Genomic DNA, 72089 nt, shown 5'->3' with positions numbered 1-72089 from the left:
ATAAAATAAAAAATAAAAATAGGACAAGTTCCGCTACTAAACTGAAAAAAAAAAGCAAAGGCTAAAAAAATACACCATCAGTAGCCAATGCAATCACTCAATCTGAAATGGGTGTAAATAGGCCTATTTCTGACTACCAGAAAACAAAAACACACTTTTTTTTTAAAATGGATCTTACTCTGTCACCTGGAGTGGCTGGAGTGGAGTGGCGCAGTCTCAGCCTCCTGCAACCTCCAACTCCCTGGTTCAAGCCATTCTCCTGCCTCAGCCTCCTGAGTAGCTGGGATTACAGGCATGCATCACCACACCCAGCTAATTTTTGTATTTTTAATAGAGACAGGGTTTCACCATGTTGACCAGGATGGTCTCAATCTCCTGACCTCGTGATCTGCCTGACTGGGCCTCCCAAAGTGCTGGGATTACAGGCATGAGCCACCGCGCCCGGCCAAAACACACATTTAATTCACACATATATGTGTATAACAAGGAAGAAAACTAGGAAGAACATGTGTTCGTATGTTAACATTGATTATCATGAGTAGAAAGATCAGCAGTGACATCTACCTTACTCCTTTAGTTTTTTTACTTTCCAAATTTTCTGCAAGGAGTGTTACTACCCTATGTTCCGAGGGAAGAAGAGGCGATATAAATGACTGCCAGGAGGAATATGCTGTAATACTTAAAGCTTAATATAAATTGAGGGTGTAAGATTTTGTTCCCTAGAGGAACAAAAGACAGGCAGGTATGGAAGCAAGGATTCGGCAAGGCCGAAGGTTCACTGTCAAAGCAAGCCACCTGCCAACTACGGAAGACCAATAGCTAGTAACAATGCGAAAGACTGATCAATCAAATGCAGAGACCCAATTCTGAGGAAATAAGAGTTCCAGAGAAAAGGGGAGAAGCCAGCCATGTGGGAACTACAATCATGTCAAGAATTAAAGACTATCTTTTAAACACAAAGACGTTTCAGAACAGCTACCAAAGGGCCCGTAATGCCCCCACCGAAGGGTGAGCCTTCATCAGACACGGGCCCTCCACAATCTTGTTAAAATCTTAAGAAAGGAAGACAAAGTCACGTCTTAGAAACAACTAGAAAGAAATGGGAGAAGGCACCTACATTTGTGAAGATAAGGCTGGCATCAGTCCTTACCATTCAGACATCTCAGCCTGGAAGGAATTGGGGAGAAATTAACACCTACCTCAGAGAACCAGAGCCCTCATCCCATGTCCAGCACCAAGCCAAACAAGCTTTTCTCTTGGAACATAGAAGGAAGATATTGAAAAATACTCAGATGACATGAAACAATTGTCGGTGAACTTCCACAACTACATAGACCATCATGAGAATAAATTAAGGCTGATTAAAAAAAATGAAAGGTCCTTTTGGAAGCTATGTTAATTTCTTAGGTCTGCTGTAACAAATGATCACAAACTGGGCAGCTTGAAACAAGAGAAAGTTCTCTCAGTTTAGGAGGCCAGAGGTCTAAAACTAAGGTGTCAGGAGGATTGGTTCTTTCAGGAGGCTGTGGGGAGAATCTGTTCCACCCTTTCTCCAGCTTCTGAGGGCTGTGGACGATGCCTGGTGTGCACTAGCTCACGGCAGCATCACGCCATCTGTGCCTCCATCTTCACATAGCCTCCAGGGTCTTGGTTCCTCTCCTCTTCTTATAAGGACACCAGCCACATTGGACTTAGGGCCCACCCTCATCCAGAATGGCCTCATCTTAACTAATTACACTGGTGAAAATCCTGTTTCCAACGAAGGCCACACTCTGAGGTTCTAAGCAGACATGAATTTTGGGAGGACACCATTCAGCCCAGTCCCGAAGCCAAGTATATTTGAATACCGTGCGTGTTAGGATCTTGTACTGCGTGTGTCAGAAACCTCCAGCTACCTCTCCCGTGAAGGGGATTGATCGCCGGGAGTCGTCCCCTGCCTTCAGGTCCTGTTTGGATCTGGCATTCAGGGAGCTTGGGATTCCATCAGTCCCTCTCCTGCCACCTCTGCATGCTCTGCCCTGTGGCCCCGGAAGTGGATTTGAACCCAGGCAGTCTGACACGAGAGCCCTCCACCACGATACTGAACCGCCAGTCCTGTGCAAGAGCAGTAAACATCCCATGTTGGCTTCCTATTCTGCAAAGCAAATCACTACAAGCTTTTCAGCTTAAAAAGATACCCTGTTGCCGGGCACGGTGGCTTATGCCTGTAATCCTAGCACTTTGGGAGGCCGAGGCGGGCGGATCACCTGAGGTCGGGAGTTTGAGAACAGCCTGACTAACATGGAGAAACCCTATCTCTACTAAAAATACAAAATTAGCTGGGCGTGGTGGTGCATGCCTGTAATCCCAGCTACTCGGGAGGCTGAGGCAGGAGAATTGCTTGAACCCAGGAGGCGGAGGTTGCAGTGAACCGAGATCGTGCCATTGCGCTCCAGGCAGGGCAACAAGAGCAAAATTCGGTCTTCAAAAAAAAAAAAAAAAAGATACCCCGTTATTAGCTCATGGTTTTGCAGGTCAGAAGTCCAGCAGTGGTGAAGCTGGGCTCTCATAAGGCACATCCAGGATATTGATCAGGCCATGGTCTCTTCTGGAGGCTCTGGGGGAGATCACGTTGTTGATGGGATTCATCCGTTGCAATTGTAGGTCTGAGGTCCCCACTTTCCTGCTGGTTGACAGCTGGGGACCCCCTCAGCTCCTAGAAGCAGCCTCTCTAAGTTCAGCCCACACGAGTGTTTGCTTTCTTCCAGGCCAGCTGGAGAGGACTCTGCTTGTAAAGGGCTCGTGACTAGGTCAGGTCCTCCTAACCTCCCTGTCTTAGGTCATGGGTGTCGTGTGCCATATAATCTAATCTCAGGAGTAAAATCTCTGATGGTTAGGGGCCCAGGGGTTTGGCAGCGTGTATACCCTGGTGAGGAGCATCTTAGAATCCTGTCCCCCACATCTGCCCTTACAGCTGTAAGGAGGCTCGGCTTTCCTTTTTCACCACTGTAAGGCTGGGACCCCAGAGGCTGCACAGGGCAGGCATCTAAGTAGGGCAACTCAGGACAGAGCCCTCATTGACAGATGTACCCTCCTATCATCCATGTTCCCTGTGGCTGCCCAACGAGTTCCATGAGAAATGCCACCCATGGGGACCCCCTACTGCCCGTGGCGGGGCCATACGTGTTCCAGCTGGTGAGCGCATGGCCGCCATTGTTCCTGCCCAGGCGCTGGGCTCAGTCCACAAGGAAGAGCACTGAGTGCCGGAGGAGGGGCCCCCTGGCTGGCCTGAGCCACAGGCAGGGGGAAGGGGAGAGGAATGGCATTGGACAGGGCACGAGAGGGAAGGGGGAAGGAAGGAAGGTGGAGAGAGGAAGGGGAAGAGGAAGGAGGTAGAAAACGGGAAGACTGGGGAGAAGTGAAGCCAGCGAGAAAGAAACTGATGTGTCAGGTTGCGTGGGGCAGACGCCACCATCTGTGGCTTCCTACCTTACGCAGAGGGACCCAGCCCATCAGAGGCCCACCAAGGGGCTGAGGATCCTTTCCGCCCTGCAGGGAACCTCGAACAGGCCAATGAGGAGCTGCGGGCCATCATCAAGAAGATCTGGAAGCGGACCAGCATGAAGCTGCTGGACCAGGTGGTGCCTCCTGCAGGCGGTGAGTGCTCCCTGGGCCCCGCACCTCGGCCACAACCTGGCCGTGCCTTCCTCGGCCTGCCTCTCCTCCAACGGTGGCACCCTTAGAATGTGGAAGCATCCCCTGAGACTTGCTTCCTGAGTCCCCTAGGCTTGCTGGAGTTCTGCCTTCAGACCCTTCCTGCGGGACTCAGAGGCCCTGTTGGTTAGAAGGGACGCAGGTGCAATGCCCTGCACAAACTCAGAAACAGAATGTCAGGCTGGAAATCTGGTGCAACCCTGCTTTTTACATAGGGTAACAGGCGAGTCCCTGATGCTTAGGGGTTTGGCAGAACATCTAAGGAAACTCCACAAAGTGTAGGTTTCCCATAAACCTATTGCTGTAGGATTGCTCTAAGGCCCTGAAAGGAGAATCCCCTGAGATTCCTCCCGTCTTGGATGGAATTCTTTTTGTTCTTCCAAGAGCAGTGTTTCTTGACCCTGTCAAGCTCCAAATCCCTTTTTATAGCAAAGGGTTTATACTGCCTTTACTATGACCCCGAATGAAAATTATAGATAATATAACTTTCCTATACATATAATTTCCAAAATATTAATATAATGCCTTCACTCTAACATAAAATCTATTAAAAGCAGATATTTCCAATATGTAAATACTCAGGCATAACTATACCAGAAGGTACATTTAACTGATGAGATCTTCTCATGTACACACAACACAGGAAGTAAGACAATTGGGTTCACAGGAAGTAAGACAATACTGAATACTGTCAACGCTTTGTATCTGTCATTTTGAAATAAGGGGTAAATCAGTGTATTAAATAACTGTGTGTATAAATAGCCCCCCACACATAAACACACACATGTACTTACACGTATGCAGAATAACCATGACATGACACTTACAGTGAGTGACCCAGACACCGCAAAGAGCATCGCCATCAGGAATCCAGTTTTCCAAAACGCGAACCTCTCTCAGCCAAGTTTAAACACTCCAAGGTATAGTTTTCGTCAATTTACACAGCAGTTGTATTCCTGGAAATTTTTAGGTATGTTAAAACCATGCAAAACAATATCCTATGTTCATTTGCAAAATGGAATTATGTTCTGAGCTCAGAGAATCCTAAGCAGAATCATGGATGTGTGGCATAAACTTGAAAGCCCTGCAGGGTGCAAAGCTGCGATCGCAGAACATGCCTGCACTTCAAGGGACAGGTCTGGAGCTGCCGAATGCCAGTGGCACCCCCACAGTACCCTGACAACTAAAAACCATCCCACACATTTACTGTGCCCTCCTTAAGAGGCGACACCACTTGTGTTAAGAACCACTTGCCAGAGTGAAAGCCAGACTTGGGCTAAGTGAAAATCTCACCAGTGCCATGTGATATTTTACATACATCATTTTATTGAATCCTGACAACATTTCTGTGAAGTTTGCTCAGGGAACTAAAGTTCTTAGAAGCTAAGTTGCTGACCCAAGGTTACCTGGAGAGTCCAGAGCAGATTCAGGATTCAAACCCAGGCCCCAGGGGACCTTGTCCCACCATGCAGTTCTTCCTTCCCGACTATGCGGGAGAGGGGACCCTGGGTTTTTCCCTCCCATGTGGAAAGGGAGTGCTTGCCAGAGAAGGGAGGGGTCATCACTGCTATGGATTTGGCTGTTTTGGAGGGACAGGTAGGAGGAGAACCCTCACCAGCCCCTAGGTCTGTCTCTTGGGCCCGTTGCATCTCTTCACAGTGAACCAGGAGGTAGACCCAAGGGGCTCCTTACCAGGCATGAAATGTTTGCTGTAGGAACTTATGGCTTCTCCACCATCAGGTTCACTCCCAGGACAGGGACTGATGATGTCACATGTAATCTTGGGTATCCAGCCCAGCAGGGGTGCAGCCAAGCCACCTGGCACAAAAACCCAATCTGGTTTGAAAGAAAAATCCAAACTTCCATGGGAAGAAAGCCGTCCTTCCAGCAGCCCCTCCCTCCAAGCTGAGCTGAACTGATTTGCACTTGGAAGAGGGGCCAATTGATGAGGGACATTTGAAGCTCTGGAATCAAATAAGAGTCAGCAAATATCAGTAAAGTTTAAAAAAAAAGTGGGAAATAATTTTGATGATAGGCTACCTTTTCCTTAAAAAAAAAAAAAAACAGGGGCTAAGAATATGTTTGATGATTTACATAACCAATTTGCACTAAGAATCTCCGAGAAAATACTCGAGAAACTAGATTGTCTACAGGAGGTGATGACTAGGCAGATAAGGGCTGTGGCAGGAGAGACTTTTCACCATAAGCCTTTTTATATATTTTTTTTTCTCTTTTTAAGCCTTGTGAATGTACTACCTCTCAAAAAAAAAATTAAACCTAAAAAGTTTTAGAAAGTTTTGGATGCTGAAAAAAAAAAAAAAATGAATGAAGTTCAACTGAATTCCCTCTTACCCCCTCTCCCCTCTCCATACGTCTCAGATGATGAGGTCACCGTTGGCAAGTTCTACGCCACATTCCTGATCCAGGAGTACTTCCGGAAATTCAAGAAGCGCAAAGAGCAGGGTCTTGTGGGCAAACCCTCCCAGAGGAACGCGCTGTCTCTGCAGGTGAGGGCCTGGGGGTGGGCCCACACTCCAGGAAGGTCCTGGTCATTGCCTCTGACCTCCAGTCAGGGTCCCAGTCCCTCCTCAGCAGGCTGGAGGCCAGGTCCCTGCAGAGGGAACCTTTCAGAGAACTCCAGACCTTTCCAAAGATGGCTGTGAGAAGGGGGTGATGTGCCCTTCCCCACCTGCCACCCACCGACTGCCCTCCATGGTCCTGCCTGCTGTCATAGCCCCCAGATCTCTCAAACACTTCACTGAGGCTCCCATGACAGCCCCTGACCCCTGGTGCCCCCTCCTAATGAGCCTTCATCCCTCCTGGATGGGCGAGTGGATTCTTCCATCAGAGGGCAGCCCAGCCCCCAGTTCACACGCAGACAAACCTTCCGGAGGGTGGACTGGCTGGGTGGAGGATGCCAGGGCCCTGGAGGGACAGGCCTTGGCCCGAGGCTATGGCTGGCTGGCGAGCTTGGAGGAAAGGGAGCACGGTCCTCACCATCCTCCCCTTGGGTTCCAGGCTGGCTTGCGCACGCTGCACGACATCGGGCCTGAGATCCGACGGGCCATCTCCGGAGACCTCACCGCTGAGGAGGAGCTGGACAAGGCCATGAAGGAGGCTGTGTCCGCTGTTTCTGAAGATGACATCTTCAGGGTGGGTGGTGCCATGGCGCACTCTCGGCCTCTATATAAAGTTCAGTTTGGAGCAAGAGGGTGGGCTGGGGTTCTGCGGGGAACGTCCAGGGGAAAGAGCTGCACCAGAGGAGAGGGCCACTTCCAGGCTCTTCCTGATTCGCTGTCTCCTCACCCCTTTGCCTTTTCCAAGCCTGACTCCATCCCATGGCAGGGCTCCGTGGAAATAGTGGCTCCCAGTGTCACTGGCTCTCAGTGAAGTGGGAAGGAGCCCCCTCCCTAAGTGAAATGTTTCCTAGGAGAAACTTCTACATTAGAAGTTACAAAGTGGTCACCCCGGGGCACATCTAATCTGCAGGCTTGTTTTGTTTAATATTTGAAAGTCTGGCACATTCAGGTCAAAATCAAGATTTCTGGCATTCCTTGGGAAAGTCAGGAGACCTGGCACTTTTGAGCTTGCATTCCCACAGGGCAGCAGAGGGCTGGAGCCTAGTGGCGGTTGCCCTTTGAGATGGAGCATAGCGTCTGTTCTCCAGATCTCGAAGACCCTTCCAGTCCTTCCCTTTCCCTCTCCTTTCCTGGAGACTGAAGCTGCCCAGCAGTTGCGATAGTGAAAATTAAAAAGGCTGTTCTGGAATGAGGGGCATTTATCACTCACTTGTGTTGCCTGCCTCACCCCGCTGGTGTTTGGTTACAAATCCTTCTGTAGCAAGGGATAAGCTGCCAGCCATAATTGTGCAGGGCCCTGCTTACACCTCTCTCTCCCAGCCTCAGGCCCAGTTCCCAGGCTGTGGAACACACAGGGGGCAAGCTGAGCCCATCCTGCCCCTGCTCCGTCTCTTCCTCATCCTTATTCTTATCACTGGGAGCCATTCATCACTGAGCGGCCTCAGAGACATGGCATGGTGGTGACACAACCCGACAAGACCCCAGAAACCAAAGGCTCAGTCACCAAGGCCCAGGGATGTTCTGATGGTCAAGGGTTGGACCAACCTTGCAAATAGCTACTTGCCCACTTCCCCAGGACAAGGAAAAGAATACTGGGGAAAAACACTGGCTCCAGGTTTTAAATCTCTCCGAGTCCCCGAGGGGAAAAAAGACCGTCATGCAGGAAATTCTTCATATTCAAAACCGTTTGGCCAACACAGCTTTTAGCTCTGTGACCACATTGGATTTCCATTTTTTTAATCTGGTTAGAATCTTCTGGTTGCTCTCTCAGCCCCCGCCCCCACGATGTGCTGGCTGCTCTTAGGGACCACCATCCTGGACATGCCCTGGAAACTCACCCCAGCCCAGGGGCTTCACTGGAAACCTCCAGGGCAGCTTGTACCAGCGACAGCCCCTTGCTCAATCCCATCCCCACTGGTGGGTGGGTTCTCCCAGCTGCCACAGAGGGGAGCCTGGAGCCTTGAGACTCCGGGTCCCTCCCTCTCTGGAGCTGCCAGGTGTGAAGAAGGTCCTCAGGTGCTCCTGGCTCCCAGCAGGGCTGTGCCTCCCCGAAAGAAGGCAGCCTTCCCTCCCAGGCCCTGTACTTCCCTGACCTGGCTGTGGAGTCTGTTCTCTGGGAGGAGTGGGTGCTGAGGGGCTTCTCCTCCACCCGCCCCTCCTTCTTGCCTACAGAGGGCCGGTGGCCTGTTTGGCAACCACGTCAGCTACTACCAAAGCGACGGCCGGAGCGCCTTCCCCCAGACCTTCACCACTCAGCGCCCGCTGCACATCAACAAGGCGGGCAGCAGCCAGGGCGACACTGAGTCGCCGTCCCACGAGAAGCTGGTGGACTCCACCTTCACCCCCAGCAGCTACTCGTCCACCGGCTCCAATGCCAACATCAACAATGCCAACAACACCGCCCTGGGTCGCCTCCCTCGCCCTGCCGGCTACCCCAGCACGGTCAGCACTGTGGAGGGCCATGGGCCCCCCTTGTCCCCTGCCATCCGGGTGCAGGAGGTGGCGTGGAAGCTCAGCTCCAAAAGGTAAGTGGGACGCTGGCCACCCCACGTGTTGCAACCCTCAGGAGACAGTGGAGGAGACGGAGGCCTCGGTCGGCCACTTGCCCCTCAAGCTTCCAGGAGGTCACTGCCCCAGACCCCAGCAAGAGCAGGAGGCACTATGCTGTCTCCCAAGTCCTGCCCTTGATCAGACATGGCAGGCTCAGGGCAAGTCAGCAGTGTCCTGGCACCGGTTCTCCCTCTCCTCTCCCATGCTCCCTGAGTGGCCCAATGTGATCCTCAGATGTATGCGTTCTGGCTGCACAACAGAAACCATCCTGTCTGCCCTTTACCAAGTCTCTGCCCAAACCTGGCCTTTCTCCCAGCTGAGATGGGAATGGCGTTTCCATTGCTTCCCTGGAGCCCCTTAGCCAGCCTCCCGGGGAGGGCACCCCGCTGTGGGAGGCGCCGTCTGTAGCACTGGCCCATTCTGCCCAGCACAGGATCATTCCTGGAGGTCTTGACTGCACCTCTTATGCCGACTCACTCTTTTCTGCTCGTCCTCTGATCCCCTGGCCTCTAGGATGCACTGCTATGACATGCTGGATGGTGGGACTTCCCTCCCACCCTGGGCCCCCGTGGGCTTCCTCCCTGTCTGCATCAGCAGCTCCGGGGTTCCCCGGTGGGACTGAGAGAGGACACACCCTGCATGGTGCCTGGCCATGCTTAACGGTGCTGCTCTTCCAGAGTGGGACAGTGGCTCCCAGCAGGCGGCACAGCCCCCCAGCATGCCAGGTTCTTGACATGCCTGCCCTCCAGCTCAGAAAATAATAGAGAAGTGGGAGCTTCTCTCTAAACCCCTGGACAGGCCGGGCGCGGTGGCTCAAGCCTGTAATCCCAGCACTTTGGGAGGCCGAGGCGGGCGGATCACGAGGTCAGGAGATCGAGACCATCCTGGCTGACACGGTGAAACCCCGTCTCTACTAAAAAATACAAAAAAAACTAGCCGGGCGAGGTGGCGGGCACCTGTAGTCCCAGCTACTGGGGGGCTGAGGCAGGAGAATTTCGTGAACCCGGGAGGCGGAGCCTGCAGTGAGCTGAGATCCGGCCACTGCACTCCAGCCTGGGCGGCAGAGCGAGACTCCGTCTCAAAAAAAAAAATAAATAAAAAATAAAAAAAAATAAAAAAATAAACCCCTGGACAAGTGTCCATCCAAGGAGCAGGCACACCTGCCGCTGGCCTGCCCATCCCTCCAGAGGGCCCATTTTCAAGTGGCTGCATGCAAGCCCATGGGACCCAGGCATTTAATTGTGTCAGACGACAGGCCAGTTTAAAGGACCATCTCCCTGTCTGCTTTCCTTTCTGCAAGGTTGGCTGGTTTTGCCACCCAGAAGCAGCACTGGGGGTGTCCTTCAACTCATGAGGCCTGCACTGCCGCCTTCTGTGCACAAGGCAGTGTGCTCGGCACTGGATTTTAGGTGCTGGCCTGAAGGGCTGGCTTCGCATAGGAGAGGATCTAATCTAGGCATCTAGTCTTGGGGGCCTGTACCTGTTATGGGGGCCTCATCCTTCTCTGCAACCTCACCCCCCTGCCACAGCCTTTGAGGACTCAAGTCCTGGGTCCCCACACTCCCTTCTCCCCTCTGGCCTCCTGAAGCCTCTGCTTAAAAGAGGGCTCCATGTCCGTCTTTAGCATCTCAGGGTGACTTAAATTCCCCCCTCTAAGGGCATTTTCATATGAAGCTTTGTTCTCTGTGACATAAGGGGAGAGGGATGTTTAGAGGAGCTGGGGGAGGAGACCCCAGGGGATTTCCTTGTCCCACAGATACATCTCTCCACATAGCAAACTACATGCAGAGCACGCAGCACAGTGCCCAGCACACAGTCAGTGCTCGTGAAATGTCAGTTCCCTCTGCCCACTGCAGTGGGTACAAACACCACACAGGGCATCAAGCCTCAGCTTGGTTAAGAAGGGGAACATAGCCCACGTCCCAGCTCCCTCATCCCTGTGTCGCAGCTCAAGGCTAAGGGCAGCTCAGGCCCTCATTGCTTGTGCTGAGGATGGGCCAGCACATCCTGTGCCCGGTGGCCCCCAGAAGTGCTGTTGCCTGCTGCTGCTCTGCGTCTCCAGCTCCTCCCCCCGTGCCTCACCAAAGCCCACTCCACCTCCCTCCCCTCCCAATCCTCCTGGAGCTCCTGCCTCTCATCTTTCCTTCCACTGCGGGGCGGGTGGCAGTCTGCAGTCCTCCTCTTCCTCGAGAGAGAATTGCTTCCACCCTGCCTGAGATGTTCAGAGCCAGGGCACTGATCTAGCACTCGGCTCTGAGACGATGGACCAGGATCTTTCCCTGATGCCCTCAGGGGGGTCTGAGGATAAAGTGGGCCCAGCATGCAAGGTCTATAGAAAGCAAGACAGAGGGAGGCACTGAGCTGAGCTCAGACAGGAAAAGGAAGAGCTCGTGATCCAGAGCTAAAGAAGACATGACCCAGTGAGCAGAAGACCCTGTCCCAGCAGGGAAAGCCACGCCCTGGTGTGGGAGGGTCTGGAGCTCAGGAGGGATTCAGGCTTAGCAGGGACTCAGGCTCACTGCCCTCTGCTCAGGAGAGCAAACCCCTCTAGGCGAGGCTTCCTCTGTGTCTTTACCCCAGGGTGCCAGTGTCAGAATCAAGGGCACCATCAAAATAGGATGCCAGGGACTTCTCAGCTATGCCAGATGCCAAAGACGCAGGTGTCATAGCTGGGGGTGAGTGGGAGGCAGCCTCTAAGTCAGGCAGGGCATCTGTCATTCCAATTTCATAGAAAGGGAAACTGAGGCATGAGGTGGACCAAGTGACTTGGACCAGAGGGTAAGTGAATTGGGGTCAGGACTCAGATCTCCCTGGATCCACAGCAGACATCCTTCTCCCAAACGGGACCCTCACTCTAATCTTAACACTTCCACGGATCCATCGGCAATCACAGGAGAACAAAGCACCAGCAACCGTATGCCTGTTCACCTGTGTGTGCTTGTGTTTGTGCACGTGTGCATGCATGCATGTGCGTGCGTGTGTGCTGCTTTACTTGCTGAAGGAAGGGGAGGAGGTTAGCGGTTCCTCATGTTTTTCTTCATCTTGGATATTGTAGGTGCCACTCCGGGGAGAGCCAGACAGCCATGGTGGGTCCGGAGGAGACGTCTCAGGATGAGACCTATGAAGTGAAGATGAACCATGACGCGGAGGCCTGCAGTGAGCCCAGCCTGCTCTCCACAGACATGTGAGCTCTGCTGCCCTCTGCCGAGGCTGACCCAAGTGTGGGAACAAATCTGGGGAGGCAGGGGAAGGTGCCTGAGATCCCTTCTCTGGGGCTGATTGCAGGAGGAGAGGAGATCATAGAAAAAACATCTGCACCGTATTTCTCATCTCCTCAGTGAAATGGGAGCCCCCATCTCTCTCTCTCTTACACACACACACACACACACACACACAATGCCCTTTTTAGCTTGGTCTTTCCTCACCAGGAAAATTTCTGAACATTGTTTTATAAACATTTTAGGCAGTATGACACAGTCATAAATACATTTTCTGGTGAGACTCAGTGCACACATACATCTATTGACAATCACACAAGTGTTTCAAGACACGGCTTATAATAAAGCTGCCCAGAAGAGGGCACTGGTGGCAAAGCCAGGCCTGAGGTTTCTTCTCCTTGCTGGAATTCTTGGAGGATTTTAGCTGCAGATCTAGATTCTTTAGAAGGTTGTGACATTCATTTGGTCACTCATGACTAGCCCTTAAAAGCAGGCACAGCACAGCACAATAGAAACTATCAGAACGCGCCAAATGTCACAAAGGTAAGCACGTGCTGTGAAACACTGGCTTAATGGCCCACAGATGTGTATCTGGGGACCGCCTTGTGAAACGTCTTAGGACTGTGGGTGACATCCACAGAGGTTTGAGACACATTGTTTCAGAAGCTTTTCTGGCTCTTTTCACCCTCAAAGCCCCATCTCATCTGTTACTTTATTTGTGACTCACAACAGGCCTCTGAGGCAGGCAGGGCATATGTCATTTCAATTTTGTAGAAAGGGAAACTGAGGCATGGGGGTTTCCCCAGGGGAAATGCCTGGGTCCCATGGACTTGCACGCAGACACTTGAAAATGGGCCCCCTGGAGGGATGGGCAGGCCAGCGGCAGGTGTGCCTGCTCCTGGGATGGACACTTGTCCAGGGGTTTAGAGAGAAGCTCCCACTTCTCTATTATTTTCTGAGCTGGAGGGCAGGCATGTCAAGAACCTGGCATGCTGGGGGGCTGTGCCGCCTGCTGGGAGCCACTGTCCCACTCTGGAAGAGCAGCACCGTTAAGCGTGGCCAGGCACCATGCAGGGTGTGTCCTCAGCCCCACCGGGGAACCCGGAGCTGCTGATGCAGACAGGGAGGAAGCCCACGGGGGCCCAGGGCGGGAACGAAGCACTCACTGACCCGTCTCAGCATGTCAGTCCCTTCAGTTCCTGAGAGGACTTTAGAGTGAGGAAGGACTAGCCTTGCAGGCTTTTGAAGACAGGAAAGGTGTGGCTGGAGGTGGTGGGAGGGGGCACCAGGCTCCCCACTGTGGGGGTGTAGGGAGAGCGGCAGCCAGGCCAGCACAGCATGTGGCTTCCTGGGGTCCAGTGCTTTCTGCTCAGGAACTGGATGGGAAGAGTAGCAGAAGCGCCTCCTTTTCCCCAGCATAGAAAGAAGAATCCAGTGAGTAAGGAAAAGCACGGAAAGAGTCCCAACCAGCGACTCTTGACAAATCCCTCAACCACCCTGTGCCTTTGTGTCCCCATCAGCAAAACGGGGCGGTGGGGGTGACAGGCCTACTTTTCTGACTCAGCAAAACACAGACAATGTAAAACCAGGAGAAATACCTGAAGTTCCTTATGAGATAATATTCTCTAAGTTGATTTTTACAGAATACAAACGAATGCCTGACTGCCTACCCTAGAAATCAGAAGAGCATGTATTTTAACCTTTTTTGGTTATTCTAGAGTGCTTGGTGCACCAGGCACTCTGCTAGGTCCTTAAGAATCCAGTCTCCATCCTCAAGGAAATTCCACAAACTAGGAATCTAAGAGGGTCTCAGGAGAGGAAGATAACATGGAGAGTTGCTCACTACCCCCAGAGTGGTACAACTCCCAGGGGTACAGGCGTTCAGCGAAAGTTGAGGGCAGGGTGACCTTAACTGGTACCATGCACAAGGTGAAACGGAAGCTGGGTCTGCAAGAGTGGGGGTGATTTGTGTAAGAACAAAATATAATAGGGAGGCCTTACCTAGCTGAGAATAAGAGCAAGGCTAGAAGGCATAAATACTGCAGTCTACACTCAACCAGCATTCCTGCACGTCTATAAATTATCCAAGTCTCTGTGCTTTGCCACGAGCAGGCATGGAGTGACCCTCAGAGGTGTGGGGTGGCACCAGGGACCAGCGAGTCAGTGGTCTCATCTGGGAATGAGGTTGGAATGCAACGGTGCTTCTTGGACTCCAGGCTGACCCAGCAGGGATTGTGAATCAAGATTCCAATAAAAATAGAACAGACTAAAGTGGACTCACGAGGGTGCAATGCGTGCACCGAGGGTAACCAAAGGCTATGAGGTTTCATTCCATCAGCTGTGTCTGTGCATGAAGGGAAGGTGTCAAATCTACTTCTCATTGAGTCTCTATCAAAGGCCTGGAAGCCATAGACTAGATGCCCCCTGAGGTCCCTCACAGCCCTGCTGTTCACCTGCTGAGTGACTGTAGAGTGGTTGTAGGCAGCTGCTTATGTGCTCTTGCTGAAGAGGGGGTGGCAGGGCAGGGAGAAATCGGGGGGTAGGGATAAGTTTGGGCTAAAGTTAAGAGTCACTGGGGAAAACAGCATCAGCTCATGCAAACACGGGAGCCAAGGCCATTCCCCAAAAGAACTTCATGGGCCTAGGATTCTTTCCGCTTTCTCAACACCTTTGACCCCAGAGTGCCTTCAATGCCCCAAGTCAGAACTGCAGGCTCACGAGACAGGCTGCGGGTGGGGAGCTGGCAACTCCCACTGAGCAGGCCTGGAAGACGCCAGGGGCAGGCCAGAACTTCTTGGGGTGGCTATTCCCCAAACCTGTCTGTAAGCACAAAGCGGGCGTCCCTTCACTAAGGATCAAAGTGCTTTCCGGGGGTGCAGCTGTCCCTGTGGGTGGCCACTTCTCAGCCTCCAGGAACAAGCCCTAAGAGCTCTCTGTTCCAGGCTGTCCTACCAGGATGACGAAAATCGGCAACTGACGCTCCCAGAGGAGGACAAGAGGGACATGCGGCAATCCCCAAAGAGGGGTTTCCTCCGCTCCGCCTCACTAGGTAAATGCACCCCTCGCTCTCCAGATGTGGCCGGTGGTAACTCCCAAGAGAACGCCGGTCAGGTACTCAGGGATGACTGAGAAACCATTGTGGCCTGCCTCAAACCAGCCCCACAGAGTCGGGGGATTTCCAAAGCAAGGAAACAACAATCCAAAGGCAGGATGTGCAGGGATGAGCCCTGGACAGATGCTTCAGAACACGTCTCAGACCAGGGGAGGGGAGAGGAGGGGTGTCTCGGGCCATAGTTACTGCTCCTGGCACCCCACCAGAGTGTAAACCGTCACAGGCCAGCGTCCTGTTTTCCTGCCCTGATCCTGGCTCTCTGGCTGGCTTTGCAGGTCGAAGGGCCTCCTTCCACCTGGAATGTCTGAAGCGACAGAAGGACCGAGGGGGAGACATCTCTCAGAAGACAGTCCTGCCCTTGCATCTGGTTCATCATCAGGTAGCTCACACTTTTGGACAGGCCACTGTCTCCTGCTAGCAGGCCAGACAGTCCCCGGGGTGACGGACAAATCCTGAAGACCTCAGTGGGTCTTGCCTGTCTCAGATGGCTGGCACCTCCTGCCCCTGCCCTAAGAGCCATGCCTGCAAGGCTTCGCACTCCTGTGCAGGTGAGAGCCGCAGCAAGGTCTGCAGCATCGTGGGTGGGGGCCTAGGAAGTGCTGGTGCACAGGAGCTCTTTGTGTGATCCTGAGGACCCAGAGCTGTGGTTTCCACCTGAGCTTTCTTCTTAGGCTGCCACAGATGCCACTGACTCCCCTGACACTGGCCTATGCTGCAGGGCACTCAGGAAGATGCACTTGTACCTAGAGATTGAACATACCTGGAAATGGTGCTGCACAAAAGTCCATCCAGTGACATAGAGAAGTGATTAAAGAACCCACCAGCAGCATGGCCATGAGTAGGGAATGACATCCACAGAAAGCAGGTCCAGGGAGATTTCATAAGGAAATGTCTCTTGGCATGGCTGACTCCAGCTGAGATAGTGAAATCCAAGATGCCAGGACCAAACTTACCGTAGTATCTCTGAGCTTCAGTGTCATATGAGGCCAGTCTGTTAACCCCAGGCAAACTGAGGTCAGCTTCAGTGTCATATGAGGCCAGTCTATGAACCCCAGGCAAACTGAGGTCAGCTTCAGTGTCATATGAGGCCAGTCTATGAACCCCAGCCAAACTGAGGCCTAAACCTGGGTCTCCCAACATTCTGACCTTTTTAAAGATATGCTCTCTTATAGCATGGACCTGTGTTTTAAATGGACTTATGCTTTGTACCCAGAGGTATTCAACTGCCAATCAAAACTCATAATCAGCATGAGCTGGCCAGTGTGGCTTGGCTGAGTTGATAGTACTTCAGCTCCAAGAAATAAACAGGTTTTCTTAGCCTGTGTGGCGTTGACTTCCACTGGGCTTTCTGAAATAATGAATATGGCCTTACACTTTTCTCAGATTCCCAGGCAGCCAGGAGCCCCAGGCTGAGGACCACCATGGGCCGGGGCAGGAGGTGGAAGGATGTGGGGACACTGTGTGTGCTATTTTAAAAGATTTCTAGAAGTCGATTTCACTTATCTGTTCTTGTCGTACTGGTAGGCACGAAACTCTCTTCTTCGTCTCTTTCTCCTCCTGTACTCTGTGACCCTACAGGTGGGCTTTCCCCACCACGGTGTCGCTTTCTCCCGGGAGCACATCCCGTCAGAGCAGCTCACCCTGCAGAGCCTCTGCCTGGGCAGGTCGTCATGGCAACAGCCAGGCAGGCCTGGTCCCGACCCTCAGGATGCTCAAGAACATTCAGGGACAGAGGGCGCACCATGTGAATCAGTCTTTTTTGTTTGTTTGTTTGGTGTTTTTTTTTTTTTTTTTTTGAGACAGAGTTTCACTCTTGTTGCCTAGGCTGGAATGCAATGGCACGATCTCGGCTCACTGCAACCTCCACCTCCCGGGTCCAAGCCATTCTCCTGCCTCAGCCTCCTGAGTAGCTGGGATTACAGACATGCGCCACCATGCCTGGCTAATTTTGTATTTTTAGTAGAGACAGGGTTACTCCATGTTAGTCAGGCTGGTCTCGAACTCCCGACCTCAGGTGATCCGCCCACCTTGACCTCCCAAAGTCCTGGGATTACAGGCGTGAGCTACCACGCCCGGCCGTGAATCTTTTCATCACAATACAGCACCAGATTTAACAACAGTTCAAAGACAACCTGAGCTGGACACTGGCAGGGCGTTATGAATGGCCCCATTAACTGTAAGAACTAAAACCACAAATACTGGTTTTCCCAACTCTTTGTGAGGTGCACAGTGCTTCTTCGCAGACCTCATTGCACTTGAACCTCACACCTGCCCCACAGCGGGGATGGATAGAGAGCATTTGTTCTCTGGCTTTACAGACATGCGGGCCTCACCCTGCTCTCCATTCTATTGAGGACAAAACCAAGAGCAAGAGAATACACAGCTGGCAGGTGACCAGGCCAGGGCTAAAAGCAGGTTACCACAACTCCACCCAATCCCGGCTTTCAGAAGTTATAGGAGAAGGAGATCACTTCAGACCCAGATGATCCTAAGATGTGTTTTGAGATGGTTGAAAGTCATGCCAGGTTGAGAAGGAACCGAGAGGGGGAAACAATGGCATGTGAATGCCAGGCAGGTGGAGCTAGCTGGACGCAGCAGCTGCAAAGCAGTGGTTGCTCAGAAGCAGGGCCCTGCCTTGCTTGGGGTCGGCCACTCCTATTAACTCGCACTCCTTGTGTGTCCACAGGCATTGGCAGTGGCAGGCCTGAGCCCCCTCCTCCAGAGAAGCCATTCCCCTGCCTCATTCCCCAGGCCTTTTGCCACCCCCCCGGCCACACCTGGCAGCCGAGGCTGGCCGCCACAGCCCATCCCCACCCTGCGGCTGGAGGGCGCCGAGTCCAGTGAGAAACTCAACAGCAGCTTCCCGTCCATCCACTGCGGCTCCTGGGCTGAGACCACCCCCGGTGGCGGGGACAGCAACACCACCCGGAGAGCCCGGCCCGTCTCCCTCATGGTGCCCAGCCAGGCTGGGGCCCCGGGGAGGCAGTTCCACGGCAGTGCCAGCAGCCTGGTGGAAGCGGTAGGTGACTCACAGACGGGCAGGGGGAGAGGCCACGGGCAGCAAGGGGGCTTGGCGTGCGGAGCTGAGAAGGTGGCACCTGGCTCTTGCCAAATTCATTGCAGTCAGTATCTGAGCCGGACAGACCCTCCCTCTCAGGGCTGCACGAGGGCTGGGATGCGGAAAGCCATGACTGCACAAGAGGCTATGGGCTCTCTTGAGGCGAGGCCCACTGCAGAGGGCAACAGAAAGGACTGAGCAGCTTATCCCGGCCAGAGGCATCTGTGCTGCAGCTGCTCAACATGCAAATGTGAGCCTGGCTGCCTTTATACACAGACAGGCAAGATCCGAGGTGCTCAGGCCTGACTGCCCGTGAGAATCACCTGGGGAGCTTTGGAAACCCAGGACAAATTAACTGATGATTGTTAAAGCTCTTCAATAATTTGAATGTACAGCCAGGTTGAGAGCCACTAGTCTAGAACAAGAGAGCTTTCAGTCCCACGGTGCTCTGCCTGGTCAGAGCGTCTAGTGCCATCCTGGTACCACATTATGAGGGACCTTTGACACACTGGAACAAACCCAAAAGAGGATGACCAGGATGGCAAGGTTCCTAGAAACCATGTCCTAGAAGAACCGGTTCAGGGAGTTACGGAAGAAACCCTGGAGAGGAGTTGACTATGGAGGGTACAAAACACCTCTTACACCTCGAAACGGGTGGAATGGGGAAAGGGTGGCAGGCCAGAGCAGTTGGCTCAGCCCACCAGCAGGCAGATTTCAGCTCACATGAGGAAGACCTTCCCAACAGCTCTTCCAAATGAGAGGGGCTTGCCTGAAAAGTAGTGAGCCCCCCATCATCAGACATAGCCAAGCAGAGACTGTGCTCACCTGGACATCAGGCTGTCGTGCAGGAGGCGGGGAGTTAAACCAGGTGGCTTCCAAGGTTTACCTCTCAAAGTCTGATATTCCTGTGGCCTTGGTCATCCTGCATTCATTTCACAGACCTCCCATGAGGGCCTACCATGTGCAGGCGCTGTTCTAGGTACAAGGACACAGCTGAGAAACAGAGCTTCTGCTCTCATGAGCTCGCATCATGGTGAGGAAAGACAGATGATAAACACACACATACATAACACATCAGGAAGGTCAGGAGTGCCAAAGAAAAACTAAGCAGGGTAAGGAGAGAATAAGTGGCGTGGGCAAGGAGCAAGACAAACAGATGCCTGGGAGGAGTGAGTGCCAGGCTGCACTCAGCTTCCCCCCACCCCCTGGCTCAGGAGCCGATTTTCCCATAGCCAGGCACTAAGCAGCCGGTGGGGAGGACAGAGAAGTTTGAGGGTCACTGGCTGGCCCTTCCCAGCAGAAGCAAGGCAGGGTCATGCACCGTGTTTGCACACATACCTCACCCCTAGAAAGGCGGTGGCAGGCAATGGGCAGTGGGCCTGTCTCAGCAGTTTCACCAGGGAGAACAGTTTCTCTGAAAGAATAGTATAAAGGTCCGGTGGGTGTCAGAAGGGAGAGAGGCAGGCTGGGATCTGCTGAGGTAGCAGCAGGGCAGCCTCCCTGGTCCCTCTGAGAGCCAAGCCTACTGTGGGTTTTGTTTTGGTTGTTTTTGAGACAGGGTCTCGCTGTGTCACCCAGGCTGGAGTGTAGTGGTGCAGTCATAGCTCCCTGCAACTTGTCACTCTGTCACCCAGGCTGGAGTGAGGTGGTGCAGTCACAGCTCCCTGCAGCCTGGGGCTGCTGGGGTCAAATGATCCTCCCACCTCAGCCTCTGGCCTTGCTAAGATCACAGGTGTGCATCACCACGCTCAGCTAATTGTTATAAAATTTTTTGTAGAGACGAAGTTTCCTCGTGTTGCCTGGGCCTGGTCTCGAACTCCTGGGCTCAAGCAGTCCTTCTGCCTGGGCTTCCCAAAGTGCTGGGTGACAGGTGTGAGCCACGGTGCTGGGCCATTAGCAAGTCTTTATATATTTGATGACAGTGTTTGACCACCCCAGCCAAAACTTCTCTGGCCTGCACATCCCTAATTCTTTTGGCAGATGCTCCATCTCTACTTGTTCCCTGTGGGTGCCCCTCCCAACACACACAGGTCCACGTGCGCAGGCACACTTCCCCGAGTGACCCACCAGATACCCCTGGCTCTAGCCCTCAAGAGAAGAGCTGGGCTCCAGGAATAATGTTCCTTTGGTTCTTCATGGCTCCCACCCCGCTCCTTCAGGTCTTGATTTCTGAAGGACTGGGGCAGTTCGCTCAAGATCCCAAGTTCATCGAGGTCACCACCCAGGAGCTGGCGGACGCCTGCGACATGACCATAGAGGAGATGGAGAGCGCGGCCGACAACATCCTCAGCGGGGGCGCCCCGCAGAGCCCCAATGGCGCCCTCTTACCCTTTGTGAACTGCAGGGACGCGGGGCAGGACCGAGCCGGGGGCGAAGAGGACGCGGGCTGTGCGCGCGCGCGGGGGCGCCTGAGCGAGGAGGAGCTCCAGGACAGCAGGGTCTACGTCAGCAGCCTGTAGTGGGCGCTGCCAGATGCGGGCTTTTTTTATTTGTTTCAATGTTCCTAATGGGTTCGTTTCAGAAGTGCCTCACTGTTCTCGTGACCTGGAGTTAACCGGAACAGCGTCTTCATTCATTTCTGTTGGGACAAGACGCGGAGCCTGGGTGCGCGAGCCGCCCTCCGGGAGGAAGGCGCCCGGCTGCGTCTGCAGAGGCGGGGAGAGGAGACGGCGAGGGTCCCGGGGCGCGAGGAAGGCGCCTGCCCTCTCCCAGCCCGCAGGCCCCGGGCCCAGCCACGCCAATGCGGGGAGAGCACCCCGGCTTCCCGCGCGCCCTCACCCAAAGGACCCTACAGCAAACGGGTGTCTTTCGACTCTGCTTGTAGAAACCATTTGCACATATTCTGTACGAGCCTCGCTGTCTCCCTAGAGCCAGGGTCCCGCGGATTTGGAGAAGGGAGCGGGGCAGGACTTCCAGGAGGACCCCAGCCCGGCCCGGAGAGGGAGGCGGCGGCCGTCAGGGGCGCGGAGCTTTGGGGATGGGCGTCGGGCCGGCCATGGTGCCGCTCACCCCGACCCGCCCCTGCCCACCTGCGACGGGATCCCCCGACCGGCACGGGCCACGCCGAGCTCCCGGCTAGCCGCCGGCCCGCAGGCAGCGCAAGGGAGGAGCTGCGCCGCCGGGAAGGGGCCGCCGGCTCCGCGCAACCAGGTGGTGCTGAGCTTCCGCTGAGCGCTCTTTTGTTTTGTGGTTTGACACTTTTCTTGACAGCATGTTGCAGTTTCTTTTTGGTTTTGGGTTTTTTTTATTTTTTATTTTGTTTTCCCAGGGGGAGGGGAGGAAGAAGAGTGTTTACAAAGTCCTGTAGCCCCCTCACCTTTCTGTTTTCACTTTTGCCAATGTACATCCGGTTTGGTTTTCTTGTATTATTTAAACGGTTGTGGTTTCCTTTTTCCACGGAGGTTCAATAGAAGCCGCTGCAGGAGAGTTTTACCAACCATTGTGTATGCCCAATAATTTGTTATCATTTCCTTAGGTAGCAACCTATTTTTGTTCTGGTTTGGTTCGGTTTTCTCATGGAAAGGTAATTGCAATGCACTTGATGTGGTCTTGCACATGTGGGTGATAGAGTTGGGTTCCTTTTAATGCTGGGTGTACAGGTGGGTTTGGGAGAGAGGAGCATGCGCGAGAGTCTCCGAGTGTGTGCGACGCGTGTGTGTGTGGTGGGTTGTCTGTGTGCATATGTCCTGCCTATGTATATGCACCCACACCATGTGCCCGTGCACACCAGTGACTACGCAGTCCCCCCTTTCTGGTTTAGCTGTGAGAAGATCTGAATCTGGGGCCATTTGAAAGCAAAAACAAACCACTGTCTCTGCTTCTGAAATGGGAATCAGTAACTCTTTGCATTTTCTGTCCCACAAGATATGCAAAAACAATGCAATAATATTCATTTAAAAATACAATTGTGAGTTGTGTTGGCATTAAAACTGTATTTTAAAAAAAAGACACAGAAATTTAAGGGAAAAACACAAGAAGGCATTTTGCTTCACTATATTCCGTGTAATGTTTTATTGCATTGATAATGTTTCTGTTGAAGAAACCGTTATACTTGAATTCAGGTCAGTTTCAGTATTTTTCAAATATTTTTTTAAAACTGAATTGCAATTGTGCCAAGCGAATATAATGAATTGAATTAAGTTGGTTTTCGGATTCACTTCTTGTATATTTTGCTGCATGTAAAGTAAATCATTTTGTATTTGGAGTGTGACAAGCTTTACCTTTGAACTCTTAAGTGCTTTTCTATATGTGGTTGGGGGAAGGGAACAAGTTTTCTCTAATTTGCACAATGAGCAAAGGTATCACCAGTGTAGTCATTATTCTGCTCTCCACAAACAGGTTTGGACATTACTGTTTTGCATATCTTGTGTTCGCTTCCGTTTGCCTCAATTTTTCCAAAATCATTTGCTGGGTATGTTCGTACCGCCTCTTGCTGTGATAGACCAGGACCTATTTTATTCCAGGCTTCACTGTCCACTCTGCTCTGGTCATCTGATTTGGTACTTCTCCAAGAACAGCCCTTCACTGTTAGGCGTAGGGAGGCGTTCTGACCAGCCCTCAGTCACCGGGCTGGCATCCGCATCCCCCACGGAAGAGGTGGCTGACTTTGCCTTCACTCCCACCACACAGACTTCTCTCGTTGGCTTCCTTAGGAAAGTGTACACCAACCGGGAGGATAAAATTAAAGTCAGGCTGCTTGGAGGGAGGGGCATCCTCACTTCAGGATTCCGCTCTACCCAGCGAGGACAGCAGGGGCTCGAGAAAGGAACGGGTGAAACCCTGATCCATCTGAAAGTCAACTCTGCGTGCTCCTTTCTCCATCCCTTCCTCACTCTGGAGCAGCCTTTCCTTCAGGCTTGCCCTAATGTTTGTGCTGCTGAGGAGGAGGCCAGGACAGGGGAAGAGGCATCCGGAGATCACAGTGGGGGTGGGAACAGATTTTGTAGGGGCATCTCTGATGCTCACGTATCTCCCTAGAACATCACTCTTTTGGTGCTGTGTCCTTCAAATGTATATCAACAGTGATGGCTGAAAAGGGACTGCTTTGGGGAAAACTGGACCCAACCATTCCCCCAGAACTGACCCATTAAATCTCTTTCAGTCCTAGTGTTCCCTCAGCCCCTCTTGGCACATATATAAGTAAGCTAGAAATTAAAATAAGGGACAGCCCATTCCTCTATGACAGCTTGCTGGACTGATTCATGAAAAAGTGGAGAAATGTACTTGATACTCCCTGGTTAACACAGTCTAGAAACAGAGTTTCTTTATGGGTATCCACACCGAAGTCATCCAGACTTTCTTGATTCCTTTTCAGTGCCACCAAGGTCCTCTAGAAATTGAGTTTAGGTATCATCCTTTATAAAGTTCCGAAGATTTCTACCCGGAGGTACACACGGGCATTCCCTGTCTAGGACGGGAGGACTGTCCGAGACTGATCTTCCGATCTAGAATAAGACTGGTGTACGATGCCTGTCATCAGAACAGACTGGCACAAGTAGTGACACCAATGAACCGCATCCACAGTTTTCTGAGTGATGTCTACTCTCCACCTAAAATGGAATTTTCCCCATGACCTTATAAAACATAATTGTCACATCTTCCATACCCCTCCTGACAGCCCCCAAGTGGCAGGAGAAAACAGCCAGGGGCTAAGGGCCCAAGGGACTTGAAGAAACAGTTTAAGGTCTGCAGTTTGGTCAGCTTAATTCTTTGTCCTCTGACCAGCCCTGCCTCTTTCATTTCCAGACCTTAGAGAATTTTTCCCAGCTTTGATTCAGAAGGTATTATTATAACCCCTTTCCTCCTTCTTAATCCAGTAGGTCTCACTCTGGGAAATCCACTCAAAAGAGCAAGGCAATGACTCTCATTCTGTTTCCCAGTTCCAAATTCCAGGTGCTTGTCTGGAGTGAAGCTGCCTGTTTTTTTTTCTCCCAGCTTTTCTCCACCCAGCATGTCTCCTGACTGTGCAGCTGAAGACACGGGGGGCAACCTCAGGAAACGCAGCCCTTTCCATGCCCAAGTTCATGTCCTGAGAAATAGGGACACCTTGAAAATGAGGACTTTGGAAGTCACCCAAAGGATGGTGGCTACTTTATGGAGTCCTGAAGATACACAGCCACCACTCCTAAAGGCAAAGAAGTAGAACAAGGATGTAGGTCAGGGATAGAGTGGAACCCTGGTCATCAGGGTTTTTAGCCTCATCGTGGGAAAGGTGGCAAAGGAGGATGATGGCCTCTCCGTCCCTAGAGGCCTAGAATAATTGAAATATCATTGTTGAGGATTTAGAAACAATTCAGCAAAGAGGCCACAACAGGGGCTGCTGACTCCCAGAAGACCTCTTTAAACTCCAGGGGCAGCAAATACTTGCTGACGCAGTCCGGGCCAATTCCATGTTTTAATGAAGACCTGCCTCTGGGGCAAATGTCAGCACAGGGAGGACTGGGAGGAGAATGGAGGCAAGAAAAGGGCATATTTTGACTCCCTCTGGGTCTCTTCCCAGTTCATGGAAGGACGTATTCAGCTCACCCACCCACAGTGATCCGTGTGGTGGAGCCGCTGACATCTCAAGGATTTGGGAAGGTGAGAAGAGTACACGTTCCATCTGGGGGTGTTGTCCCAGCCATGTCAGCCTACCTGGCGGTGTGTGAGGGTGTCTGCCGCCCTGACCCCCCTCTGCTGATGTCCCTCCCCTCATGTGGTCCAGGTGCCACCTGACACAGGCTCCTGTGCAAAGACAGGTGGGGAAGCCTGAACCTCACTCACAGGGAGGCCCGTAGCTGCCAGAGTCCAGGTTCTCCAGTGGCTACGATTTGAGGAGGTTGAGGGGGAAGACAGGAGGCAGAGAAGAGTCCTACAACTGTCAGGAATGGGGCACCTTTCCCTGTCCCTAAGCAGAGCTTCCTCTTCCCACTGCCCTCCCCGGCCCCAGCTCTCTGTCTTTCCCAACACCTAGTGAGAAAGACGGTGCGTGGAAGGGAGTCCCATGGGCAGATGCTTACACAGCCTCTTTGTGAAGCCACTTCTGGGCTTAACTTCATTCATCAATTTATTTTTACGTCAAAGCAATGAAACGCTTCTTTGTGGAGCCAGATACCAGTATAACAGGTGAATGGGTTTCTGCCACATCTCCACATTACTGGGGGGGATGCTTGAACCACCTCCCTAGGACACACACCTTTAAGGCACAAGGGCTGGGGTTGAGCTCTAGATAAGGGACTTTCCTGCTCCTGCAAGGGTGAGCACTGTATACACAGACAAGGAGGGCGCAGCAGAGTGGCTCCCTCGGGTGGAAGTAGTACCATCAGAAGCTCCTGTTATTATGAGATACATTCTATTTATGTACATTGAGAGAATACTACAATCAACACTTTTACCTGGGATGACTTTAAGAGGTTTGAGCCAAAGTAGCTGAAGTGGCAAAGATCCGTGGTCTTTGTGGGGTATTAGAGAAGCGTTCCAGGCACTCTGGATCTTGCAGCTGAGTGGATGAAGGGTAAACACATCCGAGAGGAGTCAGAGTTAGCATTTTTCATGAAAATTCTCCCACATCTCTACTAAGAATGAGGAGGAAAAGATGAAGACTAAGTAATTACACTGAGGTTTGAAATGTTACGTCACCAGAGCCAAGTCCTCTCCCTTCAGATAGGTTACTGGCTGCGACACAGGGACACCCCCACCTTTTCAGGGCATCCCATGCACCCCAATTCTCAGAATCTAAGGAATTTGACTTTGTAGGGATCCCAGAAAGGGCACCGTGCCACTTCCCCTGGTGTGAATCAGACATACATTGTACATTCATTTCTAAAATTCACTCATGCACCTCAAACCAAGGTCGTTATCAAAAAGCTCTGGGTGGAAGAGCTTGTAGGTTTTTTAAGAGTGGGTCATTTCTATGTGAGGAAATGCAGAAATGGACAGAATGATTCTTATTCACTGTTTGGGTCTGGAGAATTCCCGTTATGGAATTCTTAGAGATCTCAAGTTTATTACCAAGGGAATTAGGAAAAAGAAGTGAGCAGGCACCAGGCCAAGCAGTGACTCCCTTGCCAAGGAACCTGAGGCTGCAGGATTCAGGGACCTCCTTGAGGAAACCTCTCCTGGCCACTGGCCAGGAGAAAAGAGAAGGTTCTCCTATAGAGTGAAAAGAAGCAAAAGAGAGTGGGTCACTGGGTCCTGTACATAGCACCCAACCCCAAGACTTCCCAACATGGAGAAACTATACCAATGTTTAAAAGGGGGAAAGGAAAGAACTTGCACATCAAGGGAAGACGATTTGTAAACACACAGTCCTGTGCAAAAAGATCTCCTTCAGGAGGTGTCTCCAGCATCCCAAAGCTGTGCGCACCTCCTCTTTTCCTGCTCAGGCCACCTATGCATCCAGCTGCAGCCCATCCCCACACCTGAAATCCATCTCTTGAATCCCAGCCAGATTATATACCACCCCATTTCCATGTCCTGTCCTGCCCAGAATGCATGCTGTTCTCCCAGAGCCTGATGGGAATGAGGCCTTGCAATGAGGCCATGGGAAACAGAGATGAGCATGTCTGGACAAGTCTGTGATGGTAGTGGATGAGAATAACCCATGGCAAAACACACACGCTCATTAAGAAATAGGGTGACAGATTCCCCATTGGTGAAGCACTGAAAGGTCTATTACTCTCATAACATTGCTGTTTCATTTTAATCCACCAGAGCTACCATGCAAAACTTTCCTCCAGTGAAAGGCTCCAGATAAAGCTCCCCTCTCCTCGTGTCCTCCTGCTCAGACCCACCTTCATCCGCCAAACCAATCTGTATCATGCCTGTTATCAGAGAGGCACAGAAAGATGGGCACTGCCTCCATTGTCACTGTTCCCCACACCCCTACACACCCCCACATCCTCCCCTCCAGGCTCCACGACTTCACAGTCTTACTGTTGTAAATATCATTGTACAGTTTGTAATCCTCAAATAATCCCATTGTCAGAGGCCTCGCCTGATGGCCTTCTCACCCTCGAGAAAGGCCAGGGAACCTAGAAGGGGCAACCCTTCAAGGAGAGCTTCAGGGTCATCTCTGTGTGAGACACTATTGTATATTCCTGTAAGATTGCATTTTTATCTAAGGAATGATGTTATTTAAAAAACAAACAAAAAACACAAAAAATAAGAATTGCAAATAAATTTCTTAACAATGTCTACATTGGCTTCATTGTATCTTCCCTCTTCCATATTTCTTCCTTTCTCCTGTTTCCTAGAGGTCGCAAAAACAAACTTCACTCAGTTATCTCAATTGTCTGGGATCTCCAAAAGGAAGAAGACTGGAGAGAACACAGGAAATATGAATCCAATGATAATACCTAAGTCCATTCAGCAGTTAATCCATCTCCTATTTCTTCCTTCTCAGGAAAGAGTTGACAGGAAAATGGCCAACAGTTAAAAAGGAGACAAAATCAGAGGAATTCAATGGCTAATTCACATGGGTTAGACAGGAAGAGCTGTCTCCTAAATTGGTTTTGAAAGAAGGACAGAAGGGAAGAGGGATGGAATGTAGGAGAGCAGAAAGGACGGGGAGACATGATAATATATAAAGTACTATGAGGACTATACAAATGTAAGATTGCTTTTCTTTTTTTGGTTACTATAACTTAAACTGACTTCGATAAAGCTTTCAGAATAACCCCTTAACTAAAAATAATTTGTCCCAGAGATTGTGGGAAGATGGCAGAGTAAGGAGCACCAAGAATCCTCCCTGATAGACAACAAATACACTGGCAGAATCTGGTTTGTGTAACTATTGATATTTTGAAACTCTGGAGTCTAATGAAGGTTTGCAACTTTCAGGGGGAGGCTCGGACAGTAAATCAAGGTTAATTTTGGTCAATTCCGGGTCTTAGTACAGTAGCAGCTAATCCACTCTCCTCCCCTAGCCCATTTTCTACTCCTGGAAGGGTGAGCACTGCATAGACAGGCATGAAGAGAGAACCTGGGTGACTTCCTTGGGTGGAAATAGTACCAGCAGAACCCATTATTATTATGAGAAAGTACTATTTATCTCATAATACAGGCAGCTGAGCACTTTTCCAATACCAGCTTGCACAGAGTGTAGAGGCCAGAGTGGGCTGAAAGTATCCTGTTCTTCAAATTTCGGGGATCTTTGTTCAGGATACTTATTGCTGCTGCTAATCACAGAGGTGCAAACACAGAGGTGGGCAGCTACTTTTGTTGCACCTCTCCCCACCGCTGCAAGCCCCTCCACCACCAGCTGAAGTGATTTCCAGATAATTTGAAGAGCCAGCACTCCTCCTCCCCCTTCGCTTTTCTCTCTTTCCTTCTTTGGGAGCCAGACATTAAAGACTAAGACACTCAAAAGCAACTGCATATACAAGGAAAATTAGAAAGTGACTGCACATACCCAGGGAAAGAAACAGGCTCAGAAAACACCTGAGAAGACCTGAAATTTACACCTCATGCTGATGCTTGGCACAGAGTTGCCTAAAAAATTAAAGACAAAAACATCACCACCAAACCCTAAGGAAGGAAGAAACTCTGATTTCCAGAGTTATCACATTCTTAGATTCAAATGTCCAGTTTTCAACAAAAAGTCACAAGGCAAAGAAAGAAACAGGAAAGTATGGCCTGTTGAAAGGAAAAATAAATAAATTAACAGGAACTGCTCCTAGAAAAGACCTGATGGCAGATCTACTAGACAAAGAATTTAAAACAACTCTCTTTAAAGATGTTCAAAAAACTAAAGAAAGATATTAAGTCAAGTAAAAGATGTATGAACAAATGGTAATATCAATAAATAGAACACCTAAAAAGAAACAAAAAAATTCTAAAGCTGAAAAACAATACCTGAAATGAAAATTTTACTAGGGTGATTTAAAGTCAGAATTGAGCAGGAAGAAGAATCAGTAAACTTAAAGATAGGACAATGAAAATTATTGAGTCTGAGGAACACAGAAATAAAATATTGAGAAAAGTAAACAGAGCCTAAAAAGACTTGTGGGACACCATCAAGATCAATGTACACATTGTTGGAGTCCAAGAAGAATAAGAGAGAAAGAAAGGAGAATAGAGAATATATGAAGAAATAGTAACTGGAATTTTTCCAAATTTGACCAAAGACATGAATATAAATATCCAAGCTTAACAAACTCTAAGTAAGATGAAAAAGACCCATACTAAGACATGTTATAGTTAAATTTTTGAAACATAAAGAGAGACTCTTAAGAGCAGCAACAGAGAAGTGACTTATGACACACAAGAGTATTCTGAGTAAGATTAACAGCAAATTTCTCACCTGAAACTTTTGAGACCAGAAGGCAGTGGGCCAGTATATTCAAAGTGCTAAAAGAGAAAAAAACAACTATCAGACAAGAATTCTATATCTGGCAAAATTGTCTTTCAAAAGTGAAGAAGAAATTAAAGCCTTCCCAGATAAGCAAAAGCTGAAGGAGTTCATTACCACTAGACCTACCCTACAAGAAATTCACTCCTGCAGGGTGAAATGAAAGGACACTGGGCAGTAATTTGAAGCTGTATGAAGAATAAAAGATCTCAATGAAGGTAAATACATGGGCAATTATAACTCTGCTTTTTCTTTTCTACTCCACTTTTATTTTCTACTTGATTTAAGAGACTAGTACTTAAAAAAAATTAATCTAAAAGGTAGTATTATTGTAACTTTAGTTTGTAACTCAACATTTTATTTTCTACATAATTTCAAAGACTAATGCATTTTCCAAAATTATTAGTTTGTGTTTTGGTGCACATAGTGTATAAAGATGTAATTTTGGGACAGCAACAACTCAAAGAACTGAGGACGGAGTAGTAAAGAAACAGAGTTTTTATATGTTATTGAAACTAAACTGGTATAAATTCTAATTAAAGTGTTATAATTTTGAGAGTTTAAATACAATCCCCATGGTAACCACAAAGAAAGTTGCTATAGAATATACATAAAAGAAAATTAGAAAGGAATTTAAGTGCTTTACTACCAAAAAAATCAACTCAACACAAAAGAAGACAGTAATATAGGAAATGAGGGACAAAAGAAGGTATTAGAAAACAATGGCAAAATAACAGAAGTAAGTCCCTTGTTATTAGTAATTACTTTAAATTTAAATGGATTAAACTGTCAAAAGACAGAGCTTGGCAGAATGTATTGAAAAATATGAGCCAACTATATGCATCTGCAAGAGACTCACTTAAGATCCAGACACAAAAACAGACTAAGAGTGACAGGGAAAGATATTCTATGCAAATAGTAACCAAAAGAGAGCAGGAAGCGCTATACTAATATCAGAAAAAATAGACTTTACATTTTAAAAAGCTTACAAGAGACATTATATGTTAATAAAAGGTTCAATACAGCAAGAAATTATAACAATTATAAACAGTTTCACACCTAATAACAGACCATTGGTATATATGGAACAAAAACTTCAGGCAGAATCAAAGGGAGAAATAGACAATTCTACAATAACAATTGGAGATTTCAATACTCCAGTGTCAATAATAGATAGAATAACCAGAGAGGATAAATAAGGAAATAGAGGACTTAACACAATAAACCAACTATATCTAACAGAGATACAGAAAATGTTATCCAATTACACCAGCATACACATTCTTCTTAAAAGCACATGGGGCATTTTCCAGGGTAGACCATATGTTAAGCCACAAATGAAATCTCAATATATTTTAAAAGCTGTCATACAAAGTATCTTCTCCAACCACAGCAGGATGAAATCAGAAATACAAAATAGAAGGAAAGTTGGAAAATTCACAAATTTGTGGAAATTTAACAGCAGACTCTTAACCATTGAATCAAAAAAGTAGATTTCACAAGGGAAATTGGAAAATACTTAGAGACAAATGAAAACAAAAACACAACATACCAAAACCTATGGAATGCAGAGAAAGCAGTGCTAACAAGAAATTTTATAGCTATAAGTTCTTACATTAAAAAAAAAAAAACTTAACAATCTCTCCTTACAACTTAAGAAATTATAGTAAGAACAAACTAAACCCAAAGCTAGAAGGAGGGAAAATTATAAAAATTAGAACAGTAATAAATGAAATATAGAATGGAAAACAGAGAAGTACCAATGAAACCAAAATTGGTTCTTTGAGAATATCAACAAAATTGACAAGTTTTAGCTAGACAGACAAGGAAAAAAGGAGAAAAGACTCAGATTACTAAAATCAGATATGAAAGTGGAGGCATTACTACTAATTATATACAAATTAAAAGGACTGTAAGAGAGTTCTATGAACAATTGTACACCAAAAAATTGGATTACCTAGATGAAATGAACAAATTCCTAGAAAAACAAGACTCACCCAGACTAAATTACAAAGAACTAGAAAATCCACATCGTGCTATAACTAGTAAGGAGATTAAATCAATAATCAAAAATCTCCCCATAAAGAAAGACCATGAACCTGATGGCATCACTGGCAAACTCTACCAAACATTTAAAGAACATCAGTACCTGTCAAACTCTTTCAAAAAAAATTGAAGAGGAGAGCACACTTCCTATCTCATTCTTTGAGGCCAGCATTACCCTAATACTGAAGCCAGACAAAGATACTACCAGAAAAGAAAAGTACAGACCATTGTCTTTTATAAACATTGATGCAAAAATCCTCAACAAAATACTAGCAAACCATTATATGCCATAACCAAGTGGGATTTATTCCTGGAATGCAAAGATGTTTCAACATATGAAAATTGATCAATGTAATAGACCACATTAATAAAATACAGGGGGAAACACATGATCATCTTAATTGGTGCAGAAAAAGTATTTGACAAAATTTAATATCCTTTCATGATAAAAACATTCAACAAACTAGCAATAGTAGGAAATTACCTCAACCTAATAAAAGCCATATATGAAAAGCCCACAGTGAGCACCAAACTCAATGATGAAAGACAAAGAGCTTTCCCTCAAAGATCAGGAGCAAAGCAAGGATGCCCACTTTCACCACTTTTATTCAACATAGTACTGAAAGTTCTAGCCCTAGCAGTTAGACAACAAAAAGGAAAAAGTCATCTGAATTAGAAAGTATGAAGTAAAATTAGCTCTGTTCACAGGTGATATTATCTTCTACGTAGAACATACTGAGGATCCCAGACACCAAAAAAGTTAAACTAATCAATGAATTCAGCAAAGTAACAGCGTACAAAGCCAACACACAAAAGTCAGTTACATTTCTGTACACTGATAATGAAAAATCTGAAAAGGAATTTTGAAAATAATTCCATTTACAGTAGCATCAAAAAGATTAAAGTGCTTGGGAATTAAGTTAACCAAGGAGATAAAAGACTTATACAATGAAAACTATAAAACATTGCTGAAAGAAATAAGAAAGATATAAATGGCAACATACCCCATGTACATGGATTAGAAGAATTCATATTATTAAGGAGTGAGTGCCACTGAAAGTGATCTGAAGATTCAATGTGATACCTACCAAAAATCCTAATGATATTTTTTGCTGAAGTAGAAAAACCCATCCTAAAATTCATATGGAATCTCACAGACATCAAATAGCCAAAACAATCTTGAAAAAGAACGAAGCTGGATGACTCACACTTTCTGATTTCAAGACTTACTACAAAGCTACAGTAGTCAAAATAGCATGATAATGGCATACAGACAGACATATAGACCAATAGAATAGACTTGAGTGCCCAGAAATAAACCCTGTATATAGTCAGTTGATCTTTGACAAGGGTGTCAGGACCATTCAATGGGAGAAAGAACAGTCTCTTCAACAAATTGTTCTTGGGAAAATGTATATCAACATGAAAAAGAGTGAAATCAGACCCCTTAGTACTACCATATACAAAAATTAATTCAAAATGGATCAAATACCTAAATGTAAGGCCCAAAATAATCATAAGAATTAAATTCTGCCATATACTACAACATGGCTGAAACTTGAGGACATTATGCTAAGTCAAAATAAGCCAGTCCCAAAAAGACAAGTACTGTATGATTCCATTCATACGAGGTACTCCACGTAGTCAAAATATGCATTTCAGTTTTACAAAATGAAGAGAGTTCTGGGAATGATAGTAGTGATGGTTGCACAACATTATGAATGTATTTGATGCCACTTAATGGCTATTTTGTTTTGTCTATTTCACAATTTAAAAATTAAAAAAATATAATCTGTCCCCAAAATACATGTATATTAGCTGAATACAGTTGTAAGAACCCTCCTAACCTCTCCCCATTGAAGAGCAAGTGAATTCTGAGAATTACAGAGTCAACTTCTGCTTGTAAAGTTAACAAGCCAACTTTTCTGCTTCCCCACTAGAACCTCCTTCCACTCTGCCCCATCACCCAGAGCCTGAACCCTGAAGTCTCGAGTTGTATGGGGGAAAAAAAAAAAAAAAAAAAAAAGAGGAGTTCAAGAACTAGAGAGAGGAGCAGAGAATTGACCTCATCTGAAATTGCTGCTTGCCTCAGCTCCAGGAACAGGTCAGAAGTGTATTCACCAGGACCTGGCACACTAGGTCATAATCTGTTGGTAGATCACAATCAGTTGTAAAATGTTGTTACCAGTAATCATTAAAGCTTCAAAGTTTGCAAATGACATTCTGAATCAACTAAAACAGATGCAAGACTTTTAAAGAAATTTCTCTTTTTCATTTTGGTATGCTTTCTTGAATGAGAGTAAAAAGAGTGGAGGTATAGCCGATGCCAGGAATTAAAAAACCATGGAAGCATTTCACCAGAGTAAAAGTCATCCATCGTGTGTGTAGGGCCACACTTCTGCTTTATAATTTGGTGTCAGCTGTTTAGGTCTATCCTGGCCTTCAGCCACCTTTTCCTGCACCAGATCTACTTCTGCCCATTTTATCCTCTATATAGTAATAGTAAGCAGAGCCAAGCATTCTCTCTCTCTATCTCTAGCTCTTATTTTATCTCTCTCCCACTATTATCATATGGCTTACCAAGTAAATGACTCAGCAGTCTGGCAATCTCTTGCTCTTCAGAAGCACATTTGGATATATCAGCTTGAGAATTCAGACTGTGGAAAGTGGTCAAATAGAAGACCCTGAACTGACCATGGACCAAACTGCTGGGCTGCAATCCAGCATTTACAGAGCTCTATGCTGCACAGTATTCAACATTATTCCAGCTAATAATGAAATCGTAGTTATAGTTTTGTTGACTGTAATTTCACGTTTATAATTTCCTAGGGAATCTCACAGGGAGGAGAGGCAGGGCAGGAGTCGGCACTCTTGAACAGCTTTAATAACAAAATTTCACATAACCCCGTAAGATATGGTGACCGCTTAGCCCAGGTGTTTCAATGATGTCCCCATTGACATACAATGTGTCACAATTTTAGAATCAGAAGACAGTTTACACATTTGTGTGCAACTATCTGTATGGCATGATTCTGGGACTCAATAAAGCCTTCACTTCTCACAGCTTATGCATGCAACTCTAGCATCAGTGACTCTGCCTTTAACTTGAGGCATTACTCTCAAAGTGTGGTTCCTGAAACAACTCTCAAAATCACATGAGGCCGGGCGCGGTGGCTCGTGCCTGTAATCCCAGCACTTTGGGAGGCCCAGGTGCCTGTAGTCCCAGCAACTCGAGAGGCTGAGACAGGAGAATCGCTTGAACCCAGGAGGCAGAGGTTGTAGTGAGCCAAGATTGCACCACTGCATACGAACCTGAGTGACAAAGCGAGACTCCATCTAAAAAAAAAAAAAAAAAAATCACATGAGATGCTTGATTAAAACACGGATTCCTAGGTCCCGCCCCAGAACTTTTAAACCAGACTCTTAGGTATTAGAGCTCATCGATATGCATGTCAGACAAGCTCCCCACATAGTTTTTCCTTACGTCAAGGGACCACTGGTATCAACTTTGATTCCTTCTAAAATGCAAAGTCACTGGGAGAGGAAATGTATAGTTTTTTATCATTCCATTCCCTTATAGTGGAAAACAAAGGTTGGAGGGTATAAATAAAAGACTGGAGAACAGGACTTGATGGAAAACGGGTCCAAAGGCTGTCAGCTTTACGGCAAATTAATGGAGAGGGAGGGAAAATATGACAAAAGGTGGGGAGAGTAATGGGTTAGGTAAAACAGCTAGAGGCATCTTAGGGCAAACCTCCTGTTTCACCTACCTGTAAATTTTGATTTAGCTGGAGAAACAATGAAGTTAGCTAAAGCAGGAGCTCTGACTTCTGTTCCAAGGTCCAGGAGAAGTAACAGATGGCTTGATCTTCTGCACATGGCTGCATTTTGGACATCTTATTAGGAAACTTGAAAGGCTTCTTCTGCAAAATCCTTTGTGGGTATCCTGGTCTTCAAAATAGGGCTGTTGTCAGTAGGACTGTCCCTTAGTCCTATTTATGTCATCTTAAGTTACAGGAATGCCAACACTTGACAGCAGGAATTACACCAATGGGCTAGGGCCTGCCAGTATGAAGAAATAGGAAAGAAGAAAGGATTCTTAGGTGTTGATACAAACTGTGTGTTTTCTCCCTCAGTGGCCTTTGCATTTTAACAGGAATCAGTCTGGTAGCAGTGGCTCCTATCAGTAGGTGGGGCGGTTGGCGGGGAGGTCCTGAGGAATTACCCATACTTCAGTCATTCTCCAAAGATAGCAATGATATAGCAGTCATTCCTAGAAATTCTACCTAATGATCTTGAAATTTCAGGCTTGTTTTCAAGAAAGGAGAGGATTTGAGATATGTTAGAACCAGGGTGACCATATAAAATAAGGTCTCAAACTATAACGTTTGAGAATAAAGAGCCCATGAACCCTAAGTTGTTGCAGGCCAACTAAGACATTTGATCATGCTGGTTAGAACTCAGGAGAGAAAGTGAAGCCTGCAGAAGATGCAGCATAAGTTAACTGGCACTTGGTAAACGGGAACCTCCCTTTTCTTCACTCTTGTGAAGTATACACCTAATAATCAGACTGATATTTTTAAACAAATTAGACCCCACCACACCCCTGCTCTAAACGGTTCAATGCTTTCCCATCACACCTGGATTAAAATCCAAAGGCTTTGCCATGATCCATAAAACCCTACATGATCTGACTCCAGCTACCTCTCTGCCTCTCAGACCTCATTTCCTACATTGTCCCTGCCCTATTCACTCACCTCCAGCTGCAGCAGCCTTCTTTCCAACCATTAAACCACCAAGTTTATTCACTCTTGTGCCAGGTATCAGTTTATTGCCTCACAGCTATTAATCCACCCTTCTTTACCCTGCTTTGAGATACTAGAGGTAGGTCTTGTAAATATTTCTCCTGTGCCAGATGACTCAATGTCAACAGAGGCTTTGTCAATAGAGAGCTCTGAGGGGACGCTGCAAGGCTATTGCAAGCTAAAGGGACTTTTCCCCAAATTTATGTGCTATTTTTAAGCATGGCAGCCCATGCAGTGGTATGGGAGAGATCTGGTCATGCTCATCTCAGTAGCCCTTGCGGACCAGCTCCAGCCTGCCAATGCCCTCTAACTAGTTTCTCCTCTACCCAGGAGGCCACTCGTAGGAGACAACACTCTGGCCAATGCTCTCTGGAAAATTTCTTTACCACTGGCAGACTGTGCAGGCCAATGGCAGCCATTCCTTCCCAAAAAGGTACAAATCAGTGTTGAAGTGGATGATGGGGAGAGCTTTTGTAAGTTCTCAGTTTCTTCTTAATTTGCCCTCCCTCAGCCCTAGAGCTAGATAGCTGCTTTTTGCATTTGCTACTTCTCTTTTGATAATTAATCACCTATTACAACTTGCAATTATTAATATTAAATTTTTCTCATTTAAATTACTAGTGTGTTTTCTGTTTTCTGATTGACCCTGCTATAGTATTGGTATTTGGAGTGGTCTGAGAAGACAGATTTTCAAAGATGGGATTTGAGAATTGGATTAGTCATGGATTTGGGTTAGATGAAAGTGCTGAGTTCATTGCCAATGGGAAATCAGATGCTAGTTACCCATGACATACAGTGACATTTCAATAAGTAAGTTAGATTATTACCTGTGGCTGATTATGATGATGTGCTAACTGAAGCAAACGCCTTGGGAGCCCTAGTGGCTACTGAATTTGATTATAACAGCAGTAGTGATGACAACAGTTATTGTAGTTTGGAACTGATTTTCCTGAATGCAATACCGCACTTACAGAAAAGGACAAGCTCAAGATCACAGTCTGAGAGTCCGAACATTTCCATGGCAGTTTTAATACATTCTCATGTCTCATAACCACAGGGCCACTATTGCTGAAAATTGAACACAAAATTTAACTGTGAAAGTGGCTAGATTACAGTAGCACTTGAATTCACAGCCTTAACAAGTTTTTCATGGGAACATTAGGGAACTGATTGAGAAATAATGAGACCCTGAAAGTTGGAATCGGGAAATCTGGCAGGATTCAAATGGAATTGAGAATCTTACATTTTCAAGTCACTCTCATCACCTTTTACAGTGGAAGTAGACCACTTCTACCATAACTAACCTTCCTTTGTGGGAAAACCCTATGATATCATCATCTGGGGAAGATGCTTTGAAGGGGATGTTATTTCTCCTCAATATACTCACTGTAATTAACCCTTGTTGCCTGCAGACCCACAACACAAGCCAAATCCCAGTATGTTTCAGATACATGGTATGACCCAGGAGAAAATAGCTCATACATTAAGATAATTAAATGTGTTATGCCCAGACCGTTTATTCCCCGAAGAAGACCACCAGAGTCCAGAGTCAAAGCTAAGCAGCAAGGATCTTTATTACAGGTTCGAACCTGGAGCTCTCACTTGCTCGTGAAACGAGACGGGCAGGAGAGCTCCCCCACTGAGCTCCGAACAATGTTATATAGTCTAAGGAAAGTAGGCATAGAATCATTATACAAATTAGAGGTATGATTGGCTGGAGTTTGAACAAAGCGATTTGGCAAACTATGATTGGTTCCTGCCATTTCTGATATTTTGGTTCAAACTTTGAGGCGGGAGAGCAGGTTTATGGCAGCAAGAGTTTATCTTACTTAAACACGTCTTGTGACCTTGCCTCAGAACTTACAAAATCTCTGGTATGTGCAAAACAAAATCTCTGGTACGTGCAGAAAACCAGGTACTCACAGAACTTACGAAATCTCTGGTATGTGCAAAGATTAAAGAGCAGAACAAGGGTGTAGCGGGTGGGGGGCGGGTACACATCTATCTTTGTGTCCTTTCAAATGTACACTTTTAGTGTGTGTGTGTGTGTGTGTGTGTGTGAGAGAGAGAGAGAGTTTGGTTCTGTGTTCCCACCCAAACCTCATCTCAAATTGTAATCCCCACTTCTTTTTTTTCTTTTTTTCTTTTTTTTTTTTTTTTTTGAGATGGAGTTTTGCTCTTGTCGCCCAAGCTGGAGTGCAGTGTGTGATCTTGGCTCACTGCAACCTCTGCCTCCCAGGTTCAAGGGATTCTCCTGCCTCAGTCTCCCGAGTAGCTGGGATTACAGGCATCCACTACCACGCCCGGCTAATTTTTTGTATTTTTAGTAGAGACAGGGTTTCGCCATGTTGGACAGACTGGTCTCAAACTCCTGATCTCAGGTGATCCACCCGTCTCGGCCTCCCAAAGTGCTGGGATTACAGGCATGAGCCACCGCGCCCAGCCAATCCCCATGTTTTAAGGGAGAGACCTGGTGGGAGGTGAATGAATCATGAGGGTGGTTTCCCCCATGCTGGTCTCTTGATAGTGAGTGAGTTCTCACAAGATCTGATGGTTTTATAAATGTTTGACATCACACATTCTCGCTCACCTGCCACCATGCAAGAGCTGCCTGCTTCCCCTTCTGCCATGATTGTAAGTTTCCTGAGGCCTCCCCAGCCATACAGAACTGTGAGTCAATTAAACCTTTGTTTTATGTATATTACCCAGTCTCAGGCAGTTCTTATAGCAGCGTGAGAGTGGACTAATACAATATGTATGTATAAATATATATATACACACACCAACACATGCATATTGCATATATAATATACATTATACATTATACATATTATTCTTCTAACTGCACATGGAACATACTCTCAGATCAGCTACATACTCAGTCATAAAGCAAGTCTCAATTTTAAAAAATCTCAATCACACCAATCATCTTCCCAGACCACGATGAAATAAAACAGAAACAAATACCAAGAGAAACTCTCAAAACAACACAAATGCATGGAAACTGAACAACTTGCTCCTGGATGATTTTGGATAAATAAAAAATTAAGGCAGAAATCAAAGAATTATTTGAAACCAATGAAAATAGAGACACAACATACCAAAACTTCTGGGATGTGTCAAAAGCAGAGTTAAGAAGAAAGTTTAGAACCATAAATACCTACAGCAAGAAGATAGATCTCAAATTAACCAAACCTTGCACCTAAAGGAACTAGAAAGACTAGAACGAACTAACTCCAAAGCTAGCAGAGGAAAAGAAATAACTAAAATTAGAACATAAATAGGCCGGGTGCGGTGGCTCAAGCCTGTAATCCCAGCACTTTGGGAGGCCGAGATGGGTGGATCACGAGGTCAGGAGATCGAGACCATCCTGGCTAACATGGTGAAACCCCGTCTCTACTAAAAAATACAAAAAACTAGCCGGGCGAGGTGGCAGCACCTGTAGTCCCAGCTACTTGGGAGGCTGAGGCAGGAGAATGGCATGAACCTGGGAGGTGGAGCTTGCAGTGAGCTGAGATCTGGCCACTGCACTCCAGCCTGGGTGACAGAGTGAGACTCCGTCTCAAAAAAAAAAAAAAAAAAAAAGAACATAAATAAAATTGAGACCCAAAAAACCATACAAAGGATCAATAAAATGGAAAGTTTGTTTTCTGAAAGGATAAACAAGAAAGACCTGTAGCTAGATTAACAGAGAAGAAAAGAAAGAAGATCCAAACAACCCAATCAGAAATGACAAAAGTGACATTAAAATTAAACCCACAGAAATACAAAAGATCCTTGGAGACTACTATGAACATTCCTATGTATGCCAACTAGCAAATCTAGAGGAAATAGATAAATTGCTGGAAACACATGACTTCCTAAGATTGAACCAGAAAGAAACAGAAATCCTAAGAGACAAATAGGAATTAATAAAATTGTCCAGGCACGGTGGCTCACACCTGTAATCCCAGCACTTTGGGAGGCCGAGGCAGGTAGATCATGAGGTCAGGAGTTCGAGACCAGCCTGGCTAACATGGTGAAGCCCTGTCTCCACTAAAAATACAAAAATTAGCCGGGCATGGTGGCAGGTGCCTGTAATCCCAGCTACTCGGGAGGCTGAGGTAGGAGAATTGCTTGAACCTGGGAGGCGGAGGTTGCAGTGAGCCGAGATTTTGCCACTGCACTCCAGCCTGGGCAACAGAGCAAGACTCCATTTCAAAAAAAAAAAGAGAGAGAGAGAGAAGAAGAAGAAGAAGTAATAAAGTTGAATTGATAATAAAAAACCTAACCAAAAAAAATCACTGGTCCAGATGGATTAACAGCCAAATTCTACAAGACATGCAGAAATGAACTGGTACCTATCTTACCGAAACTGTTTCAAAAAAATCAAGGAGGAATTCCTCCCTAACTCATTCTATGAAATCAACATCATTCTGATACCAAAATCTGTCAAAGACACAACAAAAAGAAAACTACAGGCTAACATCCCTGATGAACACAGACACAAAAATCATCAACAAAGTACTTAGCAAATTGAATCCAGCAGCACCTCAAAAAGTTAATTCATCGTGATCAAATGGGCTTTATTCCTGGGATCCAAGGATGGCTGAAAATATACAAATAAATAAATGTAGTTCACTACATAATCAGAATTAAAAACAAAAACCATATAATCATCTCAATAGACACAGAAAAGCATTCAATATAGTCCAATGTCCCTTCATGATAAAAATCCTCAACAATAGCCAGGCGTGGTGGCAGGCACCTGTAAACCCAGTTATTTGGGAGGCTGAGGCAGGAGAATCGCTTGAACCCAGGAGGCGGAGGTTGCAGTGAGCTGAGATTGTACCAGTGTACTCCAGCATAAGCAACAGAGCAAGACTCCATCTCAAAACCAAACAAAAAACAAAAAACCTCTCAACAAACTAGGCATTAAAAGAACATGCCTCAAAATAATACAAGATATCTATGGCAAACCCACAGCCAACATCCTACTGAATGTGCAAAAGCTCGAAACATTCCCCTTTAAGAACTGGAACATGACAAGGATGCCCATTCTCACCACTTCTATTCAACATAGTACTAGAAGTCCTAGCCAGAGCAGTCAGGCAAGAGATAGAAATAAAAAGCATCTGAATAGGAAATGAGAAAGTCAAATTATCTCTCTTCACTGACAATATGATTCTATACCTAGAAAATCCTAAAGATTCTACTGGGAGACTTCTACATCAAATAAACGACCTCAGCAAAGCCTCAGGATAGGAAAGCAATATACAAAAATCAGTAGCATTTCTGTACACCAATAACACTTAAACTGAAAGCCAAATCAAGAACATAATCCCATTTACACTCAGCAAAAAATTAAAATACCTAGGAATCTAAGATTTCTAAGATTACATCTAAGATTTCTACAATAACTACAGAGAGATGCAAATCAAAATCACAATGAGATACCGTCTCACACCAGTCAGAATGGCTATTACTAAAAAGTCAAAAAAATAACATGTTGGCAAGGTTGTGGAGAGAAGGCAATGCATTGTTGGTGGGAATGTAAATTAGTGCAGCCCCTGTGGAAAACAGTTTGGAGATTGCCCAAAGAACTAAAAATAGAATTATAATTCTATCCAGCACCCCATTACTGGGCATATACCCAAAGGAAATAAATCATTCTACAAAAAAGACACATTCACTTTTATGTTTATTGTACTATTCACAATAGGAAAGACATGGAATCGACCCAGATGCCCAGCAACAATGGATTGGATAAAGAAAATGTGGTACATATACACCATGGAATACTATGCAGTCATTTAAAAAATGAAATTATGTTCTTTCCAGAAACATGGATACAGCTGGAGGCCATTATCCTCAGTGAATTAATGCAAGAACAGAAAACAAAATACCACATGTTCTCACTTGTAAGTAGGAGCTAAACATTGGGTACGCATGGACACAAAGATGGAAACAAGCAACACTGGGGATTCTGAAAGAGAAGCAAGGGTTGAAAAATTACCATCAGGTACTATGTTCACTGCTTGAGCAATGGCATCATTAGAAGCCCAAACCTCAACATCACGATATATACTCACGTAAAAACTCTGGGCCGGGCGCGGTGGCTCAAGCCTGTAATCCCAGCACTTTGGGAGGCCGAGACGGGCGGATCACAAGGTCAGGAGATCGAGACCATCCTGGCTAACATGGTGAAACCCCGTCTCTACTAAAAATACAAAAAACTAGCTGGGCGAGGTGGCGGGCGCCTGTAGTCCCAGCTACTCGGGAGGCTGAGGCAGGAGAATGGCGTAAACCCGGGAAGCGGAGCTTGCAGTGAGCTGAGATCAGGCCACTGCACTCCAGCCTGGGCGACAGAGCGAGACTCCGTCTCAAAAAAAAAAAAAAAAAAACTCTGCACATGTACCCCCTAAATCTAAAATAAATAATAATAATAATAATAATAATAATAATAAAATTTTTTTCAGATTTGGATTGAGTCACTGCAATGAAGATTCATGGTCTCTCACCCAGTTTCCAGTCCTAAGCCAATTTACAGGCCCAGAGTCCCATGGTTGAAGGGGTGGGACTCCGAAGCTTTGCTATTGCATATGCAGTAACTATTCCTCCAAGACTTCCCTCAAGAGATTTGCAGTCGCTTAGTGGAGTGACCAAGCATGGCGAAAGGGAACTACTCAGATTCCTTAGGGATCGCTAGACATTGGCTCTGAGTTGCTGCTAATTCCTAAGGACTCATGACATCATTGTGTCCCACCAGTCAAAGTAGGAGCTTATGGTTCCCCTGTAATGGATGGAGTCTCAGCCCAGGTTCTACTCATGGTGATCTTGGTTGGTCCACGAACCCACCCTGTGGCTCTTCTCTCAGTTCCTGAATGCATAATTAGAATAAATGTACTCAGAAGCTGGAAGAATCCCCACATTAGCTCTCTGACCCATAAGGCAGGTGTGATTGTGATACAAAGAGCTAAGTGGAACTTAGCTAGAACTTCCCCTCTTTACCAAAATGGAAGGAACATCACATACCTAGAGGAAATGCAGAGATCAGTGCCACCATCAAAGACCTGAGAGATGCAAGAGTAGTGATATCTAACACATCTGTATTTAGCATGCCTGTTGGGGCCATGCAAAAATTGAACCAATCTTGAAGAACAACTGTGGATTATTGTAAACTTCATCAGATGGAAATTTTGATTGCAGCTGCTGTCCTAGTTGTAGTATATTTACTGGAGCACATGAACACGGCCTCTGGCACTTGGTATGCAGCTATGGACCTAGCTAGTGCTTTTTCTCTCCACATTAATTTGCAAAAGATAACTAGAAGTAGATTGCTTTCACTAGGCAGAGCCAAGAATACATTTTGACAGACTTGTCTCAGAACTACATCAACTCTCCACCTCTGCCATAATATAGCCCAGAGAAATCCCAATCATTTGACAATCCACTAAACATCACACACAATACCATTATGCTGATTGAGTCTGATAAGCAGGAAGTAGTAAATAATCTTAGCAAGACATAAATGACCCAGAAGGTGGAGGATCTATATCACACAAATTGGAAGCCCAGCAGCTCCTGAAGTTTCAGGGAATCCAAAGGTCTGGAGCGTGTTGAGATATCCCCATCCAAGGTGAAAGGCAAGTTGCTGCACCTAGCACCACTTACCACACACACAAGTGCACACACACACACGCACACAGAGACACACATACAGACACACACACACAGAGGCACACACACAAGACACACAGGCATACATACACACACACGCACACACCAGACACACACACACACACACATACACACACACAGACACATACACACACACACACAGACACACATACAGACACACAGACACAGAGGCACACACACAAGACACACAGGCGCACATACACAGACACATGCACACACCAGACACACACAGACACACACACATAGACACACACACACAGACACACACACACACACACACAGACACACATACACACACACACACACAGAGACACACATAGACACACACACACAGACAGAGGCACACACACAAGACACACAGGCGCACAGACACGCACACACCAGACACACACACACAGACACACACACCAGACACACACACACAGACACACACACACAGACACACACACACAGACGTGCAAGGCTTCGTTGTCTTTGTATTTTGGAAGCAACACCTTGTCCTGGCTTTTACCCAAGTCACCAAAAAGGCTGACAATTTTGAGTAAGGATCAGCGCAAGGGAAAGTTCAGTAGCAAGTCCAGGCTACAATGCAAATTGCTCTTTCACTTACCTTATCATCAAGCTGATCCAATATTTTCTAAGTGTCTGTGGAAAATAATAAGTTTTTGGAGTCTCCAGCAAACACTAATCACAGTGCAGACCTCTCAAATTTTGAAATACATCTATGCCCTCTTCTGCAGATGAATATTCTCCTTTTTGAAAAATACCTTCTGGGCCGGGCGCGGTGGCTCAAGCCTGTAATCCCAGCACTTTGGGAGGCCGAGACAGGTGGATCACGAGGTCAGGAGATCGAGACCATCCTGGCGAACACGGTGAAACGCCATCTCTACTAAAAAATACAAAAAACTAGCCAGGCGAGGTGGCGGGCGCCTGTAGTCCCAGCTACTCGGGAGGCTGAGGCAGGAGAATGGCGTGAACCCGGGAGGCGGAGCTTGCAGTGAGCCGAGATCCGGCCACTGCACTCCAGCCTGGGCGACAGAGCGAGACTCCGTCTCAAAAAAATAAATAAATAAAATAAAATGAAAAATACCTTGTGACTTGCTACTGGCTCTCGATAGAGATCTAGTCATAGAATGTTAGGACCACACAGGCTGAGCTTTTTATCGGAAATCCTGTGTTATCTTATGTTAGTCATAAGGTTGGGTGTGCACTGCAGCAATCTATCATCAAATAGAAATGCTATACAAAATCTGGGCTCAAGGAAAGTCAAGAAACAAGTTACACAGACCAGCGACTCAGATTCCTTTGATACTAACACCTCCTACATTAACTTCTCTCTCTCACTTCAGGCCTGGGGCATCATAGGGAGTTCTCATAGTAAGATCAATTGCCTGAGGAAGAAAGAGCTTGAGACTGGTTTATAGATGTTCTGCTTGATATATTGACCACACAAAAGTAGGGAGCTGCAGCGTAAGACTCCACTACGGAAAGCCACTTTACAGGAGAGGGAATGGTGAAGGAAAATTCTTCAAGTGGGCAGAATTTTGCCCAGTATGGTTGGTTGCCAAATTTGCTGGACTGAGAAATGGCCAGATATAAAAAATCTACATGACTCATGAGCAGTTGTTAACAGTTCGAATGGTCTTGAACTTGGAAGGAACAGGATTGAAATACTGGTGAGAAAGAAGTCTGAGCAAAATATATGTGGGAGGGCTTCTTCTCCAAATTGGCAGCCTGAAGATATTTTTGTCCCACATGAATGCTCACCAAAGGGCATTCACTGCAAAGGAAGCTCTCAATAATCAAGTGGACAAAATTATACGCTCTGTGAATGTCAGTCAGCTTCTTTCCCCAACCACCCCACTGACAGCTCAGTGGGCCCAAGAACAAAATGGCCATGGCAGGGGTGGAGGCTATTCCTGGCCCCAATAATATGGACGTCCCCACTGAACTGGGAACTTCACCTGATGGGTCATAATCTACTAACAGAACATACCAACACTGAGGCCCATATGGGTCCATCTGTCAGGGATACCAGCCAGACTCCTCATGGCAGGCTGATTACCTTGGCTCTCTTCCACTATCAAGAGAGCAGAGATTCGTCCTCACAACAGCAGACCATATTCTGGAAATGAATTTGCCTTTCCTGCCTTAAATGCTTCTGCCAGCACCACCAACTGTGGATTCAAACACACCGGACAACCAAAGATATGGGGCAAAATTCGGCCACTGTCCCACTCACCGATGTGGTACTGCTCACAGAATTTTGCCTGATCATGAGGACGCGAAGGCCTAAGAATGATACAATGGCTTTGGGGACTTGAGGGGAAGGGTGGGGGGGCAAGGGATAAAAGACTACAAATAGGGTGCAGTGTGTACTGTTTGGGTGATGGGTGCGCCAAAATCTCACAAATCACCACTAAAGAACCTACTCGTATAACCAAATACCACCTGTACCCCAATAACCTATGGGAAAGAAAGAATGACACAGGTGCATTGTTTGAGCCCATGAGTTTGAGGCCGTAGTGAGCTATAATCACACCACTGAACTCCTGCCTAAATGACTGCTGAGAGATCCCTCTCGGAAAAAAGAAAAAAGAATATTCTATTTTTGAGAAAATAAAGTTAAAGTCTATTTTATCATTATAATAGTGTCTAATTGGTAGATACTTAAAATAAGTAATTTGTCTACAGATCTTTAAAAACAACAACAACAACAACAACAACAACAACAACAACAAAGAATTTTGCCTGATCATGAAACAGATTTTGTGGCAAAGGGAGTGTGACAACAGGCCCATGTCCATGAAATCTAACCACAATACCCCATCAACCAAGTGAACTGGCTGGATTGAAAGCGGATCTGGCTCACTGAAAACTCAACTACAGTGTGAGACAATTCCTTGCAAGGATGGAGTCTGCCTTGTAGGCTGCAGTATATGCTTTGAATAGGAGATCCCTATATACGATGCTATCTCCCACATAGCCAAAATATACATGTATTGGAATCAAAGGATGAAAGAGACAGCAGCTCCTTTTGCTATTATACCTAAGAAAACACTGGCAGAATTTTTGGCTTCCCATTCAGCAATCTTGAGCCCTTCTGGTTCGGAGGTCTTAGTTTCCAAGTGGGAGTTACAGGTTACGATAATGGTTCCACTGGTTTGCAAGATGAGATGGCCACTTGGCCATGTTGGGCTCCTTATGCCACTGAACCAATAAGCAGAAGAAAGGGTTACTCAGCTGGCTGGAGTGATCGATCACAATTGCCAGTGGGAAATTGGGTTGCTGCTATACAATGGGGGACAAGGAGAATGATATTTGGAACCCAGCATGTTTTTCATGACCAACAGTAAATGTTAGTTGAAGACTAAAGCAAACAAACAAAGTCAAGACCCTTCAGAAATGATGGTTCGGGTCAACCTACCTGAATAAGAAGTCATCTAGTTAAGTTTCTGGATGAAGACAAAGAAAAAACTGAATGGGGCGTAGAGAAGGGAGACAGATATCAACTATAACCTTGTGACTCATCACAAGAATTATAGCAGGTTTGCATATTTTCTTTTTGTATATATTTATTTGTATATAGTACCTATTTTCTTCTCTATTTTTCTTTTCCTTATTATGTCATATACAAGTTGTTGAAGGTTAACTTTACAATTCAGTTATTAGCCAACAACACTTTCAGTAGGACTGTGACTAAACCTGGAAGTACCGAATGCAGCCAGCAATGGATATAATGTCTTTGGGGACGGTTTGTCTCCATCTTGGAAAGTATATGAGAACTTCACTTGCACAAAGGACAGCTTCAGTTTATTAGTGCATGTATGTATAGAAGGATATATAGAGAAGTTGGGTGGCCAAACAGATAGACTGTGCCGGTTATCAATGTATTGCCTCCCAACTCCAAATCCATCCTTTCTTTTTCTGCTGTTATACTGGAGTTGTACCCCTGTGAACTTTTCTCCTTTACCAGATGGTTTGATATTAGAACTTGTCAACAGTGAATACTAGGACACAGAGAGGCAATAGCAGAAAGAAGGGAATTCCTTCTGGTGTCCTAGGTTTTGGTGCAGCAGCTGGTTCTTTGGTTTTCAGGAGGCTTGGTAGCACTCACTCATGGACTGGCTCCTGCCTGCACCCTCTGGCAAGTTGCTTTGCTCCTACAGATTAGCTCTGACCCAGGCATTCTGGCAAGTTTTTTTAAATCATCCAAGGCTACAGGTTTCTGTGGCAGCCACATCATTCTTAGTTCCCTCTTTGTTCTCTCCCTCAGCCCTAGAGGTAAGAGCTGCTTTCTGAAATTGCTACTTCTGGACAACTCTAAGTCTTCTTTTTACCATGTTAAGTAGTCAGCCACTTGTAACTAGTTAATGAGTCTTTGTATTAAAGTCTCACCATTGAAATTACTGTGGTTTCTGTGCCTGATTGATCCCTGACCAATAGACGAGCTCAGTAAGGATCAGGACCCTTGCCATTGTCACTGCCTGGAACAATCTTCATCTAGACAATCAACTGTTCAAACACAGCTGCTGACTGACTGCTGTTTCTGTCCAAACTTTCCTTCCTTTATAGTTAAACTGAAGCCTCTGAGGCAGCCTCCATCTATCCTTTGAAACAAGATGGCACAGACCCAACCACTATTTGTAACCAGGATAAGACCCAGAGAGTGGACATAAAAGGGTTACTTGTGACATAAACCAGACGTTGAGTTTTGGGGTCTGACTCTCAATGAACATGCCTGAGAACAGTATTACCACTACTTACAAGCCCTAGAAACACCAAGATTATCTGAGAGTTGTGGTTATACTCTGTGTGCCCAAAAAGTGTTTGTCAAGTCCCTACTATGTATCAAAAACTTTATAGGCACTAGGTATACAGCAACGCTTGGTTCTGATTCACCCCTAAAATGTCCCACATCTCTGAGAGGCAGTCCCTCTTTTACATAACCCCATGTGTGCATTGGGTAGACCCTCATCCACATGGTGCCTGCTGGCCTATCCACAAACTCAACTGCATTTCGAAAGGGAGACTCCAAGGGCCATGCACACAGTGGTGTAGGTTACTCAGTGCCCAAAGATACCCAGCGGAGGATGAGTGTGGAAGGTGGCATCAAGCAGCTCTAACTGCTGAGTCTTGTGCCTGCTGGGGTTGTCTAAGTCCAGCAGGTTGCTCCCTTGTAACTGTGTGTACAACTGTTCTGGGACCTCAAGTTTCACCTTGCTGAGCCTAAATGTACAACAGGATGGATCTATTCAGGACCATGAGTATTTTTGCAGGACTGGCCTGGGCAAGAATTTTCTTATCTAGAGAGAAGGAGCAGGAGTTGCTGCAGCAGCAGAGCAGTCTCAGTCTTGGACAGTCTGCTAAGACTTGCTCAGGCCTCTTGCAGTACAGCTGGGTTTGCTGCTGCAAGAAGTGAAGGAGGATTGTTTTCTGGGAGGAAAGAAAAGGATGTCTCCACAGATGCCTAATGCTGAGATCACTCAGCTTCCCTTGGCTCCTGTACCATTGTGTGGGCCCCAGAGTCCCTGTGTTAGTTTTCTAATGCTGTGTAACAAATTTCCACAAACTTAGCAACTTAAATTAACATACATATATCATCTCACAGTTGATATGGGAGACCAATCATGGTTCCTTCACCTGTGGTCTCACAAAGCTATAACGAAGGTATATACTGGGTAATATTCTCATCTTGAGACTTGATTGGGGAAGAATCCACTTCAAAGTTTATTAAAGTTGTTGGCAGAGGCCGGGCATGGTGGCTCACACCTGTAATCCCAGCACTTCGGGAGGCCGAGGCAGGTGGATCACTTGAGGTCAGGGGTTCAAGACCAGCCTGGCCAACATGGTAAAACCCCATCTCTACCAAAAATACAAAAAATTAGCTGGGCGTGGTGGCAGGCACCTGTAATCCCAGCTACTCAGGGGGCTGAGGCAGGAGGATGGCTTAAACCTGGGAGGCAGAGGTTGCAGTGACCTGACCACACTATTGCACTCCAGCCTGGGTGCCAAGAGCAAGACTCTGTCTCAAAAAAAAAAAAAAATTGTTGGCAGAATCAATTCCTTTGCCGTCTATGACCAAGGTCTCCATTTACCTACAGGCTGTCAGCTGGGGGCCACTCTCAGCTCTAAAATGGTGCCTGCAATTCCTTGCCATGTATCTCCCTGAATTGGCCTTCTCATAACATGGCAACTTACTTCCTTTTTATTATTATACTTTAAGTTCCAAGGTACAAGTGTACAACATGCAGGTTTGTTGCATATGTATACATGTGCCATGTTGGTGTGCTGCACCAATTAACTCGTCATTTACATTAGGTATATCTACTAATGCTATCCCTCCCCCCTGCCCCCACCCCACAACAGGCCCTGGTGTGTGATGTTCCCCATCCTGTGTCCAAGTGTTCTCATTGTTCAATTCCCACCTATGAGTGAGAACATGTGGTGTTTGGTTTTCTGTCCTTGCAATAGTTTGCTCAGAATGATGGTTTCCAGCTTCATCCATGTTGCTATAAAGGACATGAACTCATCCTTTTTTATGGCTGCATAGTATTCCATGGTGTATATGTGCCACATTTTCTTAATCCAGTCTATCATTGACGGACATTTGGGTTGGTTCCAAGTCTTTGCTATTGTGAATAGTGCTGCAATAAACATATGTGTGCATGTGTCTTTATAGCAGCATGATTTATAATCCTTTGGGTATATACCCAGTAATGGGATGGATGGGTCAGATGGCATTTCTAGTTCTAGATCCTTGAGGAATCGCTGCACTGTCTTCCACAATGGTTGAACTAGTTTACAGTTCCACCAACAGTGGAAAAGTGTTCCAGCACCGGTTGTTTCCTGACTTTTTAATGATTGCCATTCTAACTGGTGTGAGATAGTATCTCATTGTGGTTTTGATTTGCATTTCTCTGATGGCCAGTGATGATGAGCATTTTTTCATGTGTCTGTTGGCTGCATAAATTTCTTCTTTTGAGAAGTGTCTGTTCATATCTTTCGCCCACTTTTTGATTGGGTTGTTTGATTTTTTCTTGTAAAATTTTTTAAGTTCTTGTAGATTCTGGATATCAGCCCTTTGTCAGATGTATAGATTGTAAAAATCTTCTCCCATTCTGTAGGTCACCTGTTCACTCTGATGGTAGTTTCTTTTGCTGTACAGAAGCTCTTTAGTTTAATTAGATCCCATTTGTCAATTTTGGCTTTTGTTGTCATTGCTTTTGGTGTTTTAGTCATGAAGTCCTTGCCCATGCCTATGTCCTCAATGGCATTGCCTAGGTTTTCTTCTAGGGTTTTTATGGTTTTAGGTCTAATATTTAAGTCTTTAATCCATCTTGAATTAATTTTTGTATAAGGTGTAAGGAAGGGATCCAGTTTCAGCTTTCTACATATGGCCAGCCAGTTTTCCCAGCACCATGTATTAAATAGAGAATACTTTCCCTATTTCTTGTTTTTGTCAGTTTTGTCAAAGATCAGATGGTTGTAGATGTGGGGTATTATTTCTGAGGCCTCTGTTCTGTTCTATTGGTCTATATCTCTGTTTTGGTACCAGTACCATGCTGTTTTGGTTACTGTAGCCTTGTAGTATAGTTTGAAGTCAGGTAGTGTGATGCCTCCAGCTTTGTTCTTTTTGCTTAGGATTGTCTTGGCAATGTGGGCTCTTTTTTGGTTCCATATGAAATTTAAAGTCGTTTTTTCCAATTTTGTGAAGAAAGTCATTGGTAGCTTGATGGGGATGGCATTGAATCTTTAAATTACCTTGGGCAGTATGGCCATTTTCATGATATTGATTCTTCCTATCCATGAGCATGGAATTTTCTTCCATTTGTTTTTGTCCTCTTTTATTTCACTGAGCAGTGGTTTGTAGTTCTCTTTGAAGAGGTCCTTCGCATCCCTTGTAAGTTGGATTCCTAGGTATTTTATTCTCTTTGAAGCTATTGTGAATGGGAGTTCATTCATGATTTGGCTCTCTGTCTGTTATTGGTGTATAGGAATGCTTGTGATTTTTGCGCATTGATTTTGTATCCTGAGACTTTGCTGAAGTTGCTTATCAGCTTAAGGAGATTTTGGGCTGAGACAATGGGGTTTTCTAAATATACAATCATGTCATCTGCAAACAGGGACAATCTGATTTCCTCTTTTCCTAACTGAATACCCTTTATTTCTTTCTCCTGCCTGATTGCCCTGGCCAGAACTTCCAACACTATGTTGAATAGCAGTGGTGAGAGAGGGCATCCCTGTCTTGCGCCAGTTTTCGAAGGGAATGCTTCCAGTTTTTGCCTATTCAGTATGATATTGGTTGGGGATTTGTCATAAATAGCTCTTATTATTTTGAGATACGTCCCATCAATACCTAGTTTATTGAGAGTTTTAGCATGAAGGGATGTTGAATTTTGTCGAAGGCCTTTTCTGTATCTATTGAGATAATCATGTGGTTTTTGTCTTTGGTTCTGTTTAAATGATGGATTACATTTATTGATTTGCGTATGTTGAACCAGACTTGCATCTCAGGGATGAAGCGAACTTGATTGTGGTGGATAAGCTTTTTGATGTGCTGCCAGTATTTTATTGAGGATTTTTGCATCAATGTTCATCAGGGATATTGGTCTAAAATTCTCTTTTTGTTGTGTCTCTGCCAGGTTTTGGTATCAGGATGATGCTGGCCTCATAAAATGAGTTAGGGAGGATTCCCTCTTTTTCTGTTAATTGGAATAGTTTCAGAAGGAATGATACCAGCTCCTCTTTGTACCTCTGGTAGAATTAGGCTGTGAATCCGTCTGGTCCTGGACTTTTTTTTGGTTGGTAGGATATTAATTATTGCCTCAATTTCAGAGCCTGATCAAGATGGCCAAGTAGGAACAGCTCCAATCTACAGCCCCCAGCATGAATGATGTGGAAGATGGGTGATTTCTGCATTTCCAACTGAGCCTTTAAGAGAGTAGTGGTTCTCCCAGCACAGAGTTTGAGATCTGAGAATGGACAGACTGCCTCCTCAAGTGTGTCCCTGACCCTGGAGTAGCCTAACTGGGAGACACCTCCCAGTAGGGGCCGACTGACAACTCATACAGCCGGGTGCCCCTCTGAGATGAAGCTTCCAGAGGAAGGATCAGGCAGCAATATTGCAACATTTGCTGTTCTGCAATATTTGCTGTTCTGCAGCCTCCACTGGTGATACCCAAGCAAACAGGGTCTGGAATGGACCTCCAGCAAACTCCAACAGACCTGCAACTGAGGGTCCTGACTATTGGAAGGAAAACAAACAGAAAGGACATCCACACCAAAACCCCATCTGTACATCACCATCATCAAAGACAAAAGGTAGATAAAACCACAAAGATAGGGAGAAACCAGAGCAGAAAAACTGAAAATTCTAAAAATCAGAGTGCCTCTTCTCCTCGAAAGGAACACAGCTCCTCCCCAGCAATGGAACAAAACTGGACAGAGAATGACTTTGACAAGTTCAGAGAAAAAGGCTTCAGACAATCTGTGATAACAAACTTCTCCAAGCTAAAGGAGGATGTTTGAACCCATTGCAAAGAAGCTAAAAACCTTGAAAAAAGATTAGACAAATGGCTAACTAGAATAAACAGCATAGAGAAGACTTTAATGAGCTGAAAACCATGGCATGAGAACTACGGGATGCATGCACAAGCTTCAGTAGCCGATTCGATCAAGTGGAAGAAAGGGTATCAGTGATTGAAGATCAAATGAATGAAATGAAGTGAGAAGAGAAGTTTAGAGAAAAAAGAGTAAAAAGAAACGAACAAAGTCTCCAAGAAACATGGGACTATGTGAAAAGACCAAATCTGACTGAAAAAGACAAGTCTGATTGGTGTACCTGAAAATGGCGGGAACAATGGAACCAAGTTGGAAAATACTCCTCAGGATATTACCCAGGAGAACTTGCCCAACCTAGCAAGACAGGCCAACATTCAAATTCAGGAAACACAGAGAATGCCACAAAGATACTCCTCGAGAAGAGCAACTCCAAGACACATAATTGTCAGTTTCACCAAAGTTAAAATGAAGGAAAAAATATTAAGGGCAGCCAGAGAGAAAGATTGGGTTACCCACAAAGGGAAGCCCATCAGACTAACAGCAGATCTCTCAGCAGAAACCCTACAAGCCAGAAGAGAGTGGGGGCTAATATTCAACATTCTTAAAGAAAAGAATTTTCAACCCAGAATTTCATATCCAGCCAAACTAAGCTTCATAAGTGAAGGAGAAATAAGATCCTTTACAGACAAGCAAATGCTGAGAGATTTTGTCACCACCAGGCCTGCCTTACAAGAGCTCTTGAAGGAAGTACTAAACACGGAAAGGAACAACTGGTACCAGCCACTGCAAAAACATGCCAAATTGTAAAGACCATCGATGCTAGGAAGAAACTGCATCAACTAACAAGCAAAATAACCAGCTAACATCAGAATGACAGGATCAAATTCACAAATAATAATATTAACCTTAAATGTAAATGGGTTAAATGCTCCAATTAAAAGATGCAGACTGGCAAATTGGATAGAGTCAAGACCCATCAGTGTGCTGTATTCAGGAGACCCATCTCACATGCAGAGACACACACAGGCTCAAAATAAAGGGATGGAGGAAGATCTGACAAGCAAATGAAAAGAAAAAAAAAAAAAAAACCAGGGGTTGCAATCCTAGTCTCTGATAAAACAGACTTTAAACCAACAAGGATCAAAAGAGATGAAGAAGGCCATTACATAATGGTAAAGGGATCAATTCAACAAAAAAAGCTAACTATCCTAAATATATATGCACCCAATACAGGAGCACCCAGATTCATAAAGCAAGTCCTTAGAGACCTACAAAGAGACTTAGATTCCCACACAATAATAATGGGAGACTTTAACACCCCACTGTCATCATTAGACAGATCAATGAGACAGAAAGTTAACAAGGATATCCAGGAATTGAACTCAGCTCTGCACCGAGTGGACCTAATAGACATCTACAGAACTCTCCACCCTAAATCAACAGAATATACATTCTTCTCAGTACCACATCGCACTTATTCCAAAATTGACCACATAGTTGGAAGTTAAGCACTCCACAGCAAATGTAAAAGCACAGAAATTATAACAAACTGTCTCTCAGACCACAGTGCAATCAAACTAGAATTCAGTATTAAGAAACTCACTCAAAATCGCTCAGCTACATGGAAACTGAATAACCTGCTCCTGAATGACTACTGGGTACATAGCGAAATGAAGGCAGAAATAAAGATGTTCTTTGAAACCAATGAGAACAAAGACACAACATACCAGAATCTCTGGGACACATTTAAAGCAGTGTGTAGAGGGAAATTTATAGCACTAAATGCCCACAAGAGAAAGCAGGAAAGATCTAAAACTGACACCCTAACATTACAACTAAAAGAACTAGAGAAGCAAGAGCAAACACATTCAAAAGCTAGCAGAAGGCAAGAAATAACTAAGATCAGAGCAGAACTGAAGGAGATAGAGACACAAAAAAACCCTTCCAAAAAATCAATGAATCCAGGAGCTGGTGTTTTGAAAAGATCAACAAAATTGATAGACTGCTGGCAAGACTAATAAAGAAGAAAAGAGAGAAGAATCAAATAGATGCAATAAAAAATGATATCACCACCGATCCTACAGAAATACAAACTACCATCAGAGAATACTGTAAACACCTCTACACAAATAAACTAGAAAATCTAGAAGAAATGGATAAATTCCTGGACACATACACCCTCCCAAGACTAAACCAGGAAGAAGTGGAATCCCTGAATAAGTAACTTACTTCCTAAAAGCCAGAGGCAACCTTTTGCTCTAGCCTACTCAAACGGACTTCCACATAACATACTATGATCACAGGAGTGACATCTTTTACCATACCCTATTAGTTAGAAGCAAGTCACAGTCTCTGTCTGCATGCAAAAGGAGAGGATTACAATGGGGACACCAGGACGCAAAAAATCACTGGGTCATCTTGAGGTGTATATGACTACACTAGAGGAAAATTCCTCTTCACTCAGGTGATCTGGGAACATCATGCTCACTTGAACAGCACAGGCTGGATGCCCCTGCTCTACATCTCAACTTTAGCCCCTGGATGGAGCTCAAGCCTTGGGCACAGCATGGTCACTCAAACTACTTTTGAGGGTGATATGCCTAACACAGGATGAGGTGACAGACCATACCTTCTCTGAAACATCCTCCTCATTCTAATCCCCATCTTTGCCCATCTCTAAATGCAAAGTGCTTTTGCCATGCCTAGTCAAACTCCCTTGTGCTTGCAAACACCAGGACTTTGCAGGGAGCCCCAAAGACTGGTTAATAACTTGTGTGTAGACCTGAGCTAGGCTGCAGCTTATCTCAAGATAGACGGGTCAGGTCTGGGAGCAAAGGCACAATTCTCAGTACGGTGAATCCCAGTGGGCTGCTTCCACTGACGCTCATTCTAACCCCCTGCCAGACCTCAGCCAATTTTCAGACTGGAGTCCCTTGGTTGAAGGGGTGGGACTTTCAGCATTGCCATAATATGTACAGTAAATATTCTTATAAAATGTGTCCTGTTCCCCAGTGGTACTCATCTAGGTATATGTAGTCCTCACCGGCAACTCAAGTGAGGCATCAAGGCTGAGGGCACTCCTAAGAGTTTGGGGAATTAATTCCAAGAGGAAGAAGCAGGGTGATCCTACCCTGAAAGTGCAGCTGAGAATTTTCCTCTGGGAGATAATGGTCTTCTCTGTATTTAAAACCAATGCTAGAGAGGCTAGAATACAAGCAAATCCATCTAAAGCTCTTTGTTCCAGGACTATAAAGACTGTTCTGAATTTGGAGATACTGGAAGAAAGCTCAGAGTCACAGGCTTCGGGTGAGAATCAAATTGGATAGCCTACATGAAAGAGCTCTGCAGGGTTCTCAACTGCGTACCACCACCAGTAGTCAGACAGCCTTAGTCTGGCTGTAGACATAGAAAACTCTTAATAGAACAGCAAATGTTTATTTTATTTTATTTATTTTTTTTTTTTTGGGACGGAGTCTCGCTCTGTTGCCCGGGCTGGAGTGCAGTGGCCGGATCTCAGCTCACTGCAAGCTCCGCCTCCCGGGTTTACACCATTCTCCTGCCTCAGCCTCCCAAGTAGCTGGGACTACAGGCGCCCGCCACCTCGCCCAGCTAGTTTTTTGTATTTTTTAGTAGAGATGGGGTTTCACCGTGTTAGCCAGGATGGTCTCGATCTCCTGACCTCGTGACCCACCCGCCTCGGCCTCCCAAAGTGCTGGGATTACAGGCTTGAGCCACCGTGCCCGGCCCAGCAAATGTTTATTTTTTAAAGGAGAAAAACCAAAGAAGGTTAGCAGGAGGAAGCCCTGCCCCAGACACAATACTTAGAGGAACACAAGCATTGTGTGAGGGAGAAAAGACTTTAAGTAAGAAAGGTGTTGTCCCTCCCAAATTTCAATCATCCAAAACTTAGAACTCAAAAGGCCCCTGAATGCGTCATAAAGAGGATGGCCATGCAGGACAAGGTGATGAGGGTGTGGATGGATATCTGCTTCTCCAGGGTTGCTCACCTCAGGCAGACAGAAGGGCCAGGGCAGCCATCGGTGCTATAGTGGTTATTGGTTTTGCCTACCACAGGCAGGCACTGAAACAGGAGAAGGGACAGAAACACATGCTGGGTGCCAACCTGCAGGAGAAAGTACAGAGGGTAGAAAAGCAAAAGCATCTTCTCTGGTGGAAGTTCAGGATGACTTTCTTTGGGGAGGTGGTGTGTTCCTGGATTCCCACCATGTAGCCCTTCTCCACTTCACCTGCTCCCAGGTCCACTCATTCCTGTTCACCTTGCTTATGCCAAAGCTAAGCCATGAATTCCATAAGGAAGAATAGGACTATGAAGAGAAAGAAGTATCAAATTCCCGTTACGGGATTGCCAAAATTTTTTTCAAAATACTCCATCAAGCAAGGATAGGTGATTTTGCCAGGGCACTGGGAATCTTCATGGGTGGGGGTCCAAGGCATATGGTACCCCACCACTTCATACATGGCAATTAAACCAAACCACAGCTGCTGCCCCAATGTAGTAGCCAGATTTGTCACTGGCCACAGAGTACAGTACAGAGATCAGTGCAGTCACTGCCGCTGCAGTCATCTCCTTTGACTCTCAGGGGACCAGTGGAATCTAAGACCAGGAGAACTCTGACAGCACCTTAGGAGGAAAAGAAAGGCAAAGAGAGTTCAGGGTCAGAAAGGAAGAGAAGTTGCCAAGAATTCTAAGCACATCCAAGAAGCCTGCTCAAGTTTTAGATCCATCACGGGCTCTCAGTTTCATATCTCTACAGCCAACCTAAGCAAGAAGTGTTTGTGTTCCCATGATGCAGTTCTTCCTCTCTCTCTGTTTCAGCCTGTAATAAATTAGGCTGTCCACCTCTGGACACCACACAGCCCAACTGTATTATAATTACATTTGTAGATCTTACCTCTCCTCTTCCTAAAGGTGAGGAATCAAGCCTTATTCACATTTGCAATGCACATATCATCCAGCAGAGCATTACATCTAATAAGGAACTAACTATGCTTGATAAATGAATGCATGAATGAGAGAAGGAACAAATATATGAATTTAACAATTTTTCCCTTTTTTTCAACTTTTAGATTAAGGGTATCCATGTGCAGGTTTGTTTCACGAGTAAATTATGGGTCACCAAAGTTTGGTGTATGAATGATCCCTTCACTCAGGCACTGAGTGCATGATAGGCAGCTTTTCCACACTTACTTCCTCTCCCACCCCCTCCCTCTAGTAGCCCCCAGTGTTTATTGCTCCCATCTTTATGGTCATGTGTACTCAATGTTAAACTCCCATTTATAAGTGAGGACATGTGATATTTGGTTTTCTGTTCCTGCATTAATTCACTCTGGATAATGGCCTCCAGCTGCATCCATGTTGCCGCAGAGGATATGATTTTGCTTTTTTTAACAGCTGCATGGTATTTCATGGTGTGTATATACCACATTTTCTTTCTCCAGTTCACTGTTGGTGGGCATCTACGTTGATTCCATGTCTTTGCTATTGTGACTAGTGTTGCAACAAACATATGAGTACGTGTGTCTTTTTTGAGGAATGATTTATTTTCCTTTGGGTATACACTCAGTAGTGGAATTGCTTGGTCCAATGGTAAGTCCAAGCTCTTTGGGAAATCTCTAAACTGCTTTCCACAGTGGGTGAACTAACTTACATTCCCACCAACAGTGTATAAAGATTCCCTTTTCTCCATAATGTCACTAACATCTATTATTTTCTGTCTTTTTAATAACAGCCATTCTGACTGGTGTGGGATAGTATCTCCTTGTGGTTTTAATTTGGATTTCTCTAACGATTAGTGATGTTGATTCTTTTTTTCATATATTTGTTGGCTGCATATATGTCTTCTTTTAAGAAGCATCTGTTCACGTCCTTTGCCCACTTTTTATTGGCGATATTTTTGCTCATTGATTTGTTAAGTTCCTTTTAGATTCTGGATATTAGACCTTTGTTGGTTGCATAGTTTGCAAATGTTTTCTTTCATTCTGTAGGTTGTCTGTGTGTTGACAGTTTATTTTGCTGAGCAGAAGCTCTTTAATTAGGCCCCACTTGTCCATTTTTGACTTTGTTACAATTGCTTTTGTGAGCTTAGTCATAAATTATTTGCTAAGGCTGGTGTCCAGAATGGTGTATCCCAGTTTTTCTTCTATGATTTTTATAGTTTTAGCTCTTACATTTAAGTCTTTAATCCATCTTGAGTTAATTTTTGTATGTGATGTAATTTTTTTTTTTTTTTTTGAGATGGAGTCTCACTCTGTCCCCCTGGTTGGAGTGCAGTGGCGCGATCTCAGCTCACTGCAAGCTCTGCCTCCCAGGTTCCTGCCATTCTCCTGCCTCAGCCTCCCAAGTAGCTGGGACTACAGGCGCCCACCACCGCACCCAGCTAATTTTTTGCATTTTTAGTAGAGACGGGGTTTCACCGTGGTCTCGAACTCCTGACCTGTGATCCGCCTGCCTCATGATGTAATTTTGTATGTTATGTGATTTTTGTATGTGATGTAGGAGTCCAGTTTCACTCCTCTGCATATAGCTAACCAGTTATCCCAGCATAACTTATTGAGTGAAGAGTCCTTTCCTCTTTGGTTGTTGTTGTCAACTTTGTTGAAGATCAGATGGTTGTAGGTGTGTGGCTTTGGGGCATAGGGGTTCTCTATCCTGTTCCAGTGGTCTGGGTATCTATTTTTCTATGAGTACCATACTGTTTTGGTGACAGACTGGTAGTATGATGCCTCTAGCTTTGTTCTTTTTGCTTAAAATTGCTTTGGCTATTTGGGCTCCTTTTTGGTTCCATAAGAATTGTAGCATAGCTTTTCATAATTCTGTGAAAAATGGTGGTGGTTTGACAGCTTTGGGCAGTATGGTCATTTTAACAATATTGATTTTTCCAATTCATGAGCATGGGATATTTTTCCATTTGTTTGTGTTACCTGTGATTTCTTCTAGCAGTGTTTTGTAGTTCTCTTTGTAAAGAGCTTTCACCTCCTTGGTTAGATGTATTCCAAGGTGGGTTTGTGTTTGTGTGTGTGTGTGTGTGTGTGTATTACAAATGGGACTGCATTCTTGATTTGGCCCTCAGCTTGAATGTTATTGGTGTATAGAAATGCTACTGATTAGGAGCCCGGCACGGTGGCTCACTCCTGTAATCCCAGCACTTTGGGAGGCCGAAGCGGGCAGATCACGAGGTCAGGAGATCGAGACTATCCTGGCCAATACGGTGAAACCCTGTCTCTACTAAAAATACAAAAAATTAGCTGGGCATGGTGGCAGGCGCCTCTAGTCCCAGCTACTTAGGAGGCTGAGGCAGGAGAATGGCGTGAACCCAGGAGGCGGAGCTTGCAGTGAGTTGAGATCGCGCCACTGCACTCCAGCCTGGGTGACAGAGCAAGACTCCATCTCAAAAAAAAAAAAAAAACAAAGATTAAAAGAAATGCTACCGATTAGGCCAGGCGCGGTGGCTCATGCCTGTAACCCCAGCACTTTGGGAGGCTGAGGTGGGCGGATCACAAGGTCAAGAGATCAAGACCATCCTGGCCAACATGGTGAAACCCGGTCTCTACTAAAAATAGAAAAATCAGCTTGGGCGCACATCGGTAATCCCAGCTACTCGGGAGGCTGAGGCAGGAGAATCACTTGAACCTGGGAGGCAGAGGTTGCAGTGAGCCGAGATGGTGCCACCGCACTCCAGCCTGGTGAGAGAACAACAGTCCATCTAAAAAAAGAAAGAAATGCTACTGATTTTTGTACATTGATTTTGTACCCTGAAATTTTACTGAAGTTATTTATCAGCTCTGGGAGCCTTTTGGCGGTGTCTTTAGGGTTTTCTAGGTATAGAATCATATCATCAGTGAAGAGAGATAATTTCACATCTTCTCTTCCTATTAGGATGCCATTTATCTCTTTCTCTTGCCTGATTGCTCTGTCTGGGACTTTCAGTACTATGTTGAATAGGAGTGGTGAGAGTGGACATCCTTGTCTTACATCAGTTTCTAAGGGGAATGCTTCCAGCTTTTTTTCATTTAGTATAATGTTGGTTGTGCGTTCGTCATAGATGGCTCTTATTATTTTGAGGTACGTTCCTTCAATGCCTAGTTTGGTGAGGGTTTTTATCATGAAAGTACGTTGAATTTTACCCACGGCATTTCCTGTGTCTATTGAGATGATCATATGGTTTTTGTTTTTAATTGTTTATGTAGTGAATTACATTTATTGATTTGCATATGTTGAAACAGCCTTACCTCCCAGGAACAAAGGCCACTGATCATGGTGAATTAACCTTTTGATGTGCTGCTGGATTTGATTTGCTAGTATTTTGTTGAGGATTTTTGTGCCTATGTTCATCAAAAATATTGGCCTGTAGTTTTCTTTCTTTGTTGTGATCTTTGCCAGATTTGGGTATCAGGATCATGCTGGCTTCACAGAATGAGTTAGGAAGGGGTCTCTTCTCAATTTTTTGGAATAGTTTCAACAGGATTGGTACCTACTTTTCTTGTATGTCTGCTAAAATTCAGCTATGAATCCATTAGGTCAGAGGCTTTTTTGTTTGGTAAGTTTTTTCTGACTCAATTTCAGAACTTGGCATTGGTCTGTGAAGCGTTTTGATTTCTTCCTAATGAAATTTTGGGAGGTTATGTATTTCCAGGAATTTTTCCACTTCCTCTAAATTTTCTACTTTGCGTATAGTAAATAGAGGTGTTCCCTCTATGCAAATAAACTAGAAAACCTAGAAGAAATGGATAATTTCCTGGACGCTTACACTCTCCCAAGACTAAACCAGGAAGAAGTTGAATCCCTGAACAGACCAATAGCAGACTCTGAAATTGAGGCAAAAATTAATAGCCTACCAACTAAAAAAAGTCCAGGACCAGCCAGATTCACAGCCGAATTCTACCAGAGGTACAAAGAGGAGTTGGTACCATTCCTTCTGAAACTATTCCAATCAATAGACCAAGAGGGAATCCTCCCTAACTCATTTCACGAGGCCAACATCATCGTGATACCAAAGCCTGACAGAGATACAACAAAAAAAGAGAATTTTAGACCAATATCCCTGATGAACATCGATGCAAAAATCCTCAATAAAATACTGGCAAACCGAATCCAGCAGCACATCAAAAACCTTATCCACCATGATCAGGGATCAGCCATGATCCCTGGGATGCAAGGCTGGTTCAACATATGCAAATCAATAAATGTAATCCAGCATATAAACAGAACCAAAGACAAAAACCACATGATTATCTCAATAGATGCAGAAAAGGCCTTCGACAAAATTCAACAGCCCTTCATGCTAAAAACTCTCAATAAATTCGGTATTGATGGAACATATCTCAAAATAATAAGAGCTATTTATGACAAACCCACAGCCAATATCATACTGAATGGGCAAAAACTGGAAGCATTCCCTTCGAAAACTGGCACAAGACAGGGATGCCCTCTCTCACCACTCCTATTCAACATAGTGTTGGAAGTTCTGGCTAGAGCAATCAGGTAAGAGAAAGAAATAAAGGGTATTCAGTTAGGAAAAGAAGAAGTCAAATTGTCCCTGTTTGCAGATGACATGATTGTATATTTAGAAAACCCCATTGTCTCAGCCCAAAATCTCCTTAAGCTGATAAGCAACTTCAGCAAAGTCTCAGGATACAAAATCAATGTGCAAAAATCACAAGCATTCTTATACACCAGTAACAGACAAACAGAGAGCCAAATCATGAATGAACTCCCATTCACAATAGCTTCAAAGAGAATAAAATACCTAGGAATCCAACTTACAAGGGATGTAAAGGACCTCTTCAAGGATAACTACAAACCACTCCTCAGTGAAATAAAAGAAGACACAAACAAATGGAAGAAAATTCCATGCTCATGGATAGGAAGAATCAATATCATGAAAATGGCCATACTGCCCATGGTAATTTATACATTCAATGCCATCCCCATCAAGCTACCAATGACTTTCTTCACAGAATTGGAAAAAACTGCTTTAAAGTTCATATGGAACCAAAAAAGACCCCACATTGCCAAGACAATCCTAAGCAAAAAGAACAAAGCGGGAGGCATCACGCTACCTGACTTCAAACTACACTACAAGGCTACAGTAACCAAAACAGCATGGTACTGGTATCAAAACAGAGATATAGACCAATGGAACAGAACAGAGTCCTCAGAAATAATAATACCACACATCTACAGCCATCTGATCTTTGACAAACCTGACAAAAACAAGAAATGGGGAAAGAATTCCCTATTTAATAAATGGTGCTGGGAAAATTGGCTAGCCATAAGTAGAAAGTTGAAACTGGATCCTTTCCTTACTCCTTATAGGAAAATTAATTCAAGATGGATTAGAGACTTAAATGTTAGACCCAAAACCATAAAAACCCTAGAGGAAAACCTAGGTAATACCATTCAGAGCACAGGCATGGGCAAGGACTTCATGTCTAAAACACCAAAAGCAAGAGCAACAAAAGCCAAAATTGACAAATGGGATCTAATTAAATTAAAGAACTTCTGTATAGCAAAAGAAACTATCATCAGAGTGAACAGGCAACCTATAGAATGGGAAAAGATTTTTGCAACCTACTCATCTGACAAAGGGCTAATATCCAGAACCTATAAAGAACTCAATCAAATTTACAAGAAAAAAACAAACAACCCCATCAAAAAGTGGGCAAAGGATATGAACAGACACTTCTCAAAAGAAGACATTCATACAGCCAACAGACACATGAAAAAATGCTCATCATCACTGGCCATCAGAGAAATGCAAATCAAAACCACAATGAGATACCATTTCACACCAGTTAGAATGGCAATCATTAAAAAATCAGGAAACAACAGGTGCTGGAGAGGATGTGGAGAAATAGGAACACTTTTATACTGTTGGTGGGACTGTAAACTAGTTCAACCATTGTGGAAAACAGTGTGGCGATTCCTCAAGGGTCTAGAACTAGAAATACCATTTGACCCAGCCATCCCATTACTGGGGGATATACCCAAAGGATTATAAGTCATGCTGCTATAAAGACACATGCACACATGTGTTTATTGTGGCACTATTCACAATAGCAAGGACTTGGACTCAACCCAAATGTCCATCAGTGATGGACTGGATTGAGAAAATGTGGCACATATACACCATGGAATACTATGCAGCCATAAAAAAGGATGAGTTCGTGTCCTTTGTGGGGACATGGATGCAGCTGGAGACCATCATTCTCAGCAAACTATGGCAAGAACAGAAAACCAAATACCACATGTTCTCACTCATAGGTGGGAACTGAACAATGAGATCACTTGGACACAGGAAGGGGAACATCACACACCAGGTCCTATTGTGGGGAGGGGGGAGGGGAGAGGGATAGCATTAGGAGATATACCTAATGTAAATGACGAGTTAATGGGTGCAGCACACCAACGTGGTACATGCATACATATGTAACAAACCTGCACATTGTGCACATGTACCCTAGAACTTAAAGTATAATTTTTTTAAAAAGCAGCTTTTTTTTTGTTAACTCCATTATATGCTTTAAATAATAAGGACTATAGAGGATTTTACTAAGTAGCTTCATAGTTGCTAATCTGAGCTACAAGAGACCAAAGAGATTTAATAGGTTCTTAATATGATACAAATACTATGGCAATTTCTCAAGATGAATAATAGCAAAAAGAAAAGGAGATGACATTTGTGATTGAAATTAAAGAATGCAAGGATCTGCAAAAGGAAAGAAATTGTGTGAATCAGTGAATGGTGGCAGAGTCTCAATAGTTCACGAGCAGCAGGAAACACAGAAGCATCAGTGCCGCACAGGACTACCCTGAGAGAAATCATCATGGTCCATTTGGCTGACTTCACTTGTTGGAGTGACAGGAGTCTAAATAAGAGATAAATTTAATTTATTTTAAATGTGGCCAACCTTAGTATTTTAAATATGATTTTATTTTTCCATTAGTTGTTATTTATTGCATATATGTCATGTGATACAAATTTTTTTTCCTGTTTAAATATTTGGAAGTGTATTTATGTTATTTTTTCCACTATACTTGTTTTTTAAATTTAAACTTTTATTTTAGATAAAGAGGGTACATGTGCAGATTTGTCACATGGGAATATTGCAATCCCATCACCCTGATAGTGAGTATAGCCATCGACAGGTAGTTTTTGAACCCACCCCCCTGCTACCCTCTCAGAGTCCACAGTCTCTACTGTTCCCATATTTATGTCTATGTGTGTTCAGTGTTTACCTCCCACTTATAAGTGAAAACATGGTGTATGTAACTGCTTTCTGTTCCTGCATGAATTTGCTTAGGGTTATCGCCTCCAGCTCCATTCATGTTGCTGCAAAGGACATGATTCTATTCTTTTTTGTGGCTGTATAGTATTCCGGGGTGTATATGTACCACATTTTCTTCATCCAGTCTACCATTGCTGGGTACCTGGGTTGATTCCACGTCTTTGCTAGTGTGAATAGCACAGCAATAAACACACAACTGCAAAAAAAAAAAAAAAAAAAGAAAGAAAGAAAGAAAGAAAATAGAGGCGTTCATAATAGTCTGAGGATTTTTTATATTTCTGTGGGATTAGTTGTAACATCACCTTTGTCATTTCTGATTGTGCTTATTTGGGGTTTCTCTCTTTACCTTTGTTAATCCACCTAATGGTCTATCAATCTTGTTGATTTCTTCAAAGAACAAGCTTTTGTTTGTAGTGAGTCTTTGTACGGATTTTGGGGTCTCAATTTCGTCCAGATATGCTCTGATTTTGGTTATTTCTTTTCTTCTGCTAGCTTTGGGTTCAGTCTGTTCTTGTTTCTCTAGGTGCAATATTAAGTTGTTAATCTGACATTTTTCTAACCTTCTTGATACAGGTGTTTCCTGCTATAAACTTTCCTCTTATCACTGTGTTAGTTGCATCCCAGAGATTTTGGTATGTTGTGTCTCTATTCTCAGGCCCTGTTAACCACTGTTCTACCTTCTATAGTCAAATTCAGAAGAATTTCACTTGAATTTGACTGCTCTAGGTACATCATATAAGTGAAATCATAGAATATTTATCTTATTATGACTAATTTATTTCTCTTAGCGTGTCCTCAAGCTTCATTCAGGTTGTAGCATGCATCAGAAGTTTCTTCCCCTTAAAAGCTGAATAATGTTCCACACTAAGTATATATCACGTTCTATTTGTCCATTCATCAATCACTGCACGTTTGGGTTGTTTCTGCCTTTTGGCTATTGTAAATAAAATCTTCTATGGACCTAAGTGTACAAATATCTGTTGAAGTCCTTGCTTTTTGCTTATTTTGGGTAAATAACCAGAGAGGGAATTGCTGGATAACATGGTAAATCTATGTTTCATCTTTTGAGGAATCACTACACCATTTTTTCTTTTTAAGGCAGAGTCTCACTCTGTTGCCAGGCTGGAGTGCAGTAGTGAGAACTCGCTTGCTGCAACCTCCGCCTCCCAGGTTCAAGCAATTCTCCTGCCTCAGCCTCCCAAGTATCTGGGATTGCAGTCACGCGCCACCACCCCCAGCTACTTTTTGTATTTTCAGTAGAGACGGGGTTTCACCATGTTGGCCAGGCTGGTCTTGAACTCCTGACCTCAGGTGATCCGCCCGCCTCAACCTCCCAAAGTGCTGGGATTACAGGCGTGAGCCACTGCGCCTGGCCACACTGCACCATTTCTACAGCAGCCGCACCGTTTTACATTCATCCCAGCAATGCACAAGGGTTCAAATTTCTCCCCATCCTTGCCAACATGTTATTTGCTGGTTGTGTTTTCCTCAATAGCGCTTTTGGTTTTCATTGAAAAATGATCTCAGCTGGTGCTAAAGAGTCTCTTTAAAAGGTCCCTAAGACTCGGCATATTTTAAATTTACTCCCAAGGATCAGATCACCTTCAATCAGATCACAGGCGGAATCAGGAGGGCAGCCTCCAGAATGGGCTGGCTCTTGTTCCCTCTCCTCCTTAGGTCTCCTACTCAGACAACAACCTCTCCCCTCCCAACAACTGCTCCACCCTGCAGAATCTCCCAAGTAGCCCCATGAGCTGAGCTTCCCGCCTGTCTCTAAGTCTCCACTAATCACCACTCACAGAAAAGCAGGTGCAGGGGAGCCTGAAGGCCAAATCTCCACGAGTGTAGTAGGCAGGTGTTTATGGGATCAGGGGCCTGCTCTGAAGCCTGGGCAAAGGCCCTGGGGAGGCTCTTGTTGGGACCCATCTTTTTCCTTCCGTCTGCCCGTAGAGTCAGATGTGCAGCAGTCTGACCTGGAAAAGACAATCAGCAGGTCCCACAAGGATATCAGCACTGTTTCCATTTCTTTCAAACCTCCAACCCCCTCTCCCACACTCCCATCTCCTCTCATACTTTAAACTGAAAAAACAGAAACTGCCAGCCAGGAAGCGCTGGTTTTCTACCCTTCCAAACCCACAAACCTCCTTTTTCTTCCCCTTGTCACAAGGCGGAAATACTGTGACTCATCTCTTTGAAGGCCAGTCCCGGGGGCATTCCAGGCCTCAGCCCCAGGCCTCCTCAGTAGGCCCTGCACCATTCTTCAGCCCCCTCCCTCTAAATTCTCAATTTCTACCTCTCTACAGAGTCTTCCCATCTGCAGCCAAAGAGTGTCCCCCACCTGACCACCCATCGTCACCACAACACACCCTCTCTGTCCTCTTCACAGCCGAGCCCCTTGGCAGAGTGGACGCCGGCCTCCACGCTGCCTTCACCTCCTCGCCTCGGATTCACCCTCAACTGCTCCCACCTGGTGAGGTCCAACCTCCACCTTCTTCAGGCAGAAGCTGTGCTGCTGTAATTAAAGCAATAGGAATGACTAATTCACTGTTGTGCTTTGTTTTTATCTTGCCTGAAACAGCAGAGCTACATGTATAGTTAGACTAATTCTATTACGCTGGGTTCATGGTATATTTCTTTTCCTTTCCCCATAGTTTTAATGGTTTATGGTTTGATACCACAGATCGTAGTATCAGCTACCATAAAGTCTTTGGAGCTAGAAGTTCTAGAAAGACAAGGAGAGACACACCTGGTTCCGTTTGTATTTAACTCAAAAAGCAATTTCAAAGCCATGATGATATAAATTACAGCCCGATGTGTGAAAAAACAGTAGGTAGTCATTTAATCCTAAATCCCCAGTGATAGGCGTAGAGAAGCTCTCAATAAACGTTTGTCAAGTGTGTGGGTGAATGATACAAAGTCAAAAGCGGAAAGCCACAGATGTTACGTGCTTGACAAACAGCATGGGCAACTGTGCGTGCCTACCGACACACACCAGACACACGCACGGAGACGAAACAGGTGCAGCCTGGGAAACAGGTGCAGGCTGATTTCCTTTTTGATTTTGTTTTCTGTTTCTTGTTTAATAGCATCACAGGGATACAAGCTGGAGGGAGCGTGCCAGAGTGCTCTACACTACAATTCTACGCTCTCTGTGTTCCATTTGGTAGAAAACATGGTTTTGGTTCTCTGTTCCCACACCCCTTGATGGGAGGAGAGATAAGGTCTCCTTGCAAACACCCTGCCAGGCGGGAGCTGCGGGTATGGTCTCATCTTTGGAAAGTCTGCTGCTGGGGACTTCAAGGACGTTTCCTTCCTGAAGTTGCAGCAAATCCTACCAAGGCATTTCTGCACTGATGGATTATTCCCAGTGATTCATGGGCCAGCAGGTGGGGCTGCACCTGACCGGCCTTCTCTGTCCCACATAGCGTCAGCCTGGGAGTTCTTGCGTGAAGCCACAGTGGCCAGCAGCTGGGCTGAGCTGAGGGTCACTCCCACGATGCCCGCCTGGCCCATACACGCTTCCCCTTCCCTGACTGCTCTGGCTGGGACTTTCAGTACTGTGTTGAATAGGAGTGGTGAGCGTGGACACTTCCTAACTCAATGTCTTATCTTGAGTTTCTTCGTTGTATGGCAACTGGTGTCCCCAGAGACAGGATCTCTGTCACGGCACTGCTGCAGAAGCCACACGACCTCAATTCTGCGGTCTCAGACTCGGGGAAGGGAAAGGGACGCCGCCGCCCCTTGATAGGATACAAGACCTTCTTGCAAAAATCCTGCCAGATGGGAGCTGCAGGTGTGGTCATCTTTGGACACAATCTGCTGCTGGGCCTTTAAGGACGTTTCCTTCCGGGAGCTGCAGCAAAGCCTATTTCTAGGCACTCCTGCTTAGCAGGCAACCTGGTGAGCGGACTCTAAGAAGAGTTTCATGAAGCCCCCTGGATGTTCTTTTTAAATATCTCAGTTGACATGAACACAGAAATGAGCAGCTGGGTCTGGAGCAGGTGGAAGAGTAACCTGAGGTCATCCAGTGGCATGAAGCCCAGCCATGGTGGAGACCTTTATGGGACCCGCCCACCATGGGCTCTGGAATCTTGACCACAGCCCCCCACAGGGGATCCGAATCCACTTCTGTCTCTCTACAGCATTCCCTGGGGGTTTTATTTTTTCACTTGGAATTGCATAAACACTGTTTCAGTATAGTTATTTTTATTGTGGTAAAATATACATCACACAAAATTTACCATCTTACCCATTTTCGGCACACAACTCAGTGGCATTAAGCACATTCACATTGTTGGGTGACTGTCACCACCACCCATCCACAGAACATTCTCGTTTTCCCATTTAACACGAACCCTCTCCATTCCCTCCTTCCCCAGGCCCTGGCAAACATTGTTCCACTCTCTATCCCTGTGAATTGGATGACTCTAGGTACCTCTTAGAAGTGGATTCAGCCAGGCATGGTGGCCCATACCTGTAATCCCAGCACTTTGGGAAACTGAGGCGGGCAGATCCCCTGAGGTCAGGAGTTCGAGACCAGTCTCGCCCACATGGTGAAACCCCATCTACTAAAAATACAAAATTTAGCTGGGCATGGTGCTGCATGCCTGTAATTCCAGCTACTCGGGAGGATGAGGCAGGAGAATTGCTTGAACCTGGAAGGCGGAGGTTGCAGTGAGCTGAGATCAAGCCAGTGCACTCCAGCCTGGGCAACAGAGCAAGACTCTGTCTCAGAAAAGAAGAAGAAGGAGAAGGAGGAGGAGGAGAAGGAGAAGGAGGAGGAGATAATTCATACAATATTTGTTCTTTTGCGTCTGGCTTATTTCACTTCACATGATGTCCTCAAGGTTCATCCATGTTGTAGCACGTGTCAGAATTTCATCCCCTTTCAAGGGTAGGCAATATTCCATTGTATGAGTAGACCACATTGTTTATATATTCATTCATCAGTGAATGCTTGAGTGGTCTCTACCTTTGGGCTATTGCAAATAAGCCTCCTGTGAACATAGGAGCAGAAATATTAAAAATGATTCGTAGAGGAAAATTTATTCAGCCAGTACTTGAGCATCTGTTCTGGACCAGATGCTGTGCCAGCAACCACGATAAACAAGACTGTAGGCACAGCCAACCGTCTCTGGAGCTCAGAGCCTAAAGGGGACAGAGAATCAGTGTGGTGAGGTAACTGTCAGGACAGGAGGAACAGGTGCCCCATGGACACATGAAGTCTGTCCCAACTCCAAAAAAAAAGGCCTCAGAGGGTGGTGTGACTTGGAATCTGGGCTCTGAAAAGTGAGTCTGGGGCAATGGTGTGGGAGCAAACAGGTGTGGTCAAAGAAGGAGGCAGAAACCCAGAAGCATCTGAGTCTGAGGGTGAAATGTGTGGGTGGCATGCACCCAGGCCAAGGGACACATGGGGGTTAGAGTGGGTGGTGTCGGCCCTGTGAGCCTATTAGCAAGCTTGGGTTTATCTTAAAATCATAGAAGTCACTGAAACGTTTCAAGTAAGGAAGTGACAGGATCCAGTCTACATTGTATATGATCAGCCTGTCTGTGGTGTGAGTGCATTTGACTGGATGAAGGCAAAAGTTCAGACAGGAGGCTACTGTTCACAGCCAAGCCATCAAGGATGGAGGCCTGAGCTCATTGACTAGCAGGGAAGGAGACAAGGCACAGTTGGGGAGGTGACTGAATCCAGCAAGTGGGAGAGAAGGTGGCACTAAGGAAAGAAAGCCACAGGTAGTTATTAAACAGTGGAGTCAAGCATAAATCGAGGTGCAGTGAAATACTGACACTGTCGAGTGGGGTCTGGTGCTCATGTTCAGTTCTTCTCCAAGGACCTGGGGGGTATCTTGCTCTTTGGTCAGATTTTTCCTCATCAGCCTCATTCCCTGCAACCTGTTAGGCCTCCTGGATGATGCACATCCAAAGAGCTACCATTTTCAGAGCGTAATCTATGTCCTGTGAGACTCAAAACAGTCTATAATGAATCGATTTGTGTCCCCCTAAAATTAACATATGGAAACCCTGACCTTTAATATGACTACTTGAAGATAGGGCCTATAGGGAGTTATAAAGGTTAAATGAAGTTGTAAGCATGAGACCTTAATCTGATAGGACTGGTGTCCTTATAGGAAGAGGAACGGACA

At 45.6% G+C, this 72089-nt stretch overlaps 1 protein-coding gene and 1 long non-coding RNA gene across 46 annotated transcripts in view; one reads left to right on the top strand and one right to left on the bottom strand.

Moving 5' to 3' along the window:
- The window catches only part of LOC105484109 (calcium voltage-gated channel subunit alpha1 C), a 649973-nt gene extending 628327 nt beyond the window's left edge, over nucleotides 1-21646 (top strand). For 23 of the 45 annotated variants that reach the window (XM_071070635.1, XM_071070628.1, XM_071070624.1 and 20 more), the window contains 9 exons: nucleotides 3535-3636; nucleotides 6073-6200; nucleotides 6712-6846; nucleotides 8445-8797; nucleotides 11878-12006; nucleotides 14983-15089; nucleotides 15428-15531; nucleotides 17839-18171; nucleotides 20370-21646. In XM_071070635.1, coding sequence (XP_070926736.1) covers nucleotides 3535-3636; nucleotides 6073-6200; nucleotides 6712-6846; nucleotides 8445-8797; nucleotides 11878-12006; nucleotides 14983-15089; nucleotides 15428-15531; nucleotides 17839-18171; nucleotides 20370-20669 — 1691 coding nt within the window. In that variant the 3' untranslated portion in view covers nucleotides 20670-21646. Of the gene's footprint in view, nucleotides 1-3477; nucleotides 3637-6072; nucleotides 6201-6711; nucleotides 6847-8444; nucleotides 8798-11268; nucleotides 11374-11877; nucleotides 12007-14982; nucleotides 15090-15427; nucleotides 15532-17838; nucleotides 18172-20369 lie in introns of all 45 variants that reach the window. The other 22 variants (XM_071070630.1, XM_071070626.1, XM_071070632.1 and 19 more) reach the window with 2 other exon arrangements.
- A 3426-nt stretch (nucleotides 21647-25072) lies between these two features.
- LOC105484119 (uncharacterized) lies at nucleotides 25073-68928 on the bottom strand. Its single transcript, XR_988766.2, has 5 exons — nucleotides 68690-68928; nucleotides 68310-68455; nucleotides 67743-67916; nucleotides 35356-35647; nucleotides 25073-29538 (listed from the first exon to the last, which is right to left on the bottom strand). It is a non-coding gene; the product is annotated as an uncharacterized lncRNA (long non-coding RNA).
- Between the last annotated feature and the right edge of the window lie 3161 nt (nucleotides 68929-72089).

This window comes from Macaca nemestrina, chromosome 10, assembly GCF_043159975.1.
Source record: "Macaca nemestrina isolate mMacNem1 chromosome 10, mMacNem.hap1, whole genome shotgun sequence".
Lineage (NCBI taxonomy): Eukaryota > Metazoa > Chordata > Mammalia > Primates > Cercopithecidae > Macaca > Macaca nemestrina.
Note: the sequence above shows the minus strand (reverse complement) of the source record. Positions and strands in the feature narration are given on the sequence as shown.